The sequence below is a fragment of the Pinus tabuliformis genome, chromosome 2_2 (assembly GCF_031772625.1).
Source record: "Pinus tabuliformis cultivar Carrire ecotype Pingquan chromosome 2_2, CPIR1, whole genome shotgun sequence".
Taxonomy (NCBI): domain Eukaryota; kingdom Viridiplantae; phylum Streptophyta; class Pinopsida; order Pinales; family Pinaceae; genus Pinus; species Pinus tabuliformis.
Window position 1 is genome coordinate 872,314,139 of NC_142300.1, and position 72,089 is coordinate 872,386,227.

At 39.2% G+C, this 72,089-nt stretch overlaps 1 pseudogene; it reads left to right on the forward strand.

Moving 5' to 3' along the window:
* The first annotated feature begins 24,425 nt into the window (after positions 1–24,425).
* Positions 24,426–53,177, forward strand: LOC149195759 (xanthohumol 4-O-methyltransferase-like; annotated as a pseudogene).
* Positions 53,178–72,089: the final 18,912 nt, after the last annotated feature.

Below are 72,089 nucleotides of genomic sequence, written 5' to 3' on the forward strand. Positions count from 1 at the left end.
AGTCCTTCCTTTCTATTATCCAGCAAAATGAATAGACACAACCTACAGCAAATCCACTGTAATATCCTCTGTTTTCTCTCACAGTCTCACCTCTCTGTTTCTCGCTCACAGAATACACATATATATCTCAACCTCCAATACAATGCCCTCACTTGGTTGGATTGGCCAGGGTTTTGGCCAATGCTAATGAGATCTTATTAGGTTGGGTTTTTCCCCGGATTTGGGATTTTCCCAAATAAGCATTTATGTTTGTGTGTTTATGGTTGTTGCTGGTTATTTTTATATTTATTCCTCTCAGTAATTTTTTAGTTATGAAGTAAATTTCTTAACATCTGCATGATCTTGTTCAACCATTTCCTGTACTTTGAATGGATTGTCCTTTGTCTCTTGCATCTAGAAGTTTTGCTACACATCATCTCTATGTGCCTACTGTTTGTCAGATTAGAGTCTGATCTCCTCTTTCCTGCTTACACATCTTAACACATAACTCTCTTCTAAATTATTTTCAAAGAAATTTTAATGCAAAATTTCTTTGTGCTTTAATATCAAATGTTTCAGTCATAATTCTGCTCTAATACCACTTTGACACAGGAAAACCTGCGTATACCCACAGTATGCATATAAAATGCAAATCTGTTTTTTGCCCAGGAATTTCGACTCTCTCCCGAGTCAAATCTTCATTAATTAATGGTTTAAGGCTCCCTTTATTAAATCTCTACATAAACGATTTGTTAATTAACCATAGTCTGTCCCTTCACTCAATCCTTTCTATTAGGACTCTATACCTCCACCTTCATTATACTTTGTTTAATCCTTAATACCCACACATATACAACCAACCTCACTCTTATAACTTTGGTTATTTACAGACTTACCACATAAAACCTTCTATGGCTTTTATATCTACTATAATTCTCATACATTAGAAATACTCCACAACATACATAAACCATACCTTTTATCACATTTCTTCAGCCTTTGCATATTTCTCAAGGCTTCCCTTTATCACAATCATGGGAACTCCCGATCTGTGGGATATGATCACACTTTTCCTTCATTCTATGACCTTTATACATTTATTTCATGACCTTTGATTTACTCCATTAATCCATCGCTATTGCAATCGCAAATCGTAATTGTTAAGGCCCGAAGTTCATTCAAAATTGAAATTTTGTGATTTGGAGTTTATCAATGATACTATACCATTGATCAAAGCACCCAATCCAATGGTTATAAATGATCTCGCTTTTCGCAATTGCAAATCGCTTAAGCTAGGGTTTTACTCACTCTTGAGATAAGTTGCGATGTGATCCCAATTACTTCATTCTCTATGACTTAATCCTGTCCATTGCTCATAAAGATCCAACGACTCCTGTGTATCAACACTTTACTTCTCTGATCTTCTCTTCACTTGGGTTTTTATGCCATTTCTTTAGTTCTTCTGTGCTTTTCAGGTTTCTTCAGGGTTCTCGTCCTTCCCCTATTCTGCTGCACCACTCTCTCCTGAGCTTAACTTTGCATGTTTTGTAATTTTTGTCCCTCCAAAGCTTTCACTTTGATCCTTCAATCGGTTCAACGATCCATTACATTCCTCTATATCATTATTTTCTCTATATTTCGCCTAAACACCTCTTGTATACATATATTATGCAGAACTCCAATTCACACATATTTTATCATTCAATACTTGAATCAAACACTTATACAATTATAGAATTAAATCTCTGTATATATATAAAAAATATTTAGACCTTTTCTCTCTCAGGCTTTATTTTCAATATCAGTGTCCTCTGTTTCGCAATCTGCCTGTAGTCTTACAGTCACACTCTAACTATCTAACCAGCTAACTAGCTAACCTGACTAACTCTTTTCTCTGCCTTTTAGGCTTACATTTATACAAAATAATTCTACAACCAATTCCTGGTTTAGATCCATAAGCTTCTCAACAAAATCCTAAAATCTCTTCCTTATCTATAAGGATCTTCTCTAATCCACAAAATCATGAAATAACTCCTAATCTAAGATTTAGAATTAATTCTCAAATCCCTAAATCTCTCAACTATCCTAAATCTCTCATATTCTCCTCCATTTGAGAATATTTACAAATATGTCTCACAATATTTAATTAAATCCTATTCTCATTAAATCACTCCAAAGCCTAAATAATTATACTAATTCACACTTAGGAAACCAACTTCCTTGAAAACACAAGACCCCCTATGTCTACTAAAATATAATGATATTATTGAGCTGAATGCTCCTACATCACAACTTCTCGGTTAATTTCAAGATCTGGCTCTACAGGCCTGTGATCACCGGATTTTGAAGACTTGTGCCTGCCCGGTATTCATGGGGGTAGCTTTCCATATCTTCTATCTGGGATGCTTGCTCCAACGCAGCCTGCAGGGTCCCTATCTTTTGTTGTGTAAATAGTGTTCTAGTCAAAGGTAAGGGTGCCTTGATAAACCATTCCCTCTGGTGATTTGGGTCCACAGTGTAACTCAAATTGGCAATGGCATCCTTAAACATTTACATGAGCTCCCAAGCTGTCTGACCCCCCCTCTTCTTAATTTCCCACAACTTTGATAACCCCTGTTGGTCTGTATGCGGTACCTTGAATTCTTGCATGAATCCCCTCTTAATATCATCTATTGTGGGATTCTAGTTCTGATATGCCCATTTTATGAACCAGTGTAGAGCCCCTTCTCTTAGCATAGTTTGGAATTCCACCACTTGTACGCTATCCAGAGTCTGACGGGCCCTCTAAATGGCTTCCCAGAGGTACTAGTGCTGCTCCACATCCTCGTTTCCCCTTCTTGCAAATTCCAGATATCTAGTAAATGACCCCACCATACTGTTCTGAGTATGGGTTAACAACACAAAACCTTTGCTTCTCAGCTGTTGGGATCCCTGTAGTCCTAAGTTACTACTATAGTTGGTTCTTTCATTACTTCCAATATTGAAATTGACATTGTATCTCTCCAACGCACTATATACTCATGCTGCCTTAGCTAAGCTAACAACAAATTCCTCCTAATTGTGATAAGGTACTAGGGGAAGGTTGGGGAAAACACCACTTATGTCTCGGGGTTGGCGCTGCTGAATTTTGATGGATGCTTCTTCCTCATTGAACAAACTCCTCATCACATCGCCCACATTGTCATTGTCTCTTTCCTCATGCCAATATGGTTTCTCATCTTGCGATTCTCCTTCCGCAACCTGTAGGGAAGGTCCTCCTTCAGTTCCCTATTGCGATTCTCCTTCTGCAACCTACAGGGAAGGTCATCCTTCAGTTCCCTATTGCGATCCTCCTTTCGCAACCTGTATGGAACGTCCTTCTTCATTTTCCCAGCTCCTAGATCCCTCTTTCCTACACTCGGGTTGCCTAGCACCGTCTTCTCCTTCCTCTTCAACTCGAGGTTTTCCCATCACCACTCCTACTTGGTGGGGCCCCCTCCTTCTCTTCCCTAGAGCCTGAGTCGCTCTTACCTGCCACTTGTCCGTTGGTAGCACACTCCTCCATTCTCTAACATCCCTAGCTCTCCTTAATCCTTCCACATCCATCCCCTTAGTAGCATCCCTATCCCTTAGTAGGGAGAATCTCCCCCTCTAAGTCCTTCCCCTGATATTGGGGTTTTACGCTTCCATCCCGGTAGTGGGTAAAGGCAATATTCCTTCCTCTACCATAAACATCTTAATCCACTTCAATACTTCCCTTATCAACTCCCCTCTCAGCCTAGAGCCAAACACAACTTCTGCCTTTGAGAAAGACTGGTAGCTCTCCGCAGCAAACTCGACTACATACCCTTCCACCATAGTCTTCAACCAAAAATCAACTCCTCTAGTCTGATTGTTATCCAACTATTGTAGTAGTGCAATATCGGACAAATTCCAACTATAGAGAATTGTTGCTGATCCACCTAATTGACTCTATCACTTCATCTCCCTCAACCAATTGTACAGGTCCTTGAGGAACTTGCACCAGAAAATTTCATACTAGTCATTGATGCCATCGGGTATAAAATTCCTTCAATTACCTTGCCGATCAATTGATTCCTATGGGAATCACTCTACCAAAAATTGATCTACTTTATGATTCCACCAATATCTAATTTCTCTTTTAAATATCCTTGGCACCATAGTCTGAACCAGTTCTCGTGACTTCGGCTCCCAACAACGGAACCATTTGTTGGCTCGAAAGAGTCATCAGGCGGAAGACCCTAGGTTCGGGCACAGGAGGGTAACAGTGGTCCGTTATAGTCTAGGATAGTTGTCACACGGAATAAGTCAATCTTGCGGACAAGATAGACCTTCCTAGACTCTAAAGAATACCTAATGACGAGCAAACCAACCAGACACTATCTTTCTCTAAATATGCTTTTATAAACAATGGCAAACAAGTGTTTTTAGGGCCTACCTTAGGTCCAATGCAAGTTTGTGGATGCCCTCGCTCCTTCGATCCAAATGAGCTCCTTTGTCGTGAATCTGCAAACACAAACAAGGCAAACAAATTAAATAACACCTGAAAAGCCAATATCATAAAATGTATTTAACATGAAAGTCAAGGAGTCCATGAAACAAATAACATGAGATACTTGTTGAGAAAAATGAGTTTGATTGTATTAATTCAAAAGAAAAAGAACTTTACAACCTGTGCCTTGACGTTGTACAAGCTCCTCCCAGGGTCCAGCAAGAAGTCTCCTCTACTCTGACAAGTTTCACTCACTCCCCAATGAAGCCAAAAAGGTATATGATCTCTCCTCTTAAGCTCAACTAGGAAGTCTTGATTTCACCAGCATTTACCCTAAAAAATGTTTAGCTTCTAACCTCTCCAGCAACCAGCCCAATGCTTGAATTTATAGTGCAATGGAGGGAGGTTACTAGGTCCTCCTTCAAAGGGATAAAGCCCTCCTTCAAAGGGATAGCTCCTCTCATCAAGGGATTAGCTCCTTCTCTTTTGGGACGCATGAACCACCTCAGAGCGAATAATCCACATCAAAATTCCTTCTAGAATGCTCTAGAATTAACCCAAAGTGAGTTTTTTAAGATAAAACTTGCGCCTTTTGACTTTCACAGGGGTCCACACCCACACCTTTAGGGAGAGAGCGGGAAGGTCCGCAGTTTTATGAACAGAAGGTGCGAGACCGCAGGTGACAGTGAGAGAAAGTGCGGAACCAGAGTTTCATTGATTTTTAATGTCTTTCTCCCATTTTCAAAGCTTGACTTGAAGAGCTAAGGTCTGAGACTTGCTTAGGAGGACAGTACAAGTGATGATAGACCCATACTGACTGCAAATAATCATGGTGATGATATTTTTGTGTAACAGATTTCCCCCTAAAGTGCGAAGTCTGTAGTAGATGAGGATTTCATTTATCATTTAGGAAGAGTGAAGTACTTTATCATTTCGAGGATCATCTTGTGGAGAGCCCGGTTGGAACCTGTAAAAACATTCAATGCAAGATATATATATGAGATCATATCATTGCTGGGGTAGGCATTCCCATACTCAGATCAAAACTGACTAGAAAACTAACTACTGCTATGATACAAGAATGGTCTTGTAAAACATCACAAGTATAGACTCATGTGGACACTGTATGGACAAAGCCATCTATTTATGAATAGTCCATTATATAATGAATACAAAATTCCTCGCAGCCTGGATTGTGGAAACTAGATCCAGGGTCTTCATTTCTACTTCCTGAAACAGTATGATTCTATCCATGCGAATGAATGTGTTGATGTCGCATGGTAGAAACCACTTGATTACCAGTCAATGATGTAAATTGTTAACAAGTGTGAGAGAAACCACCAATGATGTCAATGGCTCTCAAAGTACCCAGTATAATCCATGAGATGTGAATAAACGTGTTGATGTTGAACATGTCATGGAATCCTTTGATCGAAGGTCAATGATGCAACCTGTCGTCAAAGGTGAGAAACCTGCCATTGAGGCATGCAGATCTCAAGGTACTAACGATTTCTAGATCATCTTTCTCGATAATGAGCTGAAGTCGATAGAAAGCGATCCGTCGTAGGCAAGCCCACAACACGAAATCATAGATCAGGTCGAACAAACTTAGTTGCAAGGACTGGCTCAGGGATGGTCAATATGGATGACAGATATTTTGCAGATGAATGGCTTATTGGCAATGACCTCTTGAACACATAACGACACGACAGATGGCTTGGTGACAATTAACCCAAAGTTAATACCCAGAAACCGGCTGAAGACTTTCAATGTGGTTTGATCAACTGTTAGGCAAAGGATTTCCCAACCCAGGTGAATAAAAGTGTCGTGTTCAAGAGCGGTTACAAAGTATGACAAACAAGCTCATTTTTCTCTCTTTTCCCCCACCATTTCTGGCAAGTACCTCTTTATTTTTGACAAGCTTGAGGAGGATAACATTTGCTTGACTATAAGCTCATCCTTCGGATGAGTCCAACTTATTTTAAATTCGAACCCTATGAAGGAGTGGTTAGTTCCTGTTTGTAATTGAACAGGTCCTTTACTGTGAAATTTTAACGAGTCCAGTATAGGAGAAACTCGGCGTTTTTCAATTTTAGAGAGTCTGAAAAAACTTAAGAAGACTCCAGGGTTGACCTTTTTTGTAAGTTTGTGTTTCCCAAGCCCAAAAAAGTATAAAATAATACTTGAGAGAACCGCTTGATCTTTACAACCAAGGAGTACTTTTCGTCATTAGTTTCGTTGATCCGAAAAAGTAAAAAAGCGATCAACAACACGTCGTTTTATAACCAATATCGAATTTGAAACGACAAAAATCCGGCAATCTTTTCATGCTTTTACAGTCGGAAAAGAGTTGTAAGTGGACCGTCTTTTAATTATGTTTTAATGAGTTTAAAAGAAAAACTCGGCGATCTTTTCATGTTTTAGGAGTCAGAAAAGAGCTTAAAGGTGACTCTAAATGTTTTTCGTCGAAAATGATAGATTTCACCTGAATAATCCATTATCCTGCACAAAAACACAAACATTACTCATACCTGTTTGAAATGGATAAAAATGTCCAAAAATACCTTTCCAAAGAGAAACATAAACAAATATGCAACTTATTTACTCAAAAAACTTATAAAAAGGGCCTTCGTCAATTGATTTTTACCGTTTGAGTTTTGGGTGAGAAAATAGTGCTTTTGCTCAGAAAACTTCCCATGAAGATTGCGGAAAATCCAACCGTCGGAATCGAATGTCGTCTTCTCCAGGTAATCCACATCATCCTACTCTTCATTTTTAACCATTTCAATTTTTGTTTTAGTCATTTATTTCATTTTTGGGAGGGTTTTTAGGCTTAAAACCCGCGCACGGGGGCTTGTAGGTTTACCACTGCTGGCCTGCGGACCTCAAATTTTTCTCCATTGGGAAAAAGCTTGGGGTCTGCACCTTCCATGTAGACAAGGTGCGGTCCCATGCTGTGTGTAACCCGGAGGGTGCGGTCCCCATCGCAAGGGTTTTTAACCCAAAAATTCTCAAAAATGGACCAAACAAAATAATTTCTAGCAATTTAATTTATCCCTATACTTGATGCAGAGAGTACATCATGCTAGATTGGCATGAATGAGAGTTGAGGACGTGGATGCTGCCGCATGGAATCATCATCCTTCACTTGATTCTTTGAGGGCATGTGGCTTGTACAAATTCTGGGACATTCCTGGCATGAGGGCTCAGGTGAATTTCTTACATTGGTTGGTTGACAGATGGAGCATACAGGACTAGTGCTTCTTCATTGGTGGCCACCAGCTCGAAATCGAGCCGGCGGACATATATTTCTTGACTGGTTTACCTAAGAGAGGCAAAGACTTGACTCTGTTTGGGGCTAGGCCAGGTGGCCAATCTGTCGATAGCCTCCGGCTAGAGTACTGCAACAGCCAGGCTAGAGACAAAGGGATAGACATAAAGATCATATCTCGTCCTGAACTCATGGTGATTGCATTTACTGTCACCAGACTTTGCGGGGCTGCCACATTACATATTGCCACGATGCGTATAGCAGTTGATTTCTTTCGAGGCACCATCTTCAACTGGTGCGATGCTGTGTTGGCCAATTTGAAAGGCCAACTGACTAGGGCCAAGAACAGACAACTAAAGACCTTTGGTTATGGGGCTTTGGTTGTGAGTTTTGGCCTGGAGTGGGTTCCCATGTTGATCCCGCAGCACCTTATTGTTGGAGTTGGGCTTCCTCGAGAACCCAAACTGATGCGATGGGTCGCAGTTATGGCCCATCACCCGGACGAGAGGAAAGAGGTTGCTCGATTCAAACCTGAGTATTTCCAATGGCTGGAAAACCAGGCCTTTTCTATTCAGGACTGCCCTTACGCTGGGGTAGATTTTCGTTGCGACCCAGACATGGTTCTTCCACTAGGAGAGCAGTGGGATGACTCAAGTAAAATCCTTTTCAACTTTTTTCCTATTTTTATTTTTTTTTATTTTTCCATCATCTCAAAACTGATAGAAAAAGTTTCAAATGCAGATGTGGGTCCACAGCGACCAGTCGCTCTCTAGCCTTATGAGAGGAAACAACCATTTGCACCCGCGCCAACCCCACAGGACGAATCAACAGAGCTTTTGGCCGCATTGGAGGGTCATCTCAAGCACTTGACAGGAGATATTCCGGAGACCACTATAGATGACATTCCTCGTCGACTTCAGCACTATGTGATTGGGGTCCCGGGACCTTTTAGGAGATTCCTTTGCAAGGTGGCCCGTGCAGTGGTTTCTTATAGAGATCATCACCAGTGATAGGATGATCGCCTATTGTGGGCACATATCACATTTCTGTTTTTTGTACTTATCATTTTTGCCGATCAAAAGGTGTTTTTCAACCTATGATCGAGGACGATGTATTTTTTGACACACTCCTATATATATATATATATATATCACTATTACCGGCTTATCTTGTAAATCATGTTATGGAATGGTTTTAAATTTACATGTATGATTATTGCAAATGTCTATTTAACATTCGAGAAGCAATTGCATCTACTAATGTATTTAAAGATCTTGGAATATGCTGATATTCAATATAATCAAATTCGCGTTCCAAGAGACGCACTCTCAAAAATAATCTTAATAACACTAGATTTCTAATGGCATACACTCTATTAAGTTGCAATACAATGAGTTCAGAATCTAACCTCACTATCAAACTCTGAATCCCAAATGAAATAGATTCAGATAATAACTCAATCACTGCACTATACTCGGCAATGTTGTTCTTTGTTTGACCGAGGCTTACCCCATGCATAGATACTAACTCGTCAGAGGGCGAATAGATAACCCAAGTTGTGGAAGAAATGTTCCGTGTATTACGACAAGCACCATTAGCGAAACCAATGTATGTTTGGAGCGGCATCGACATCTGCAATATCAAGAGTAAAACCAAGACAAGCAGGAATAATGACGAAAAAACACTCTCTAAGCTAAGCACACTATTTAAACTAAAACACACCAGCTAAAAGAAAAACTATCCTAACTAAAAATCTCCATACCCATTCTGTAAGAATAATACCTCTTCAAGTAAAGACCATTTCTGGGTTTACCCAAAGAGTCCCCGTCAAAGTCTACCAATTCATAGGCCCCTTTTGCTAGCTTTCTCTTGACAACATAGGGACCATGCCACATAGGAACGAATTTTCCAGCACATAATTTATCATTAGCTTGATCGTAAACTAAGAATAGATCTCCTTCCGAAAAATTTCGAGGGGTCGCATTTCGATCATACTGAGCTTTCATGCTTTTTGCGTGAGTCTCAATCGCCAATGCATCATCACGTCGATTCTCATCTAATTGAGCCAAGTATAACAAACACTTTTCCTCTTCAGAAGTGACTGGAAGTAACTCGATGGCCATTTGCAGTGACGGGATTTCGCATTCAATGGGTAACACAGCTTCCAAACCATAGACTAGTTGGAAAGGAGTGAACCCTGTTGATGTTTTTACTGAAGTTCGGTACGCCCAAAGCGCTGAAAATAGCATGTTATGCCAATTCGACCGATGAATCCCAATGATTCGTCGAGTCATGATAAATAAAACTTTGTTGATGGATTCAACTAGACCATTAGCTTGTGGATAATAAGGGGTTGAACTATTGTGACGTAAACCAAGCTGGCCAGTAAGTTCGGTCATTATAATGTTTCGAAAATGATGCCCATGATCAATGATTATCACTTGCAGGACACCAAACCTAGAAATTATATAATTGAACATGAAAATTGCAGCTGTCTTGCTGTCTGCCTCAGATGTAGGCATCGCCTCGGCCCACTTGGTAAAATAATCTACCGCGAGGATGATATACGCATGCCCCCCGGCCGAGTGAGGGTTACATGTAATAAAATCGATACCCCATTTGGCAAAAGGACCAACGACAATTATAGGGTGGAGAGGAGTAGGTGGAGCGTGCATCTTTCGATAAAAAATTTGGCAGTTGTGGCATTTTCGGACCGCCGTAATACAATCTTTAAATAAAGATGGCCAAAAGTAGCCAGCGTGCAATATCTTTTAGGTTGTGGCATACCCAGACATATGACCGCCACATGCTCCAGAGTGCCAGTTATTTAGAACCCTTTCAGCTTCCTCGTGAGTTAAGCAACGTCGAAACACAGAGTCTGCCCCACAGCGATAAAGAGTATCTCCAATAATCCTGAATTGTTGGGACCGGAATCAAATTTTTCGATGTTCTGACCTTGAAATTTCTGGCCGAAAGGATTGGGTTTAGAGATAAACGATGATATCTCCATACCACGGATCTAAAGTGCTGATTAGAAACAAGGATTCGTCCAAAATGGGCTCCTCCGCCACAGTTTCCGTGTCAGCACGCGGGAAGTCACACATTAACTCCGCAAAAGTAAAGATTTCTTAGACTTAGATTTCTCAAATTCCAATTCAAAATCCTGCAGGATAACAATCCATTTAGAGTACTTGCCCCCTAGCAATTGCTTGGTCAAAATGTAGATCATAGGGTTGCAATCCGAAATTACTGTAGTTTTACATAGTAAAATGTAGTGACGAAAACATTGGACAGCTTGAACGGCTGCCAATGCCAATTTCTCCACATGTGAATATTTTAGCTCAGTTGGATTTAAAGTTCAACTAAGGTAATATATCATATGCTCAGTTCCGAATTCATCTTCCTGAACTAAGACCATTCCAATGGTGGAATGAGAGGCGGCGAGATACAAGAAGTAATCCTAGTTGTAGTTGGGAGGATGCAATAACAGTGCATGGGTCAACGCGTGTTTAAGTGCATCAAAAGATTTCTAAGCTATCTCATCCCAATAGAATGGAGTATTCTGTTTCAACAACCGGGTAAAACCCTTGGTAACCTCGGCATAGTTAGGAATGAATCGTCGTAAAAAGTTTGCTTTCCCTTGCAAAATTTGGAGTTGGCGAAGACTCGAAGGAGGAGGCAATTTGATGATAGCTTCGACCTTTGAGGGATTGATGTGAATGCCGGCTTTCAAAACTACAAACCCCAGTAATCGACCCGTTTCTATATAGAAAACACATTTGTGTGGGTTCAATGGAACCCGATAATTCCTACACCTCATAAAGATTGCTCGTAAATGGACGAGGTGATCAGCTCGATGTAATGAATGAGCAAGCAAGTCATCGAGATACGGTTGCACAATGTGCTTGATGTCATGAAACGCATAAGACATGGCCCTTTGAAAAGTTGCTCCGGCATTATTGAGCCCAAAAGGTAACTTGCAATAAGAAAATGTCCCCCATGGACAAATGAAAGCCGTTTTTTGTTGATCGGCAGGTAGAATATTGATTTGATTGTATCCGGAAAAACCATCCATGAAGGAGAATATTTCGCTTCCAGCACAATCATCAATAATTTGATCGATATAGGGAGTTGGGTAATTGTCCTTTGGACAGGCTCAATTAATGTCCCTATAATCGATGCATATTCTTATTGTTCCCTGCTTTTTGTTAACTGGAACAATATTCGATACCCACTCCGTTAACGGTATCAGATAAATGAAACCTGCTTTGAGTAATTTTTCAACTTCTGCTTTAATTGCAACAGCTTTTCTTGGGTGAATCTGATGCAAACGTTGCCGGACGGGTTTAGCATCCAGGTAACTCTTGATCTCATGAACAACAATCAAGGGATCAATTCCTGGCATTTCCTCATAGGACCAGGCAAACACGTCACGGAATTCTTGAAATAGGGCCTTATATAGTTGAATTTCATCATTTGTACACGAGGCACCTATATGAATGTTCTCAACAATTCCAGGCTTAACCGAAATGTCAATAGGAATAGTTTGAGAGATGTTTCCCAAATTTATCTCTGAATCGGGATGTTTCATTGGATTCTGAGGTTCCTTGACATATTCAGTTGTAAAAATTGTTGAGAAATCATTTTCAAAACGATCATTCTCGGGTAAAAACGAAGATCTGTGATGGAGATCTTCCCATGATAAATCATCTACACATAGGATTTCACGAATTTGCTCGTCAAAGTGAACAAGTTCAGAAAACGTGATTAAATCCGAGGTTGATGTGAAAAATGATTCCTCATGGACCACATTCATGAAGTCATTTTTGGTTGAAGATGGGTCGGTAAACGATTGCACGGCCTCATACGCAATTTCATATGGACTCAGAGGCATGACATCACCAAATGAGTCTATCTCAGATTCAAAAGGAATGATCCAAGGATCATCATAAATAATGGTGTCTGATGTGATCATATGAATGGTTGCAAATGAAGACGATGCATTGATCGGAGGAAAAGGAAAAGTTCCCAGTAAACCAACATCTTTAACTAGTCCTACTCCAACATCCTTGTATGGGATAGTCGTTTTACCGACATGCTGAATACTTTCAGAAGAGGCTGGCTCGGATGAAAAGTAAGCTAGCTGGTCTATTGTTATGATCTTTCTATTATGTGGAAACTTTATTACTCGAAAGACCGATGAAACGACCACTGTCATAGCGTAAGACCAACTTCGACCCAAGAGAAGGTTGTAATCTAGAGGGGCATCAACCACCTCCACATCTAGACTAACAGTTTTTCCTTCAACCCCTATAGGCAAATCCTGTAGAATGCCAAAAGGATGAAACCCATGGCCATCAAAGGCCTTTATAATTGTCGGGGATTGATTTAGCGAAGGAGAACCAAGCGATCTCCAACACTGTATCAACATAATACACGTTGAGGCTCCCTCATCAATTACAGTCCAATGAATAGGCATGTTTTTGACTATCACTGGAATCTGGAAAGCCATTTGATGAGGCAAACGCGGTGTACTATTTTCTAGATTGAAAATTATTAGGTTCGAGTCTTGAACGTCAACAGCTCCTATAGCTGACAAAAGTAATTTATGTTGTGCTGGACATGATTGCAACACTTCCAAAGCCGACATTGCTGAGGGTGAAACAGCTAAATCATCAACAATGTTATAGTTCTGAGCCGCTCTCGCATGTGGATTGAAAGCTGTCTTTCGAAGTATACCCTTGGCGGGCGGTTTGATTACCAAGTCTGGATTAGGTTTCTCGATCTGTAGTGGATCGAAACCGGGAGCTAAGGTTGATGGATTAGAATGAGAAGATTTTGTTTCTTTACCATCAACAAGACTTTTACTACCATAATATTGTGATCGAGTCGCAATCCTAACATGGGACATCATCAGTATGGGTTCTTCATTGGCACTCGAGGATGAACCTATCATCTTACTGTCTTGAGCTGGAAAAGGATCCTTCAAAACAGCAGGAGTTTGGGAACCTTTGACAATATTCGCAACCTCTACATGATGAGGGCAGTCTCTTGTAAAATGTTCATCGTCACAAATGAGACAAGGATAATGAGGTTTGCACTTTTCATCATTGGATTCCGATTTTTCAGGGTTCTCCTTTGAATTTTGGTCCGTTTTATTCTTCTTCTTGCCTTTCTTCTTCCCAATGGATTTTGATTTGGCTGTAGATGACTCTACAACGTGAATATCGGCGGAAATCTCTACAGAAGAATCTCCTGTTGGGGAATCAGGCAAGGTTATGATAGGAGAAGAATTCTTGGAAGATTTCTTCTTACTTTTAGAGTTAACCGTAGCAATCATACCATCGGCGGCATGAGATCCTGAAGGAGCTACAGCGATTTGATTTTGCTTGGGAAGATCAGGGATTTTCTCATGTAATGTACATGACTGAGTATAGACCAAGTCAAGGTACTGTGCTTGAGCAATTACTTGCTCCTCAGTTACAACTCTGGCTTTAGCTACATTTTCAGCGATCTTTGGCAACAAAGATTTTACAAACCAGTCAGCCAACATCTGATCTGGAATAAACACCTTCACTAAATGCCGTTGGCATCTCCACTCAGGAATATGATCTGAAATGTAAGTGGATGTCGATTGTTTTAATGAAGTTAACAATTCCGTGCCATTGTCATATCAGACTGGCAACTGAAAATGAGTTAAAAACGAGGTAGCTAACTAACTAAAATTATAAAAAGTGCCTTGCGGTAACTCAATGTACCACTTGGCCACGAGACCAATTAGAGTGCGCTGGAAAATTCTAAGACGGATTGAATCATCTGAAATGGAGTTAGATGCACACCAGAGGTGGTAAGTCATCACATGGTTCGACGGGTCCTCTCCTGATTTACCTTCGAACTTAGGAATGTCACTGGGCAACTTATTCGGCATTGGCAGCCAAAACGGGAGATAATTAATGGGATCATTCATTAGGCGCGACAAGTCAGGCAAGTCCAAAGTTGCGATAAATGGTAACTGCCGATTAGGATCCCTAAAACTCTGGGTCATGAGACCAGCCCCAGGAGGAGGATATCCAGGATAACTAGGAATAGGAATTGCATTTGGGATATTGTATCCTCCCGGAAAACCAGGATTAACCGGAATGTACTGGGGTTGTTGAGGTTGTTGATAAGTGTACCCAGGGTACGGTTGATATTGATAGATCGACTGCTGCACAGCAGGACCGAATTGGTATTGTCCCTGGTACGGTTGATAAGTAAATTGTGGTTGACTTGTGACAATCGTACTTGAACCAAGTTGTCCTATAGGCATCTTAACTGAAGTTTGAATCATAGATCCAGACGGTGGTAAAGATGTCTGAGGAGTAGATATAGGAATAGTAGAAACTGGAGTTGTCAATACTCCAGAAGTAGGTGGGGTAGATTGAACAGATGTTGCGGCAGTTGTAGCAGTCGTTTGAGGCGGAGTACGAGGCGTACTAGGCCCAGGCTAAGAAACTATCGAAGGTACAGAAGTTTGAATGTTAGACTGGACTGGTTGCTGGGGTGTACCAGAAACTAAGGATTGTCTAGTTTGAGATGAAAACTATACATTTGGCTGCAACACCTGTTGAGTTTGTGATGGATACCACACTATATTCATTCCAGGTGTTGAGTTTGTGATGGATACCACACTATATTCATTCCAGGGTACTGACCCATAATAGGTTGAGAATATTGAGGACCATAACCGGGTTGAGGGTAGGGTTGATAATTTAAAGGTACATTTCTCGTTCCTTGAACATACGTTTGACCAAAGGGTGGTTGGAAACCTTGGTTCGAGTACTGACCTTGGGGTTGATACCCTTGAGGCACGTACTGATACTGGGGTTGACCTGGAGGTATAAATTGATATTGGGGTTGTCCTTGGGGTACATATTGAGTCTGGGGTTGACCTTGAGGAACATACTGTCCCGTAGGTATGTACTGTCCTTGAGGTTGCCCCCCAGATGCAAATTGTGTACCTTGAGGTTGCCCCCCCAGGCAATAATTGAGGCTGCCCCCCAGGCGGTAACTGGCGACCTTGAGGTTAAGGATTGGAATAGAAACTGACATCATGAGAATGTATTTTACACTCAACGGCTTAGTACCATTGCTTCTAGTTAATAACCCTTTCTCAATGGATTGAGGAGATGCTCCCGAAAAAGTACCAGAATGGGATTGATACCCAGAGGGAACAGAAGGACCGCCGTACAAAAAGGATTCAGGCAATTGAGTGAACATGGAAGACTGATTCAACATATTTAACGGAGGATAATAACCTCTAGGTGTTGGGTGATAAGGAGCGCGAGGTGGTGAAAAACTTAACCCTGGGTTTTCTAGGAAATTAGTCAAAGAAAGAAACCAAGTACTGCTCCTAGGTGGACTGTAAAAAATTGATTCACGCTCCCTTAGTTCAATAACAGGTTGATTTTCAGGGATAGGGATGCCTACTTCTTCTTCCGGAGTAAAAGGTTCTTCAATAGCAATAAGTCCAGAAGGAAGATCTTGGGTGATTACTCTTTCTACCCTAGGTGAACCAGGACCACTAGAACCTGGAGAAACAAACCCCGATGTCGGAGTAGCAACAAATTCACTTTCAGGCTCGGATATTTCAGGTTCCTCACCTATATCACTAGTATATGAAAAGCTACTAGTAACTTCAGAAACAAACACTGACTGTAGATTATAATCTACCACTAACGGTTGAAAATCAGGATGTACTATCAAAGAATATTCTCCTTCTTCAAGTGACCCAACTCTACTGTCTCTAGGAGTTACGAGGACTTTCAAGCCTTCAAGCTGGCTCGGGACTTCCTCAGGAGGTTGTCCCCGAAGTCTACGGGACTTCCTCAGTAATTCAGCCACGTTTAAAAACTCAGGAGATTGGCCCCAAAGTCTACGGGGCTGTCTTGGTAATTCAGCCACAGTTAAAAACTTTTAACTACTTCACATGCAAACAAAATAAAATCTCAATTGAAACCACCTAAAGCCTCTAAAAAACCAAACAGATTTGAATCACACGCCTAAAGAATCTAGGAGATCAAACACACACAAACAGTAACTTTCCGTACTGAAAACACTAGTTGGTGATGAAATCCAACGTCACAGAGTTCAATACAGAAATGGCGGTTGGAATAGTTACCCCAGCAACTTGCTTAATGAATAGACTAGCACAAGTTCCTCCACATAACCGTCTCGAGTGAAGAGAACCCCCCAGAAAATCCAAGTGAGTCTAGCCAACGTCTGCTCCATGTACAGTGGGATCTTCCCACCACTGCCACCTCAGGAAGAATCCTAAAGAATATAGCCACTAAGGTTACCAACTAAAACAAATATACCTGGGGGAATAGTCTACGATATGATACGCACGCAAGGGCAGAGTAGCAAGCTCAATCCCCTTGAACGTTCCTTGACATAATCCAAGCTTTACCGACAAGTGACCCCAGGCTCCTCGACAATGGTTAATCCGAGGTTTACCGTTTTTAATACGTGAATATCTGGCGTCGTTCCCAATGAGGAAGGATTGATTCCCACACTGGTTCAGACATGATCTCGTGCTTCTCCTTTAAGAGGAGATTTCCCAGAGCATAAATGCAACAATTGGATTTCTTCCCTACCACAAGATACAACTACTTGTTTGTTTTTAATGTCTTGGAGAGTTAATTACTCTCCTACTCCAAGACACTAGCCTAAGCTAAGTTGGTGTATCAGAGCCCTAGAAATAAAAATGTTACTAGATGAATTTTACTTTAAGCGTTATTTTTATTGGTTTTTGTTTAAGTCAAAAGGTGCGGAGATGAAACTCGTGTCTCAATCAAACAAATTAAAAGAAGAGCTTTTGCCTTTTCCAATGCACTCAAAACGAGACAACTAGTTATTTCACAAAAATTTCCCCTTTTCGTTTCAAAGCACTCAACCACTACAGAAACAAACTTTTTTCAAAAGAGATTTTTTATATTTTTTTATAAAACACTCAAACCATGGAAATGACTAACTTTGAGATCTATAAAGTGTAAAAACCTATTTGAAGTCAAAGCCTACTAGATCTCATTTTTAAGGATGTTTTACTTAGCTAGATGTGAGCTAAGGACTAATTTATGCAGAATCACAAATCTGTCAAGAACAACCAATTTTGTTTTCTTTTTGAAAAGGAAAATCCAAACTTTTTAAACACAAGCTTTTCGAAGTTTTGTAAAGAGAAAACTCAAAGCGGATTCCTCAACAAGGGGGGATTTTATAAATGGTCAGACTCATAAGAAGGCTGGTAGACACTAAGGTGATCTAAAGTCCCTACAGCTTCTAAGCTCAGAGCCACTACACAACCAATATGAAAAACAAGCCCAACAAGCAAAACTCCTAGGAATTTCACCTAAAACCCTAACACTAATGAAATCAACCTAAGGAAATCTTCTGACAAGTTATATGCAGGTCTGGGCAGTGGATAAAAATTTCTAAACAAAAACTAAGCTGACTAACAGAGGAAATCTTAGGTTTTTCAAAATTTTGATGGGGCCCGCAGGCCCACAGCTAACACAGGTGCGGTCTCGCTCTGTGCTAAAAGAAAAGGTGCAGATAGGTACGCACTGTGTCAAAAGGCTAGGGTGCGGTCCTCTCCCAAAGCTATGAAAAACAAAAAATAACCTTGGATCTACAAACTCTACCCAATTTTACACACAACAAGCCAAAAACAGAAACAAAAACACCGTTTCTCAGGTCAAAGTAAAAACAAGGAAAACAATCAAGTCCCCAGTGGAGTCGCCATTTTGTCACATGGAATAAGTCGATCTTGAGGACAAGATAGACCTTCCTAGAATCTAAAGAAGACCTAATGACAAGAAAACCAACCAGACACTATCTTTCTCTAAGTATGCTTTTATAAACAATGGCAAACAAGTGTTTTTAGGGCCTACCTTAGGTCCAACACAAGTTTGTGGATTCCCTCGCTCCTTCGATCCAAATGAGCTCCTTCGTCGCGAATCTGCAAACAAAAACAAGGCAAACAAATTAAATAGCACCTAAAAAGCCAATATCATAAAACATATTTAACATGAAAGTCAAGGAGTCCATGAAACAAATAACATGAGATACTTGTTGAGAAAAATGAGTTTGATTGTATTAATTCAAAAGAAGATGAACTTTACAACCTGTGCCTTGACATTGTACAAGCTCCTCCCAGGGTCTAGCAAGAAGTCTCCTCTACTCTGACAAGTTTCACTCACTCCCCAATGAAGCCAAAAAGGTATGTGATCTCTCCTCTTAAGCTCAACTAGGAAGTCTTGATTTCACCAGCATTTACCCTCAAAAATGTTCAGCTTCTAACCTCTCCAGCAACCAGCCCAATGCCTGAATTTATAGTGCAATGGAGGGAGGTTACTAGGTCCTCCTTCAAAGCGATAGCTCCTCTCATCAAGGGATTAGCTCCTTCTCTTTTGGGATGCATGAACCACCTCAGAGCGAACAATCCACGTCAAAATTCCTTCTAGAATGCTCTAGAATTAACCCAAAGTGAGTTTTTTAAGATAAAACTTGCGTCTTTTGACTTTCACAGGGGTCCGCACCCACACCTTTAGGGACAGAGCACGCAGGTCCGCAGTTTTATGAACAGAAGGTGCGAGACCGTAGGTGATAGTGAGAGAAAGTGCGGAACCAGAGTTTCATTGATTTTTAATGTCTTTCTCCAATTTTCAAAGCTTGACTTGAAGAGCTGAGGTTTGAGAGTTGCTTAGGAGGATAGTACAAGTGATGATAGACCCATACTGACTCCAAATAATCATGGTGACGATATTTTTGTGTAACAATAGCACCGACATTTTCACCTTACCCCAAAGAGAAAGGAGTCTCACCCGAGGCGTGCCGCGACCAAAAGGGAGAAGCATTCAACATGGGATTGAGGGAGTATCAATTGGGTGCATTTGATCACACACACACAAATATATATATATATATATATATATATATATATATATATATATATATATATATATATATATATATATCTATATATATATATATATATATATATATATATATATATATATATATATATCCATTGTACGTAAAACAGAGATAGCATCATCCTTGAGACAATCTATGAATTAACCTCTACATGTAATTGATAAGCCATTCAAAATTTTAATAGACATATTAAGCACGAGGCCGAAATACATCAGAAGTCGTAACCAGCATCGGCTATTAAACTTAACATGAAAGATTACAGCATGATCCAACATTTGCCATAAACATTAAAGAAAGAACCCAGCTTAGTCCCACGGGTTTGGATTGGTTCCACGACTAAGTCCCTCAGATCTCAGCATTATGTCATTCAGCCTTCGCAACTGTGTATCTCTTCTCCTGCTCTCAGCTCAACCGACTCCTTCTTTCCGTATCTAGTCCAACAACAACCTTCTTCCTTCCTAGTGTTCCCATTTTATATCTTTTTCTGCTAACTGGACTGCAAGTTCTTGCTCAGTTGTTCTCCCCCTTGGCTGCTTCTGCACCTTCCTGCCTCCTCGACTGCCTTTTCCTTCCACTTCCACCTTGCCACAACTCCTCCACCACTGTCCATTCTGCCACCCAACTGTTGTTGCCATCTATTTCTTTCTTGCTCTTTGGTCAGTCAAAATTGGTCAAAACCTTTCAAAATTAAATGAAGGCCCCAACAAATGGTCAAAAAAGAAATGGAAGTTTCAAGAATCATTTCACAAGATCAACATTTATTTCCTTCACTCACAGATCTACTTCCATGTCGGATCATGGGTGGAACCTAACAAACCAGAATTAAATCCATGGATCCTACATATGGACATGGTAGATCTAGTAACATAGGTTTTCAATGAACCAATTCATAAACCTACCCATCAGCCAATTCTAATACAAATTCAGACTGACCCTGGGGCCTGGACCAAGTGTGCCTTCTAACTACTTTTGGCCTTGTTTACCATTCCATGTTTCCTCTCTCTTGTGTTTCCATTCTTGCACAGTTCCAAATGAGCATGTTGCCTTCTATTGTCCCTAGATGATGTTCTTTCTTGACGTGTTGCCTCTTTGGAAAAGACACCTCCATTACTCTTTAGGAGGCTTCCACCCCAGATAAACTACCCACCTTACATTGTCCCACCTTGAGAATAAATCTAGAGAAATAAGTGGTTAGGCATCCTTAGACAAGATTAATCTAAAGCCTACCTTATAGACCTATTAACCAAAAGCTAGCGGGTTGCCTTGAGGAAACTTGCTATTAGCTATTTTGATTGGTCTAGTCAGAGTAACCATAGAAATAGTGACCAAAAAGAAGGTAACCCATCAATAGACCCTAGTAACCATAGAGTAACCATCCCTTGCTTCTATCCCTTCACATTCTGACTGACTAGATATCCACTTTATTACCCAAGGAATAGTATCATATAAACTTTCTATTGCATACAATCTAATAAGAAATCCAACCACTACCCGCAAGAGAACCTACGGGTGGATTTTATCATTATTATTACTACCTTACTGACTCCTCCCACTTGCAAAAGAATTTATTTTTAGCTGACCTCAACACATCTGGGCCCTAAATAGTTCACCTTTGTTAGGCCTGTTAGATAATAATAAATCATTTTCATAACATTTCACACACTAAATTTTAATTTTCTTAATACTTTTCATATTAAAATTTATTTTACCAACTTTCCTCAAATTAGATATTAAAATTGATTTTAAACTAAAATAAAAAAGCTATATTTTTTAATATTAAAAGTTAGTTTTAATTTGCTCCATGGTGTAGAATAGTTGATGATACAATGGGTTGTTAAGGCATTTCTTATGATGTTATTGGTTTATAATTCGATTAGCTCAGTGCCTCATGTGAGGCAATGTGGGTACACTTGGAGGTGAATTTGTTAGTGGATAGAATCAATCCCCTGTCACATAAGTACAAGCTCGCTATAGTTGTCGATTCTGCCATATACATAAAATAACAATAACAACAATAATAATAATAATAATAATAATTTTTTTTATTGAATTAAATATTTATCAAAATTAGATGTTATTAAAAACACACGATTTTATTAGAGGTAGTTTAGGTGATGGAAATAAGGGAAATTAATTTTATTGTAAGAATTTTCTAAATTGTGTCACCATTGAAACACTCTCATAGAAAAAAAAGGTATTAACCCCACCCAGAATTCCTCAAAGTAAACTCTCAAGAAAGCCATCCAATGTCACCTTGGTGGCCTTCTCTCACTCTTTAGACTACACTAAAGGATATCACTATCAAGTAGGGAATCCTTAAATATTGAGATATGCTATGTCATTGAGTAATGAAGGGAAGTTCCATAACGAAGACTAGTGAGTTGACACTACTCACTCTCAAAGTAAAAGGCGAGGGGAAGTGTGTGAATAGTTAAAAAAACCATGCATTATGAACATATTTTGAATGATTTTAATTAGACAACGATGCTTATTCATGCAACGAAATTATACTTGAAAAATGAAAGATAAAACTTTCTCAATTAACCATATAACATGAGATGCTAGTGAAGCATATATACAATGGTGCAATAAAAATAAAAAATGAATCATAAATTGTGTCCACACAAGTAAGGGATTAGATCATTCATTCATCGTATTCATGAGAATTGGAGATTGAGATTTTGTTATCATCATCAAAGGACCATTCCACAATTAATAGATCATATCCCAATGGTATTAGCTATGTTTGGAACGAAAAAGATTTATGTGTTTGCGATGGTAAATAAAGGAAATATTTCAAATTTTTGTTGTTACTATGGACAATGAAGAAAACAAAGTTGAATATGGACCACTTACATATTTATAACCTTCAAGTGTCATCCATTTATCATTAATTTATCACCATTTATAGTTGGGTAGTTAGTAACCATAGAATTGTGACCCAAGCGACGTATTTGTAACATTCCAAAGTGTGTAATTACAACTAATTAAACATGATAAATACCATTAGCATGTGAGCACATTAACCACTATGTATTTAGAACAAATTTCCATTAATACTAGAGATCAATGTAAGTTTCTTTTTTTAAAGCACCCCTAAACAATAAGAAATTCCATATGTCAACATCAAATATTTAAGAATTCTGTGCATTGTCTAAATTGTGTGCATAGTGCACCAATAGTGGCACTATTAGGCTTTGATCATTATCTCATTATGTGTGTTACGATGTCGCATTTAAATTTATAAAGTGATCATACATCTACAAAAAGGAAAGCAAGTAAACCATCAAGACAATCTTAAAAATAGTGAATTGTTAGCCTTATTTTGTGTAAGGGTGTGGTTAAAATGTCAAATGTGTTCAAACATTGTAAGAAATAAATCTATCAAGAACAAAATTTGACCATGATGCAATTTTGTAAACCGTTTTCACCATTATAATTAAAGATCTTAAATATCGAGGTGTTTCATGCATTCATGTGAAGCTTACGTTTGTTTAATATGACATAGATATGCTATCTAGATCTGTCAAATCCAACATGAACAAGTACAAATATGATATTGAGTCCTTACAAGTAAAGTGCTAATCAGTTACATGTTGGAGGACGGGAGCGATGGAGGCGTTTTCAAGTCTTAGGGTTTCAGAAACTTTTCTCAGCGCCGCCGCGGCGCCAAAGGATCTACTCTGTTGCAGTTCGGCTAGATGCCCGGCGACTGGGTTCAATGAGTATGCTGCCCTTTTCGGGCCCTGGAACGAATCTGTCGATGCAAAAGATCTCAACGAAAGGACCCAAAGCAAACAGAGGGTGCAGAGTTTTTGTTTTTCTTTCACGACGGCACCAGAAGGCTCATGGCCAGAGTGTTATGCCCAAAAGAAAAGGGCCGGCACCTTGTCACGCTTCGATGCGCTATCATACGAGACCTGTAGGCATAGACACGGCAAATCTGCTTGCGGCCATGAAGGAGCGAGGTTTCTGCCAGATTACAAGCTCCATCGTGGCATCCCATGGACGCGATCTGCCATTCTAGGGCAGATCTTAAACGGAAACGCGCCAGATCAGACATGGGGTGGAGTAAGGGTCGTGGGGGCATGGTGGCTGGCGACTCCAATGCTCTCTGCCGTGCAGATACGGGCCCTTTCCTCATCGACGCAGCCATACAACAGAGGGTCCGAAGATCTTTTCGTGCAGATGAACGATAGCTCCAACAGATCAGGGCCAGATCCGAAAACCGTAAGCTCAAATCTTGACAGATCTGGGTCAGATCTACCAGATCTGAGGCCCAATCAAAACAGACCTCGGTCAGATCTAACCTGTTGGAACAAAGACATCAATCCTAGATCGGGCAGAGATTATGCAGGCTCAGGCAAGCAAAAGGAAAAAGAAACCAAAACGGGGCCAGATCTGGACTTACGCCATCAGTCAAAGCAGGTAACTAATTTTTATTTTCAGATCCTGATTAAACCCCCTCAGGGGAAATCTCGATTAGTATGGGTTCATGCAGGAGATACATCCATGCAGCTAAAAAAACAAATTTGGGCAGAAATGGGGTACCCTGTTTAGACTCAACACCTGGTTAGTGGAAGAAGATCCTTACAGGACTGTAGATCTCTGGAAAGTTATGAGATTGGGCCAGGGTCAATCATTATTCTAAATCTTAGATTGAGAGGTGGGGCTCTACCTCAGGGACAGCCAAGTTCCTCAGGGGGAGACATGGGGAAAAAAGCTGCAGCCCAGCAACAACCAAAATCCTACAAAAACATTTTACAGGGCAGCAGAAGCTCAGGGCCACCTCCAGTTCAAGGAGGACACCTGCCCAGGCCATACATAGTAGATCAGTCAGAGCAAACCCCAGCCCTAAACTTAGATTCCTCAGGGCTAGATGATTTCGTCAAGTCCTATGAAACGCGAGCATTAATCTGCCGTTTCAACAGCTTCTGGCCTAAACCTATGGATCTTTTCCACTGGATATTCACCAGCTGGACCATGGAGTGCGATATTCATTTATGTGCAAAGGGTTTTTTTATAGTGAGATTCACATCCAAGGAAGTCAGAGATACAGTTATCAGCACCGGACCATGGTTTTGGGGAACAGCAGGGCTATTTGTGACCCCATGGTTCCCAGATTTTGATCCAAATAAAATGACGGTAACCAGAATGCCAGTTTGGGTTAGACTACACAATCTTCCTCTGCATTTTTGGGATGATCGGGTGCTGGAAGGTATTGGAAACAGCATAGGGAAGTATATCAAAACAGACATGGATAGGATCGATGAAAGGATCTACACCTACGCACGTATCTGTGTGGAAGTAGACCTAAGTAAAGGACTGCCGGAAAATATAAAGCTGATCTACAAACAACAGAACTGGCTGCAGGTACTGGATTATGAAAACACCGCTTTCAGATGTAGGATCTGTAGGCAGACAGGTCACTTACAAAGCACGTGTCCAGAAGCCAAGAATAAAAAGAAGCAGAAAGGGAAGCAGAGGAAAGGTTGGAACTTTTCTCCCCCAGATTCAGAGGATGAAGAATCAGAAGCAGCAGAGGAAGAACCTCCAGAAGAGAAAACTGAGGTAACCCACGAAATGGAGAAATAGAAAGGAACCCCATCAGACAGGAAAGAAATCTCAGCAGAAAAGAAGGCTGTGGAGACAAGCATGCAACCTTGTACGGGCGGCATAAAATGGCACCACCTCTCAGATACTTCAGATTCAGACAAAGAACCAGGTCCACAGAATACAGAAACACAGCTAGTCTTGGCCTCGATCGAGCCCTCTCAAGGAGTGTGGCATAAGGTCGAAAAGAAAAAGGGGCGAAAAACTTGATGCGTGAGTTCTACTCATTGCCGGATTTCAGTTTTTGCCTCTCATTCTCTCTCCTCTCTTCTCTTTTCTTATTCTTTGTGCACGTTAGTTTGAAAACGTTGCGTGGGGTGCGAAAGCACTCGGGCCCTTGCGGCATCATACGAATTGCTTAAATGCATCTGGGCACAAGCCATCTCTGCGGAATGCTTACTCATTCCTTTTTGTAGCTTTTTTATCTCTGATTAATAGAAAAGCGTGGTTTTTTTCCTCGGAAAAAAAAAGTAAAGTGTTAATCATTTTTAATTTTGTTAGTTATTGTCTAGTCATATATTTTAGTCATAAACTAAATCCGTCATTTGAGTTAGTTGTTTTTAGTTGAGTCACTTAATATCTAGTCATATATTTTATTGCTAGACTAATTAGCCATCCAAGTTAGTCGGTTTTAATTTGGTCACTTAAAATTGGTAAAATTTAGTAGTAATTCACTTGAAATAATTGTGGTGACTAACTCTTTTAGTCGCATAGTCATTAATCTCTCATTTTGTACTAATGGTATAAAAACTTGGGACAAGAGATTTGATGTCTCCTACCAATAATAACTTTGTCCCGTGACCTCCATTTATCTTTGCCCTCTGATCCCTTTCCATATTGTGCACCATGCTCAACACCCCTAGGTCCCAACACAATGATATTTACATTAAGTGTTGGAACCAATTCACATCAACCACTATTGTCCAGGACATCCATATTTATAACCACTGCAATGCCCGAGGATGATATCATCCATGGATGGGGTAACTTACCTTTGGTTTCCAGAATTATCCTTTTTTTTTTGTATTAGAACAGGGTTTTCTCCATTAAATTGAATTTTGTAATTTCTAGCCTTAAGGCCTCCATTCTTTGTGGACCCTGTGTGTGTGTGTGTGTGTGTGTGTGTGTGTGTATTCCTTTTCCAAGGCTCTCAATGCATAACCATGGCATCTATCCTTCCTGAGCTTATGCCCAAAGTACATATGGTTAAGTGGGACTTCACTAAGTCTCTTAGCACTTAGCACAAGACTATCTCTCCTGAGTTCACCCTTATATTTATATATGAATATAGGGATATTTCTACAGTTTAGCCAACCAAAAAAATCCCTCCAACACTTATCCATTATTTTTTTTCTACCAACATATAGCACACATTTATGTAGATGTGTGCTTATACACCACTTTTGACACATAATTGATAAGTTCCCCCCCCCAGGTGCTTTCCATACATATCTATGACTATCTAGATAGGGATGCCCTTAGATTACCACCATGCCAACATATCTCTGTCAAGCTTGAATAATTAATCCATAAGGCCCTAGCCTTCGTTTATATTGGTGCCACTACCTCTCCTATGGCATTTAATCCATCCTAGCCAATGTGTCCATTACAGAAACGTAAACATACATAAGAATAAGTATAAATACTAGAAAAACATGCTTCCCACAAGTAAGTCACATAGCATATGGCCTTCTATTAACATTCATTTTAATGTAATATGTTATTTAGAGCATAGAGATTAACCCATCTCATATACTCGGTAAATTAGATAGAATTTTCTCCTAAAAATAATCACATATTTTGGCAATGTTTCATCAATCACATAGGAGTTAACTCACTCCTCAAAACCATGAAGGAAATAACATGTATTTGCATAAATTCGTGCATTAAACACATAATTATCATTTATACAATAGTTACAATCAAATAGAGCTCGATAACACGTATTTTAAGGTAGGAAACTTGGCTACTAAGATTGGGACTTAACTCTCCATTCAACCTTAGATTGGCTTGCACCAAAATATTTCTTCCAACAAATTTTTAAAGCTTGAGGAAGGGTCCTGAAGAGAACTAATCACACATTCAACACCTTTGGGAGTTAATATATTCACCTATCTCCACCCAACAACCAACTACTTGATATACGAGTGCATCTACCCTAAACTGAGGAAACCAAAAGGACCTAGAACAATACCTACCAGTCATCTTATTGTTTGTTATACAACAAATTGACCTCCTCATCAACTCATAGGGGAAAGACATGATAGCTGAAGCAAAGACCACAATCACAGGTCTTGATTCCACACTAATGCTGCTTGTGCACTAACAACCTGCTTTATAAAGCTTGTCTGCAAGCCTAAGGGTGCATTAGTGACCCTACTAACTCAAGTTGCTACTAAGGGGACAACGTTAGTGAACCTTGGTGAAGTTCTAAGGGTCAAAGGAATGAATTGACTCATAAATATCTAGATATTTATTCCTAGAATTACTCAAGAAATGTAACCAAACATCCAAAATCGACCTATTTGGAGGATTTCTAATCTGAAAGGAGGAAAATGGGAAAGAGCTGAAAAGCATGGCAAGTTCATTGCTTTTTCCCTACAGAACTCAAGGAAGAGCTTAGAAAGACTAACTCAACTACTACATAAGCAAAGTTAGGGCTATGGTGATAGAGGTCAGAGCATTTGAAAGGATTGCATACTTGACTATTGAGCATTGTCTCAAATCATAAGAAGTTGGAAAGAAGGGAGAGAGAGAGAGAAGCTGCAGGGGTAAAGGAGGGCTGATGCAACAAATGGTTGTAATCACTCTTCCAATATTAATATAGAACTGTAGTAGTATTGTCTACTCTGTGGTGTTGGTATTATCATTCATTCAGTTGTTTGTCCAATACCTTTTAGCATAAGTAGCTTAGTTATATGTAATTAGATGTTCTTTTATGTATTCATGTATTAGTTGTCAGAGTTGTATGCTAGGATTACGCTTGTCTCTTCTATGTGCAGGACTTGGTCTAGAGCCAGCTCAGGGGACTTCCACCTAGCTGCATTGTGCTCTCTAGCAAATCTACATGGAGGCTTGAGGTAACCTCCTTCTCCTACTTTGATAGTTAGTTATTGTTTATGAACCTGCATGCAACTTTATGACAGTTGCAGATAATCTTACATTCTCCTGAAGGCCTCGGGAAGACCTTTGAGGGTATCTTCATTCTCCATACACCGTGCATTTTATCCTATAGCAGAATTGGCGACTCTGTTGGGGACTATACATCTAGTTCCCGATTTGCCTGAACAGTTCTCAGTTTTCTCCTCCTAATAGCTCCCTATACTTCTGCATTCCCTTCTGACCCACCACAAACCTTGTTGCAACTTGCCTACATGTATTCATCACTGAATCTGATCTAGAAAGACATATTTTTTACTATTTTCCCACACTAACATAGGTTAGCAGACTACAAAGCATTGTGTTTGCTCAGAGGGAGCGTTAGTGGATCTATTAACTCTCTGTGGCCACTGCTACAGAGCGTTAGTCTCCCAAAATCTTGATTTCCAGCTGTGTCTTTAAGCCAAAAAGGATAGGAAGCCTTCTCATGGACTGAAAGAAGATCTGTTACTGCATTTCGTTAGCAAAATAGGTGTCCTAAAAAGGTTTTTTTTAGGAAATATTTTTTTTTTCTTTCTTAAAAGCATTTTCTACGAAACAAAGATCCACATTTTTTATTCATCCTTTTGTTTAGCTTGTTAAAAGCTTCTATATTTTGGTTGCAAGTTGTTGTTAAGAGACATTGGAAAGAAGTCATTTGGTTATGCATGTGTTAAATGAATAAGATGCATGGAAAGAATATGAATATGTGAAAAACTCTCACATGTAGAATACAACTTATTTTCATTGAATTGAAATTTTTTTAAAGCATTGTCTTGTGCATGATTTGCTGAGTCAGAGTCTCATCACATTTCATACGTCAACTCCCCTACTGAAGACAATAAGATAGTACACATAAAATTTACCTAAAATTAATCAATAACTCTTTATTGAGCAAACAAACATTAGTTCAGGCTAGGATCTTGGGATAGGCAGTGTGAGTAAACTGCCCAAGGTTGAAAACCAAACTAGTGTCATTAAAACAGAGAAAAATTCCTTCTGCACTCATACTACTAGGACCACTCCAGTAAAATCGGAGCAAAATATGGGACAATATCGGATTTTAAGTGAAGGTAGCCTGCCTTCTCTTACAAATACTTTGGGTATTTTATGTATTGGGGATCCCTTCGGTGATTTCGGAGTTGAGTCGGGGACTCAGGTATCCTGCCCACATAGTGTATTGTCTATGACTATGTCCCCCCCCAGTGGTGTTTGTGATCTGAGGTATCTTTAGTGGCCAAACTTTTAGGGACTTACACAAGGTGACTGGGACGGGCTGTCCTGGTACCTAACACAGACGAATCTACTCTATCTTCAATTTTTGGGAGGGTGCTCATCTTCATGACAGTACTTGGCCCCTCAATCTGAGGTTCGGGTGAAGCTCTAGAGTAACCATAACTATACATCTGGCCAACCTTCTCTGTTATTCATTGAGATACGGGGTTTCATCTCCAGTGATCGGTGCTTATTAGACAGGGTAATTTCCCTCTATTTGCTAATTTATCAACTTAGTGTATTTTTTATATTTTTTTTTATGCCCTCGAGTGTTACCATTTTGAGACTTTAACAAATATCACAATAAAATTTATTAATAAAAATTAACGGTCACCATGGCTACATCCGATCCTCGTCGTCAAACTAGACAATTACTACGACTTCCTCCATTCATTGTGGAAGATCCGCCGAGCTATAGTGAATTGTATTCCCCATCTTTGGGGAATCAGTCTCCCAGATCTCACACGGGATCTGTTTGGACAACCAACAATTCAAGTTTTCCAAAGAATTTCTTCACCAAAGGATTCCTTCCTCCCTTAAACCCTCTACCTATGAATATGTCAAACCCAATCTTGGATCCCACTGTACCTGTACTTCTTGCTTTAGTAGTTGGAACATTTCCATCTATCCCATTGATGACTAATGGGTCATGGGACTTTAGGGACACTTTCGGTCCCCCACCACTTCCCCAGTCAATTGTCACCACAACACCGGTAATGGTGAACCCAGCTATCCCATTTTTCCTAGGTACAACCACTCACATGACACCCTCTATGAGTGGAACCTAGTTGATGCTAGGTTCCACCCCTTTAGTGTCAAACTTCATACCTTCGACAAGTGCTACATACAACGCTCCCTATAATGCTCAATATAGCAATATGCGTGCAGTTCCCATCCACCAACAATATGATCGGCTGCCATTGTACAGTTCAAACCCCCAGATTCTAATCTTTCGGGGAATTCCCAATATGCACATACCGGTAGGGAACACAACAATTCCTCTTCTGTTCTCAGGCATGCATGGTTAGTCGCTAATTGACATGAGAATTCCTTATGTCAATCAAGGACAAATTGTTAGTTCTGTGATGGGCAAGAATCCTTAAGGAGGTCCCAAAGAATCCATTGGGGCACCCTACTCACAAATTCAAATGAGTCAGGGGGGCACCGCTTATCCTATGGGAAATTCTATACTCCAGCATCAAAATCATCATGGAAATCCACACTACAATGCCATACCTCAAGGAAACTACTATACCATGCAGCCCATGTCTAATATTGGGACTCAAACAATGGGAGGACCGCAAGGTTCCTCAAGTCATATATGATCGCCTTTGTCCGAGTCAGGAGCACCACACAATCTGCCTTTCTTGGCAATGTTGGATATCCCTGACTTGTACAAACTTACAAATGACCCTATCTATCATAACTTACAATGGCCACCAATCTCGCATAAAATACCAATAAACATCCCTAAGTTCGATGGGAAACAAGGGGAGGATCCGGGCACTCATAATCTCACCTACCATCTTTGGAGTGTTTCTAACTCCATGGTGGATGATAGTGTTCGGTTAAGTCTTTTTCCGTACACCCTCACTGGCAGCGCAGCTAAGTGGTACATTGAGTTACCATGCGTTTCAGTAAATACCTTTGACACTCTAGCAATGGAATTCTTAAAGCACTTCCAACTACCCATCCGCTATGAGACTGGGATGGAACTCCTCACTTCATTACGTCAGGATACCGCCACCCACATCTCTGATCATATACATGAATGGAGACATAGGCGAAGTTTAGTTAAAGCTCCCCTCCTAGACTATCTCTTAGCAGATTGGTTCTGCAAGTCCCTACTACCCCAATCGCTAAGGATGTCGGCTTAGGTGGTGCGGTCACAGAAGACCAATCCATACATCGTGCCCAACACTTAGATCTGATATATTAATACTCTAGCACTCTCTACGACGTAATCCCTAATGCGCCTTGAAACTCCAATGCTTCCACTACTACCAAATTGACTGCTCTTCCTACCACTGCAATAAACTTTGTGCAGTCTACACAAAATCCCGACAGTAAGAAAAAGACCGCTCCTTCTAAGGAGCAGTCAACAAAGTAGCAAAAACCAAAACAGAAGGTCATTGTGCCTCCTGACAATGGAAAGGATAAACCCACCAGATTTCCTTGCAAAATTTATGCTAAAGACCACATGACCTATCGTTGTCCGTGTCTTCAGGAATGCACAAAATACATTGCTCAAAAGGATACTGGTAGGACCACCACTGTCCTGAATAATCCTTTCCCCACTTAGCAGCAGCAGAACCTTATTGTAAACCAACCCCAACCCCCACAAGGGTCAACAGTGGTTAGGAACATCCTTCAGCTGGTGAAGGATCTTCTACCATTTACACCTTTGAAACGGTAGATCTACAAATAAGAGCCAAATATTATGGAGCTCCTGTCGCTCACGTAGAGGAACTTTCCTCAAGTCAAAACCCAACACCACCTAATGATTTTCATATCGAAAGGCCTGTTGCTAAACTTATAATTCGCCCCCCCCAAAGGGGCACTTTGATGCATAATGCAAAATACATCTGCACGTGCTGCCCAAAACTATAGCATTGTAGAAGACTTGGCGCAAGCGCCATCGGCTATGTCGGTGCTCGAAGTATTACAAACATGTATAGCACCAAGGAAAGCTTTGCTTTTAGCTATTGGTGGTATCGACCCACATGACTCCACGCTTGCAGTTTTCGACATGGAAAAGTGTAAACCTCCCCTTTCCCACCAACTTACATTTCAAGTGAAATTTTTTCGAAAGGTAAAGGTATACACAGAACTGTCATCGATGAAGGTGCTTCTACCTGCGTCATGTTGGCTTCATGTTGGCTTGCTCTAGGTTCTCCAACCCTATCCCCGCCATCGAATCCCCTTGAAGCTTTCGATGGCCACACTTTCATCCCAAAAGGTTACCTAGCTAGCTATCCCATCACCTTCAGTGGGAAAATGGTAACGGTAGAAATTCAAGTCATGGATCATAAAATCGACTATAATTTACTTTTGGGCCACACTTGGACTTATGGCATGAATGTCATTATGTCTTCGGTCTTCCGTTTCATCCTCTTTCCCTTGGATGGAATGATAGTCATAGTGGACCAGCTGTCCTTTTGCACCCCAAATTACTCTCTGTTACCTAGCAACTTTGTACCCTTAGTGGGTGGTGTACCTAACTGTTACCTCAGTATCAGTACTGATCTACTGAAGGATTCTTCCCTCATTGGTTGTTTCTCTCTTCCATCGCCGAAGGTTTCACAGATGTTCAATATGCTTTCATCTATTCCTCATGAACAATCCGATCCACAGATCCTGTCCGCTCCTTCAGAAATTAACACATATGAAGAACAAATGTTGTTGTCACTAGCTGAATTGGCCTACCAAGCCATTCAATCTACATCCAAACCTCTAGTCACTTTGGTTACGGCTAACGGTCCCACTGCCCCTCCCATAACTGCTCCCTCTTTCGATCCACTCAATCAAGTCCTACCTATGGACGAATCTATTAGAGAGATCATGAGTTTAGAAGAGCGACCTTGGGAGGACTCGCACCATGATGTTTCGATATCCGATTCAGACATGATGCCTCTTCAAATCCTATCATATGATGCACCTGAAATCATTTCCTCACCATATACGACTATCCAAACTTTGGACTGAGAGGGAAACATGGGCAATATTTCAAAGAAATTTCTCATCGATATTCTAGTCAAGACAGGCATTGTGGAAAACATATAGATTGAAGCCAATCACAATCCTGAGGAAATTGTGAGCTTCACCTACCCTTTTAAGGACTTTCACGATGTTTTCCCTTGGTCTTATGAGGAAATGCATGGCATAGACCGTTCTATTGTCAAGCATGAGATCAAGGAAGATCGAGCATTCTTTTTATGGTATTTTTCTTGCTCGTTAATCCAAAAAAATCCTTGAGTCTCCTTCTTCGGGCTCGTTAAACTACCATGAAGAAGATCGAGTGTTCTTTTTATGGTATTTTTCTTGCTCGTTAATCTGAAAAACTAAAAGTTTGTCATCGTTGGGCTCATTAAACATATACGACGATGGTCTAAGCAACTCTTTTTCTCTCTTTTTCTAGCTCATTAAACTGAAAAAGATCATTAGAGCATTCTTTTTAGGCGCTTTTTTCTCGCTCGTTAATCTGAAAAAATCCCGAGTTTTGTCCTTAGGCTTGTTAAACATTTATAAATATGACCTGAGCATTCTTTTAGGTACTTTTCTCGCTCGTTAAACTAAAAAATCCTGAGTTTTTGTCACCGGGCTCGTTAAAAATATACGGTAGCAACAAGAGAACTTGCTTTTTTGGGACCATTTCTCGCTCTTAAAATCAAAAAATCCCCGAGTTTTTCCCCTCCTTCGGGCTCGTTAAATCTACAAAGGAGGAATGAGCAGTTCTTTTACCTCTTTTTCCTCGCTCACTAAACTAAAAAAGATACCTTGAGTTTTCTTCATTTGACTCGTTAAAATTTGATGAAGGTATTGAGTTTGTCATCGCATGACTCATTAAAAAGTCACGACAAAAGACGAGTTTAGTCTATCTCCTCGTACTCGTAAAAAAAATGAGGTCGACATCTATTGAACATAGGTTTCTCTTTATTCGGATTCAATAGATTAACTAACGGAAAAGTAACCGATCCGGGTATACTATTAACCTTTTGTCACACGCAGTTAACAACTATGACAAAGGGACCACCATGGAGTTGTTCTTTACGATCTTTTCAAACTCTCTAAATATGAGAAGACCACCGAGTTGTCTAGTCTGGACTCTTTAAATTACACAGACAAGATATAGAGCCACTCTTTTTATGATCCTTTTCAGACTCTTTAAATATGAAAAGATTGATGAGTTTTCCTGTATGGACTCATTAAACTAATCAGATAGAATAGAGAGTTGCTCTTTTTACGGTCCTTTTTAGACTCTTTAAATATGAAAATATTGATGAGTTTACTTGTCTGGATTCATTAAACTAATCAGATGGGGAAAGTGAACAATACAACTATATTTCGTATTAGAAAGTGTGGTTTGGCAGCAATCGTTCCCTTGAACGTGGCACTCCCTCAGATAAACCTTCCTTGTGACGACCTCTCAATATGAATCCTACCATCCTATGAGTTTAGCGTATATACCTCGATGTTTTTGCATCTTTGTATCCTAACACTCTTTGGTGTTCATGGGTCTAGTGTTGTCTGGTCAAAACCATTGTTGTGCAATCTATTGTTCAAAGGTTAACCTTTTGTTTCCTCCATCAACCCATCAAGCATATCCTTTCATCATACCCTCTGTTGTTTAGACCCAAATGCTCAAAAGATTCCTCAAAAATAAAAGCATTCTTGTCCCGTTTCGTGTCGAATGATGTAGAACACATTATTTCCTACCTTTCGACAGGTTTCTTCCTATCGACTTCAACACTCTATTTAGGAAGACAACCCAGAAGCACATTCAATACCTTGGTACTTGTAGACATTAGTGGCAGGTTTCCTTGTGTTTGATCAGGGTTTCTCATTATTCACTCTTGGTTAAGTGATTCTACGGGTGTTCGATGACAAAGACATCTTTCACACTCATTAGATTGTACTATGCATCTTGGAGACCATCACCATTATTGGTGGCATTCCTCACATCTGTTAATGGTCTCCATTATTGACTAGTAATCAAATTATTTCATGCATGTTTAATGTCAATGCATATATTCACATGTATCAATCTATGTTGTTCGGTGAAGCAGAAATCAATACCTTGGGTAGAGGCTTACATCACTTAGCCTTGCTTCCTCTCCCAAGTTAAGGATATTGTTTTTTGGAGATAGCTTATTAGGATGATTCTATTATGACACCGGATCCACATTGTGCTTATTGGTAGCCAGTATCATCATATCTCTTTTGAGAAAATCACTCTGACATAGCTACTGAGCATGGGAATGCCTGACTCAAGACATGATTTTAGTAGTTTTATATATATGTGTGTTTTATCAGGTTTCCCATACCACACGAAGCTTCGGTCCTCTCTCTCTTTTTGAAGGAAAATTACAGTTAAAGTAAATTATTTCAGCCATTGTCGCAGCCTCTGATCTCATACTTTAGGGGGCATCTGTTATACAACAAATTGACCTCCTCATCAACTCAGAGGGGAAAGACATGATAGCTGAAGCAAAGACCACAATCACAGGCCTTGATTCCACACTAACGCTGCCTGTGCACTAACAACCTACTTTATAAAGCTTGTCTACAAGACTAAGGGTGCGTTAATGACCCTACTAACTCAATTTGATAGTAAGGGGAAAATGTTAGTGAAACTTGGTGAAGTTCTAAGGGTCAAAGGAACGAATTGACTCATAAATATCTAGATATTTATTCCTAAAATTACTCAAGAAAAGCAAGGAAACATCCAAAATCGACCTATTTGGAGGATTTCTAATCCGAAAGAAGGAGGCAAATGGGAAAGAGCTGAAAAGCATGCAATTTCATTGCTTTTGCCCTAGGGAACTCAAGGAGGTGCTTGCCAAGCCTAACTCAATTGCTACATAAGAAAAGTTAGGGCTATGGTGATAGAGGTCAGAGCATTTGAAAGGATATCATACTTGACTATTGAGCATTGTCTCAAATCATAAGAAGTTGGCAAGAAGGGAGAGAGAGAGAGAAGCTGTAGGGGTAAAGGACGGCTGATGCAACAGATGGTTGTAATCACTCTTCCAATATTAATATAGAACTGTAGTTGTACTATCTACTCCATGGTGTTGGTACTATCATTCATTTAGTTGTTTTTCCAATACCTTTTCGCATGAGTAGCTTAGTTATATGTAACTAGATGTTTCTTTATGTATTCATGTATTAGTTATCAGAGTTGTATCTATGATTACGCTTGTCTCTTCTATTTGCAGGCCCTGATCTGGAGCTGGCTCAGGGGACTTCCACCTAGCTGCATTGTGGTCTCTAGCAAATCTACACGGAGGCTTGAGGTAATCTCCTTCTCCTACTTTGATAGTTAGTTATTGTCTATGAACATGCATGTAACTTTGTGATGGTTGCGGATAATCTTACAGTCTACTGAAGGTCTCGGGAAGACCTTTGAGGGTATCTTCATTCTCCATACACTGTGCATTTTATCCTATAGCATTGTTGTTTAATCACTGCAACAAGATTCTACCAGAATAATTTGTGCTCCCATGCCACTTATTTCCTTTCCATGCCATATTTTAAACCTCCTTGATCCAACATCTCTCCTCCTTGTGTGTATTCTACTCTTTATCTCATCCTCTCCGTGTGTATCCTCTTCCTCTATATTCTGTCACACAATTCCTCTCTTGAGCTCTTCAATACAATATCATTTATCTTCCAAGGAATTCCTCCTTGCATGGATTCTAGGAGTTTCCTCCTCATTTTGTGTTCTGCTAGGTCTAATACCATGCATTCATTCTCTATATCCACCCCCTCCTATCCCTATTGTATTGTGCTAAGTCTCCCCTTGTAATTACTTTCTCATATCTCCCTTTGCTACACCACTCTATTTTTATTATTCTCCCCTCATTCTATTATGGCCACAAGTGTTTATGGTCATGTTGTCAATGACAACTCTCCACACCATTCTCCCCTACAACTAACACCACTCCAGTTGTTTTAATTATTTTAATTCTTGACCTTTTTTCTTGTGGACTTTCTCAAAGGGGTATGGGCTCATCCTCTCTTCCCCTAAATTAATTAAATATGAATTCAACCATTTAAAGGACCATTAGTCAACCCATGACTTATATTAATAACGACTTCCTTCCATTCCAAAGCAACCTCCACCCTAAGCTCTGAAATTTGTGTCCCATATCGCAACTAGTTTGTATTTTAGTTATATGATTTTTTTCAAATGTTTGCAAGAAGGGATTATCCCAAAGGGACTATTACAAACCCCACCTCCTTGGAGGATAATTATCCTCAATTTTCTAATCTCAAACACAAATATAAAAACATGCATAATCCCAACTATAAAATAGTGTGAGCTTTATATACACAGACCAATTTTCAAATACGGTTTTACATAAAGATTTGTTAACTCAGCAACTCAATGGACATAAAAATTCATTAAATCAAGCTTTTTCATTGTCTCTTTATGCTTGTTGATGTTCCTTTTCTAGCATTGATGACTTTATTTTTCCAAAGTGTTGTCTACCTCAATGTCTAACACTACTTTCCACCGTGCTCAATGCTCATGTTGGCTTAGGGGATCCTAAACCATGTTCAGAGTTATCTGCACCAACCAACAAAACCATACACTACAGGCCCTTTCAACTACAACCCAGGTAGCGCAAGCTGCAGTCTCACCCGAAGCAGTGTGGGGTGATGCAAGAACCAAGTTTCTGCATCTAAAGACTAGTGTGATGTCTTTTAGCAACTCAGATTTGATTTCATGCATATTGAAAAACTCGTAGGGCACGTTACTGCAACTATGTTAAAACATCTTCAGACCACTGCGAAGGTCTGTGATCCATTCTTGCAGACCCTTAACAGTCAATTTTTCTATTTACCTTAATTAGAGAGCGGCTCTAAATTAAGGTTCACATAGATATACTTAGGTTATTAGTAAACATCATAGAATTCATCAGAGTCTTTGCAAAAATAATTAAACATGCATTGCATACATCATTAATACTTATACAAGAGAATCATGTAGCATTCAATCAATATTTCATAAAACATATCATTCATTGAAAACATATAGCATTAACAGAAATAAATAGAAATACGCAAGAACTCTTTGGAAACTATCTTTATTGATCTTCAATTCAGGATTACAAACTCAAAACTACCCTGTGCACTCAGCCGCATGGGTTTACGCACTCAGCTGCAAACTCTACCTAGGCCTCTACGTACTCAGTTGTAGAGCCTTTGTTCTCCTATCTGACCCACTTCTCCTTGTTATCACTTTTCACCCATTCTACTCTTCATTATCAAAAACATGCCTTAGACTCTCTAAGACACACCAAGTTATAGCCTTTTTCATACAATACCATGGTTTGCGAACCATGGGTGGATCTCAAAACCAACTCAAAATTTACATAAAACAAGGGGTTAAACCCCTTTAACTCTTATTCATCTATGCACTCTGCATCCACAATCATGGAGACTTTACATTATTTACACAAAATGTACCAAAACTTAGGTTATCTTAACCCCAAAACTAACCCAGGGGACCACAACCTAATAGGGCCCCAACACAAAGTTTGTGACTCACCCTCGAGTCACTTTGTTGGCATTGCAATATTACTGCGAAGATATCCCAGCTCCACCTGGATCACTGCAACTTCGACAACGCTCTACAGTTCTTCCTACTTCACTTCCTCAACCAATTTTTCAGTGCTAGGTCCTTCTATGACCAACCTCATCTTCTGTTGTGTTTTCTGCAACCCTTTAAGCTTATCCTAAATGGTCGTCATGACTGGATAAGCCTCCTCTAACCAAGGCTATAACCTAGCCTTTGGCAAGGCCTCCTTGTTCTACGCTTCCTCCACCTATGCTAGGAGTTTCTTTCCTTCTTGCAATTTAGCAAGGCACTGCATCACCTTCCCTGCTAAAATTTGGGCATCGAATTGAAATTTTGGGTCTGTTATAGACAAAATTGAATAACCTCGCAACTTCTTCATGAGGCCGTAATCCCTCTTCATTTATTCTGTGAGGTCTTTCTCCCTTGTCTTTCTACCAAACTCCTTAGCCAGGTTCGTACCCTTATAAGGTAAGTGCATGATTCTATGAATGAGCATGTTTGTAATGGAGATAGGAACTCCTAGTCATAAACACCCATCATGCACCAATGCGAGCAGTTGGCACACATATTATATTAATGGGGGTGTGGTGATAGTGGGGCACCCACAACAGATTAAGTAACCCTGAGTGCTCGACACCGTGGAACCATTCCTCTATTTCCAATGATGTAATGCCTGATTCTGCATAGTAGACCCTGCGAATATACTTTTCTGTTGTCAAGTGTGGAAACCTAGTGTGATCTGTGAGGCCCCAATCCTCCATTTTCAATAGTGGGATCCTTGCAGGCTGCGGACCTTCCAAAGGGACATACTCAGGTAGCAGGGGCATGGAAATGGTGAACTTCTCAGACTATAGGTCCTTCGTGACATTTTCTTTTCCCTTCTGAGAGGGATATACTCAGGGAGCCTTTATATGGGCTTCGCTCCTTCAACGTCTATATCCTTTGTTCCCTAGGATTTTTCCACCTCCAGGTCCACTACCTTCTCTGGTTATTTGTCTTTCTTCTGCTTCTATGTTTCGGTACGCTTCTTTGGGGATGCATAGACTGACACTGACTTCTTCTGCTTATGCTTCTTTGATTTCACTGGTTGGGTTTCTCTTGTAGGGGTACGCTTCGACCTAGGTGACCTCAGCATTGTAGGCAAAATTGCTGGAGCTTCCATACTTACAACTTCCAGGGCAACTATTTCAGAGGCATTATCGCCGGTACTCACAATTTTAGTGGGACTTGGTGCAATCAATTTGTGAAGAATAAAATTCTGGCTTATCTCAGACAAATTAGCAAACATAGGGCTCGCGAATAAATATTCCCAAGCCGATTGGATCACAAGAAAGATACAACAAATTTCACTAACAATTATGAGAGCACAAAGTGCTCTCTGTTGGATCGGCACACATAATTTATAGGGAGTTTTGAATTCAAATCCAACCGTTCGCCCCAATTTCTGGCAATAAATGTTGTTTTGGCACTAGATCTTCAAAGATTTTTTCCCTAAATGTTGTCAACCTGCTCCACTTAACTGTGTTCTGGCCATCAAGTCATGAACAGTGACTCCAATGATCATGTTCTTTTTATGCTACACGACACCTTCCTCCATGGCACAACTTCATGTGCACAACTTTATGGTTTGTATCTTTGCCATTCTCCAAGCAGCCTGCTTGCTGCATTGTCCTCCAAATTGGGAAGTATAGTTTATAGTCTGCACTCCCTTGCAACTTCCTAGAGCACTAAGACTATCATGCTGTCATATAGTCATTTTGTAGGATCCCCTGTATACAAATTCAATCTGATCCCATTCACTCTTCCTGGGAAGGGTTCTCCATTCAGCTTCGTGAGATAAACTATGCTTCCATTTGTGATTTCTTTGACAATATATGGTCCTAACCAATGCATATGGAATTTACCAAGAAATTTAGTGAATTTACTATCATATAATAGGACAAGATCGTTTACCTTGAACGTGTGAAGCTTGACGTGGCAATCATGTCATGCTTTCTCTCGTTCATTCTATACTTGTTGATGAAATCCTACCAAAAATTGATCTTCTTTGAGCTTTAGCAGCGATGCGAGCCATTCCTCCATGGCCTCACGATCCACCATACCCATCAGGGCTGCTATGCGCAAAATAGGCACAATGTACTCCATCGACATTACTACTTCAACCCCATTTACTACTCTGAACGATGTTTTCCCTGTCAACTTCATACAAGTAGTCCTATAAGCCCATAGTAATGCAGGTACGCACACATACCAATCATTCTCCTGCGTGTTATAGATATTCGTGAGCACATTCTCCAAAATCTTATTAAAGGCTTCAATAGTTCCATTGGCCTGAGGGTGATATGGTGTACTCTTCTAGTGGTAGACCTAGAATTCTTCAGTTAACACGCAGATCATTTCATTTGAAAATGCATACCCCTGTCACTCATCAACACTTTCAGGCAGCCAAATCTGGTTAAGGCATACTGAAACAAAAAAAAATTTGTAGTAGCCCCTGTACAATCCTTAATTAGCGTGCTTCCACCCATATGGTTAAATATTTTGTCGTAGTGATTATATAGCGCACACCTGTTTTCTTTGTTGGGGGTTGAATTCACCCAATGAAATCAATCCCCCAGTTCTAAAAATGGATGTAAAGATACTTGAGAATGTAATGGCAATTCATCCCTTTGCGATGGTCTACCAGTTCTTTGACATGAATCACATGCCTTTCAATAGGTCTTGGAATCATTTTGCAACATTGGCCACCATAGACCTGCGCGCAAAATATTTTGTGCAGTTGCCTTGCCTACATAATGACCTCCCGCAGCTCCCACATGAGCTTCAATAAGAATGTTATCCCAGTCAAAATTCTGCACATATCTTTGCAATATTTTATCAGCACCCATCTTATACAAATGTCTTGCAATAACTAAAAAATCTGACATGCGCACTACTAATTCCTTCTTTTGCTAACTTTTATATCCTTCTGGTGCCATCCGCATAGTCAAGAAGTGAATAATGTCTGAAAAATGATTATATGTTACGCGCACCGCAAAGAGTTATGCATCTGGTAACCCTTCCTCCAGATTATTAGGCTCCTTTCTTGTTTCAATCTGCATTAGATGGCTAGGCCTGCATTCAACCTTCCTGGCTTCACAATGACTTCAAAGTCACTCTTGAAATAAGAGAAACCATTTGCACATCTTCTCCCCCAACACATGCATATTGATTGGGTACTTCAAGGCAGAATGATTTGTGTACATTTTGAAATTCCCTCCTAATAAATAATGCCCGAATTTCTGCAGCGCATACACCATGGCCAATCCTTAGCACTTAGTCGTTGAATAATTCTTCTCGGCCTTCGATAATCACCTACTAGTGAAGGCTATATGATGGTCCATTTCTCCTTCACTGGCCTGCATTAACACTGCACCCAATGCAATGCAAGTGGAATCCACGTTTATGTGAAAATCCTTTATCCAATCATGGAATACCAAGATTGGCGTCGTGACCATCTTTTCTTTCAATACATCTAAGTTGCACTGACATTCTTTGTCCCAACAGAATGTTGCATCCTTCTTTAAAAATTTCTCCATGCGTATAGTAATTTGAGCATAGGCTTTGATAAATTTTCAATAATATCCACTATGTCCCAGCGTCAAGCGCAACTGCTTAACATTCCTTGGGGCCTCCAAATTCACAATCACTGCAATCTTTGCAGGGTCCACCATTAATCCTTTCTTTCACGTGGCACAACCTAGCAAGATCCCAAAGGGAACATAGAATATGAATTTCTTTAAATTTAGTGTGATCTGGTATCTGCAACACATATCCAACATCAAGTGCAAACTTGCTACATGGTGTTTTACTAATCCAAACACCATCCAGTCATCAAAGTATACTTCCAAGAACTTGTGAATGAACTCGAACACTGCTATGACTACACAGGAAAATATGGCAGGTGCATTCTTGAGTCCAAACTGCATCACAATGTACTAAAAACAACCCCATTCCATTGCGAAGATCATTTTTCTCCTATGCTCGGGCACGATCTTAATGTAATGATACCCAAAAAACCTGTCAGTGAAGGAATACGCCTCCTGCCCTCCAACATTGTCTAATACTTCGTCTATAGATGGCGTTGGGAATGGGTTGTGAGCACATGCATTGTTAAGATTCTCCAGATCTACATAAATCCTTATTTATCCTTTCTATTTCTTTTCCCGAACCACCATCGGGCTCACCCAGTCAGATTCTTCAATTGGTTCTATGATACCTTCTTCCAGCATCTTATCTAGCTCTTGGAGAACCTTTTTCCTTGTACTTAGGATTAAGGTGATACGATCTTTGCTTAATAGGTTTTGCATCTGGCTTCAGAGTGATCTTCATAACACCCAAATTGCTAATTATGCCCTTCAAATTTGAAAACTTCATGGGGAAGAGATCCTGGTATTCACAGAGTAGCTCAACAACTTTATCCACGGTAGCATCGTCCCAATAGTCTCCAATCTTCATGAAGATTAGTTCTGCTTCAGTGCTAATGTTTACTTGCTTTGTGTTCAATGACGTGGTGATGTCTGGGTTGTCTTTTTGTGGGACTTCGACTTCGCGATGCCCTCCCACCTTTGGAATATTAATGTTTCATGGATCTTCATCCTCCTATTCAACGGTCACATTATAACACTCTAGTGCATGGCGCAGCTAGGTGCTCCAATCTGGATAGACCCATTCGATAGGTTATTGTAGCATTCTGAATATAACTTCCTTAATCTCTCATAGTGCTTCATCGATTCTTGTGAAACTATCTTCAAAGCTGAACGTCAATAAGAATCCTTCCTTCAACACATCCCATTCTGTAGTACCATGGAAGAGCTTTGTTTCTAGATACCAGTTCATGGGAATTGTATCCAAAGTATGGAAAAATATGTGTATCCACTCTGGTTGTGGTTCTGTTCCTCATGGTTTAGTCCATTTCACTAGCTAATCATGCAGATCATCCCTTCCACCATATTTCTTAGTCAATTTGGTGTTAGCATGCCCAAAATGTAACCTCATCATTCCTATGTAATCTCACCATCCACAAAAACTATTCTTATGCGTACCCCACCAGCGTGCAGACGTAGTGCGCAGTGCCGATTCTAAAGCTTGGAAGTAGTGATCCGTAGGGACTTCCTACTCAAATTCATCCAAAAAAATATACATCAGTTAAACCATCATAATAGGGTAATTTCCTTACCTCTGACGAAACACAACGCAATGACTTTGTCATCATATTGCATCGCAGCGTGGATACTTCATGCAAGTGATTATGCCAATGCTACAACTCTTCATCTAAATTTGAGGTGCAAGAAGTCTCTCGGTCCCATTCAATCTGTCCGTCCGTCATCAGATTAGTCCAGTCCTGATCTTGCGTTGTTATTTTGTAGATTTGATCTAGTTCATCCTCACTTTATTCATAATCGCAAATTGGTTCAGTATAGCACACCCCTTCTGCAGGGTCCAATGGTACTAAAACCCGAAGCGATTTCCTTTCAAATGACAATGTCCTCTTCTTCAAATTTATGACCTCATTCATATCAATGGTCCAATCAATTCCTAGGAGCACGGGGTATGGATTACTCTTATCGACGATTTCTATAACCTCATAGTCGGCCATCGCGCTCACACCTTCTATATCAACTGTTACTCCATATAATCATCCTATGGGGATTATTTTCTGTTGGTTTTCCATTCTAAGTTGTATCGAAGACCACTGCAGCACAGTTCTCCCCATTATTTCCCACGTTTGCCTTAGTAATACGTTCACATCTGACCCCAGATCCAAGATGAATTGGTCCATCTCATAATCACCTATCTGTGCAGTGAGCCTCATCTCATGCCCCATTATTGCGTTATGTTTGCCAATCTTTCTGACCACCCAGTGCCATCATGGAGCTTCTCTTTGCTGGCACATTTATTTATTAATCCTTGCAAGCCTTCCACAACTTTTCTATCACGCAATAGTTTTATGCAGGTCTCCAAGAATGTAGTGAGTACAAAGGGATCAACCTCTACAAGCGTGCTAGTTTCTTCTACCTTTTTCTGGCTTCCTGAGGTGGAGGCCCTAGCGAAGCTCTTCTTGGCTTCCATAAAAGTTTCCTTAGTGCGCTCCAAATCAAAACTAAATTCCTTCTCTCGGGCCTTACGGACCCATCCATCTTCTTCCTTATCATCGCTAGTCATTATTCCACTCCTCAGCACTATATTCAAGCTTTCATCCTCCTTGCAGGGCTCAGCTCTCAAAATATGTAAGTTTTTCATAGGATGTTGAGGCCGCACCTTCTTCTCTTGCATTTTAGCTATCAACACCGAGTATTCTTCTAATGTGTCATAAGACTGGTTGCAGTATTGACATGATGGGTGTGTCTGATTCTAATATTCTCATGCATAGTGCCCTGGATGTCCACGACTGTAGCAGATGATCTGACCAAGACCCCTATCAGGTTCTCGTCCTCCTCAGCACTGTTCACGTCCTTGATAACCTCTACGCACTCCTGCGACACCTTACTTTGGGGGCCGAGTTTCTACTTGCATATAGTATGTAAGTGTCATTTCCATCATCAGCTCATAACTGCGGCAGTGGCATTCATCATGGACCACCGATTTGAAGAAGTCATAGAACAACTCCTGGTGTGTTTGGACGAACGTTTGAAGTACATGAAAATTATCTGTCACATGTTGTCCAACAACCTGACAAATAGCATACCATAGCACAGTCCCCACACTCAGCCCTGCTAGGGCTTCTAACTTCAGGGAAATTGGTTCCTCTCCTATAATATAATTCACATATACAGTATTGTGGTCTTTATCGTGCCCCTGGCTCTTTCACTTCAAACACCAGACTTTTGCGTGCACTTACAGTTTAGTCTCATTGTCTTTCTTCAAACTCTGTAATTCTAGGTGTAAGCTCTATAAGTGAGAGTGGATCTGTAGTACCCCCAAGGTAACATCCTGGATAGGTGATGCATCCAACCTCATCATGCTTTCCAAGGTTTCTGCCTATGTTCCTATCTTTTGTTGTGACAAAGCAATTCTTAGGTGGGGTAAAAGCAAAGCTATAAACCATTCACAATGCTGAATATCTGTGAGCTTCATGTTAGCTTCTCAAATCTGACACTTCAACCTTTGATCTAATTCGCAATGCATCACATCGAACCTCATCATGATTTCTTTGAATCAAATTGCTAACTGTGAATCAGACTTAAGGTTACTAAACTCCTTGTTTAAAGCTGCTTTAGTTTCTCCTAGCGATGCCAGATGATTATCATAATAATAATTAATATACCAAGTTACTGTACAATCCTGCAGAGTGGTAACCAACTGTTCCTTCTTTATATTGCCATTAGTAATCCATTGCGCTATCCACACAACATTTGTAAAAAAACCAAAACTGCTCTATATCTTCACGCCCTATGCCCTTGAAAGTTGGAAAATTCATTGTGTTCGCCATTTTGGATGGTGGTGGTGGAGGTGGAGGTGTGGGTGAGGGTGAATGCGGTAGAGGTGGAGGCGGAGGTCAAGTGGATGGATGATTTACTTGAGCAATCGCCTAAGAGATTAGTCAAACAACACTTCATGCTGGAATCTGTTCCACCCCTTCATCGTCACTTGGATAAGGTCCTATCAATCGATTATACTCTGATCTTGATCCTTTGCATTTTCTATAGAATCGTCCACTTCGTGTAGCTCTAAACGTCAAGGTAATGACATCACCCGTTTTTGGCATAACAACATTTTAATCCAAGTATTCAATGATCTTAGATACTTACCTCATGATCCCTTGAAAACCTTCGCTACGCTTCATTGTAGCTAACTGAGGTATCAACTACAAATTTTGTAACAAATCCTTATAGAATCTAATTGAGCCTATGGTCAACATCTCATGCAATCTTGTTTTCAGAAGCTTCCAATCATCGCACTAACTCTAATGTCGAAATTATAGGATTATTGAGCTTCCACCTTCCTTGATTGTCTGTTACTTTAGCTAACCACTCATATAGTTCAATGGGAAATGTGAAGAAGAAGATCTCGTGTATCTCTATATATAGATACCTGTTCAACCACTGTTCCTTTGACAGTTGCAGATTCCTGTTTTATTGTGTCGTGAACTCGTTAATATTACGATCCAATCACTTCTCAATCTATTTCTTGGTATAATTCCAATGATGTGACATCACACATCTCATTCAAGTAGATCTTGGTCTTGAAAACGAAACCATTTGTTGGCTTAGGGGGTCCTGACCTAGGTTTAGAGTTAGCTGCACAAACCAACAAAACCCTACACTACTGGCCCTTTCAGCAACAACCCGCTTAGCGCAAGGTGCAGTCTCACCCGAAGCATTTGGGGGGATGCAAGAACCAAGTTTTTTCATCCATAGACCAGTGTGATGTCTTTTAGCACCTCCGATATTCTTTCACGCAGATCGATAAACTCTTAGGGCATGTTACTGCAACTCTGTTATCTGTGATCCTTCCTTGTAGACCCTTAACAGTTAATTTGTCTATTTATACACATCAGAGAGCAGATATAAATTAGGGTTCGCACAGATATAATTAGGTTATTAGTAAACATCAGAGAATGCATAAGAGTCTTCATAAAAATACTTAAGCATGCATTGCGTACATCATTAATATTTATTCAAGAGAATCGCTTAGCATTCAATCAATTTTTCATAAAACGTATCATTCATCGACAACCTATAGCATTAACAGAAATAAATAGAAATATGTAAGAATTCTTTAGAAACAGTCTCTATTAATCTTCAATTCAGGATTACAGAATCAAAACTACCCTGCGCACTCAGCTGCAGGGGTCCATGCACTCAGTTGCGGGCTTTACCTATGCCTCTGTGCACTCAATTGTAGAGCCTTTCTTCTCCTATATGAACCATTTCTCCTTGCTATCACTTTTCACCCATTCTACTCTTCATTATAAGAAACATGCCTTAGAATCTCTAAGACACACCTATTTATAGCCTTTTTCATACAATGCCATGGTCCACAGACCATTAGTGGATCTCAAAACTGACTAAAACTTTACATAGATAAAGGGGCTAAACCCCTTTGACTCTTATTCATCTACACGCTCTACATCCACAAATCACGGAGAGTTTTCATTATTTACATGAAATGTACCAAAACTTGGGTTATCTTAACCTCAAAACTGACCCATGGGACCCCATCCCAACAACTCCTACTGTAAAATTTTTGTTACTTGCTTCCTCAAACACATCCAATGTAACCTTGATCCCAATCTATCATGGCCATGACAATACTTGAAAACAAATTCAAGTCCCAACATCCCCTTCTCTAATTCCCTTTCCCACAAGTGATCTAGTTTCTCTTTTGTGCAATCACTCAACTTCCATGTTTTGGAAACCCCTTCCCTTGGCAAAATTTCCTTACATTGGAAGAGTTTCATAAATTAGGCATTTAGCTGCCTCCACACAAGTCATATACTTCATGGCATGGTTCATGAAAATCAAGAGTTAATATTGGGTTCATGTGACAACACAATGCCGCTATTCACTACCACCCACTTTGCTTCAACTTGTTATTTTACATTTTATCTAGTTTCCTTCACCCAAACTAGGAATTCCATTGTCCTTCATACATCACAACATGAAAATCCTCATGAAACTCATCATAAAGAAATTGCAATCAATTTAATTGATACCTCATTAGCATATTTATTTTTGAGGTGAACCCTACAAATTTATTTTAGTTCCAATTACATCCAAATATAATTGGTCCATAACCAAAATCATCACAAATCGTTACTTTAAATTAAACTAAATCATGACAATGATTTAGAAATTCATTAAATCAAATGGAACAACTAATACTTATCTCTAAATTTCTCTTTCTTTTTTAATCCACACAAACTAGGTGATTTTGCAAGCCTAGTTAGCACTTAGTAGTGCTCACACATCTCCATGTAGCCTTTAAATCACACACACTAATATGGTTTCCAAAAATGGTAACATCTAGTGGTGGATATGCTCCAAATAATCCCATCCGCTTCACCGTGAGTATGGGCACTATGAATCTCAATAGTTTTTTATCGACAAGAATACTATTATAGGTCCACATAGTCCCATACCTGCTTATCCCAATATCATCATAGGCCTAGGAAATCCTAGTCATTATTATTAGTAAGTATGACTATGGATCTCATATCACGCACACACACACACATATGAACATATACACATTACACAACATATATACATATACATATTACACAACATCATGACTTCCATAACTTCCCCCAGGCTAAGGAAACTCACAATTTAGGTGGTCTATGTATATGGATTGTAAATGATAGGACGTGTGGATTTGTAATTGATATACCTCTTAACATAACCTTGAACATTTCCTATTCATAGACATGACATAAACAAAAGTATCTTAATCTCGTGATGATAAAATCATGAATTATCAAGGTTTCCTCTTTCCCAATTAATTCCTCACACAACCAAGAATCTCCATACATGCATTAAATTCATAAAAATGATTAGTTATTCTTCCATGAAAATGATCCCTCATGAGAACCTTTACATTCCAATGGAATTTGTACACCATTTAAGCATTGCCATGTTCATGATTATATATGCACACATAATCACATGTGTCGATGAGATCAAATTTTAGAGAACTCCCTGCATCTATGCAAAGCATGTATAGAATTGAAACAATATTTTCCAATGTGGCCAAAGTAATTATTTTATCTAAATTCCTCCCTTTTACCTTATTGCCACTACCAGTACATTCAATGGGTATTATTCTTGCCATTACACAACCATAATATTTTTAAATATAGGCAGCTTATCTTGCGACTATGATGGTTCTCTACCATATACCTATAGGTTTGAAGGACATCTTTCATTTCTTATCCAAATTATGATATAAAGAATGAATATGGAGGTGTGTTGGTCATGCCAAGCATGCATTTCCCAAAGATTTTCAAGGTTACCTTAAACCATTCAATAACGTTAATTTTTTTTTATCATGGAAAATGAAATTTCTCTTTTCTTTTGTCTTTCTCATTTTTTCCACACCATGGTTCATTTTTATTCTAATGGACCAATCAATCCCCCTACTTGTTTTATTTATTTTTCCTATCTTCCACTTCCCTCTATTCATATACAAGGTTTTATTGGGTCACATATTTATGTTGGGTCCTACTCAGCTCTCTGTTGTTGTTGCTACAACGACCTCAATTTTTTTTCCTTTATTCAAACTTTGAAGCCTCCCTTTAATCATGTTAGCTATCATTTCTAGTTGTTAGAATTATTCCATGATTGCTTCTTAAGTTTATAAATCCATTTTTGAAGGAATTTCAAGTGTTGTCTTATGTAAGGGGAAGTGTTGTTCCTTCTCAAAGGTATTTATGGCACACCTTTAAGAGGTTTATTTAGTGCTTTCTTTTATGTTAATGGATTCTATCTATCATAGTGATATGCATTGGACTCATTTTCAAGGTATTGCACACTTTCTTATTACAGTCAACAATTATGTTGAAAGGTGTATCCTAAGTCTCTATGGCACACCTTTAATAGGCATATTTAGTGCTTTCTTTTATGTAATGGATTCTATCTATCATAGTGATATGCATTGGACTCATTTTCAAGGTATTGCACACTTTCTTATTATAGTCGACAACTATGTCGAAAAGTGTATCCTAAGTGTCGCACTTGGAGGTAAGGGTTTTTTATCATCGTTTCAATGGACACATGTTGACTTTGGGTGTTGAGTGTTTCATCATCACGTGGTTGGTCATTTTTGTGTGTGCTCATGTTCAATTCTTGTTACATGCTCTGGTCTTATCTTTCTTCCTTACTGATCCCACAGTTAGTCAATATTGGAGTTTTCTTATCTCTGCAACTTGCTCGACCAAGTACCTATATTTCTACCTCGTGGAACTATGTACTCTATAGTCATAAGCCATAGTCAAGCATCATCTTCCTCTTGGAACTTCATACTATGCAGTTACAACAAACTACCTCCATCAACTGTGTATTATGCAATCTCAGTGCTCAGTCAATGTCAACTGCACTTTCCCACTACACACTCCTTGCCCATTCTTTCCCCCACTACATATTGCGCAATTTTAATTAGTCGTCAGGCCATTTCTTAGCCTCTACAATGTTCAACTACGGGATGCATTAACCCTCTCCTTCTAGAACTACGCACTACTAGTCATAGTGCGAAAGCATGTATTCTCTTCCTCCATAAATTCCGTAATTGCGTAGTCATACCTCCCTATATTTCAGCCACTTCGCCCTACATAGTAACATATCCTAGACCATCACTCCCTGCCTCCCTCTCCTATCCACAGAGAAATCCATAGGCCTCCTCCTCAATCCTACACATTGTCCCATCTTAATGAGTATGTTTCATGAGAAATAAGACAAGCTAGGAGATTTTGGGAATGATGTCATCTTATCATGAGTGAATTCCATTCGAAGGTGTTATTATATTGACATGACTGAAGATGATGCTCAACGAGGATGTCAAAGAGAAGCTATAAGAAGAAACTCATGAAATTGAAGACACAAGGAAATCATGAAGCAAAGAGATAGAGGGACCATAGATCACGATAGAAGAATGAAAGTCAGAATCATATGGAAGACTAATCTCTTCTAAAGTCGGCCCCGATGTTTCTCTCTCCGTGCACCAGATCGCCGCCCAACTCCCCTCTGAATATCCCGACATGGGCGCCTTTCCCGCATTCTTACTTACCTTTCCACTATGGGAATCTTGCAGGCAATGGTACCACCGGAGGGAGTTAATGCCTCCATGAACATAAAATACGGCCTTACCAATCTCACTAAATCCTACTTCACCTCCGAGGATATTAGTTCGCGAAGCCTTGTTCCCTTCGTTCTTTTGCAGACACACCCACTTTACGTTACCGCCTAGGACCATATTCACGAATGTGTGCTTCATGGCGGCGATAATTTCAAGAATTCTAGTGGCAATGGCAAAGACTTCTGGAATTTCGCAGCCGGCGAGCCGGAGTTGAATGCCATCTTCAACGCAGGCATGGTCTCCGTAACAAAGGCAACTATCACATATGTCTTAACTATTTATGACGGCTTCAAAGACATCTAACACGCTGGTGGACGTGGGCGGAGAGTGCGGGGAAGCGTTGAGTCTCATAACTAAAGCGCATTTGATCTTCCTCAAGTCATCGCAACTGCACCAACTATCCCCGGTATCTTTATTTCGCTGCTCTCAATCTTTATATAGTTATTTATGTCCAATTTCGGTGCCTCATCCATAGATATTATCATTTTTTAAATTAAATTTAAATTACAAATAGGAGTCATCAACATCATCAAAAACCGCATAACCACACAAAATTTTGTAATTTAATAACTATAACTCAAATATACAAAAATCTCTACCCAAATTTTATCAAATCCTACCTAAATTTTCACGATTTTCAAGAAAAAAAAAGCAATGTAGTTAGACTGCAGCTTATAGCTTATAGATATACTTTTTCCCACATGCATATAAACATTTATATCTAAATCAAACTCCACCTCCTTATTTTTATTATGAGGATAGCGTGTTCCTTATCTATTCGTTAATCTTATTCTAATTCACGCAGGCGTACAGCACATGAGCGGAACCCTGTTTGAGAGCGCACCCTCTGCAGATGCAATTTTTATGAAGGTGAGTAATACTATTGGCTGTTGTGACGGACTTTATTTGGACGTTAATTATTTGGTACAGTATATATGCAACGTATTAATACTTTATTTACTTATAAGAGTTTATTTTGGATTTGCCCGTGAAAGAATTTTCCACATAGTTGGAACGACGAAGACTGCATCAAGCTACTGAGCAAATGCCACCAGGCTCTTCCGGACAAAGGAAAGTTAATATTATCTCAGGCTATCTTGGATTTAACAGAGGGTTCTGACATGGTAGGATCTGCCAATGTTTGAGATTCTCTTATGTTGAATTGTTTACCGGGAGGTGGTGAAAGGACCCGAAAACAATGGAATGATCTACTCCAAGCAGCCGGTTTTTCTATCCCTAAAATCGTGGGGAGGAACGGCACTTTAACTAAAGTTATTGAAGCAATCAAGTCCTAAATGTTTATATATATTCCTACAGTTTATTTATCGCAGAAAATTAGTTTTCTTCTCAACCGAAATATATGAAGCAAGTTCATATATCTCAGGTTTAGTTTATTGAGAAGTCATGATGTAACCACATTTGATTTATTATATTTTTAATACAATTAGGCTACTATTGATTACTTGTGTTGTGTCGACTTTACGGTGTATGATGTTAAAGTTTGAAAGTATTTTGATGGCATTATGCACATCCCATCTTCAATTATTGCTACACCACTAATACTCAAAACAATGTATTTCACAACGCTATTGCTAAATATTTTAGCCGTGTAGTTCATGTTCTACGCGGTATTCTGTTAGGGTTTAGAAACAACTTAGTTCCCAAGGCAGACAATAATTTTTTTTATCGGTGCAATTCATGCACTAACTGGTATTCTCTTTTGGTTTGGAAGTTGTTTTTTTTAAACAGGAGGACTCTTTTTTGTATTCCGGTTAAATAAACAGAAGCACATACTGTTTCTGTTATATAACCAGCAAAGTAGCCGAAAAGTAAACAGTTTGCATTCAAAAGACGGAAACGACAGCAGAATATATATATAAACTTTAATGTGCTATTGTGATCAATTCACAATCATCAACACCCCCAATGCTTGTATAGGTTATACCTAAGGACTTTTTGCACTTTGGAACAACATATATTTTACTATACTTGCGTATTTATGATACTTTATTTATATTTTTTATAATTAATTAAAATTGATAGAATTTACAATTTATAAAGCTTTTAAGTTTAATTTTTTTAAATGTGTTAATTCAATGGAAAATGTTTATTCTACAAGTAAGAGGTTAGTAATCCAATTTCATTACCCTTTATAAAAAGTTGAAAGTCATTATCTATGATTATATCATTATTAATGACAAATCTTAAATGTCACCACACCACTTATATTTTCAATGTCACCAGAATTAAAATATCATATAATATCACATTTACTTATACAACTTTGTTTTATACAAATATATTTTTTCATAAAATTTATTTAGTGTTCTAAATTCTATGTAAAAATTCACAAACATCCTCTAACACTCTCTTGCAATTACATAGTCTCATATATACTTATTTCACTATTTTACTTTATCCCTGTGTCCCAAATAAACACACTCGAAAACTGCTTTTACTAACTTCATAAATAGAAGACAACTCACCTTTTTAAGTTAAATAAATAAGCAGTGCCACTTGACCCAACATATTTATGATGATGATGATGATGGTTGTTAACGTCCACTGAGACCAAATAATGATCTATCGGACCTAAAAAGACGAATTATTTATTTTGATTTATGATTTTATTCCGATGCTCAAAAAGCTTGGAGAGAAGCCTCCCGAGTTCACTATAATTTTGGCATTGTAAAAGGCTAGAAAGGTCAGTATTATAACAAAGGTTGTGAAATTGAGATCTAATGTGGTTGTATGCAGGGCACTCTAAGAGGAAGTGGTTTTCATCCTCGATGCTCTTATTCTCACAAATATGGCAGATCCTTTCCATCCATGGCGTTTTAGGAACTACCCAGCGGCCAGTCTCACTATGGAGCTCATGAGAATTCGTTCTAATCTTTGCTATATTAATTTTCTTTTTTGAGCTAGTTAGAATAGAGAGATACTTTTGATCCTCAAGGGTGGGGTTGATGACCTTCTTATAATAACTTAATTTTCTTTTAGACGCTAAATCTTTCTCACACCACAATTTTTCTTTGAACTTAGAAGTAACAATATCTTTAATGTTATTTATGTTTTGCAAAGCATCATTCTCATTGATCTCCCAATAGTTTAACCAGGCCCTTGTGTCCTTATGCCATCCTCGGTTAAGCCTCAGGTGATTTTGGCTGGAAGTTAAAGCTAGCTTAGGAAGTCTATGATTGTCTATGTTATTGAGCTTGTGCTTGTACATCAGAAACCTGAGCATAGCTAGGCTCTCAATAGAAGAAAGACCTGCTTCTATAAGGAGAATAGGATAGGGTGTATTACTTTTAATTTTCAGGTTATAAGTTATAAAACGCTTCTGGATTTGCTCAATCTTCCTCCATGATTCTCTGGAGATGCTGCAGCCCCAAACTTCACAGCCATATAAGATAACAGGAGTGACTAAGGTTTCAAAGAGGAACTTCTTTTTATCCCACATTACGAGGTTTGCTGTTTTACAATTATTTTCAAGACCAAAATAAGCTTTCCATCCCCCATTGATCCTTTTCTCAATGCTATGGTTCCAGTTGAGCTTGTGATGGATATCAATTCCTAGGTACTTGTAAGAATACACTTCCTCCAAGTTATTATTGTCATACGTAAAATTAGCGCAAGTGTCCTTTTTAGATTTGATAATCATAACTTTTGTTTTGTCTGTGTTAACAGTCATACCCATGGTAGAGCAGAAATCCTTAAGAAGCTTGAGTTGCTTATCAAGATCAGAAGGGCACCTTGCCAGAAGAACAATATCGTCAGCATAGAGAAGAAGGATAATGACTATCCCAGCTAAGATTGTGCCACCACATCCTGCTTCTTCTAAATAACCTTCGAGCTTATACATGTGAATTGATACATAAAACTAATTACATTTGACCAAAAAAATGGAGTTTTGTCTAATGGTTATGTAGTCGTGCCCACCCAATTACCTTTTTCACCATCGCAAATATAATTGACTCAATCAGTGTTTGGCCAATGGGACGATGTTGATGCCCTTGGGGCCTAAACCTTTTAGCCCATAGTATCTTTGCAAAAACGAGTTATTGTTTGCCAATCCATTAAATGCTTTTTCTCGAGGGTAATTTCCTTCATAGACAAATCCAAATTAAATATTTATCACATAATTTACGGGCAACCCTTATCCCAATTGCAGGTTCTCACAGCTTGCTTACGTGGCTGTTTGGGCCCACCTCTCCCTCTCAGTTTATGGAGACAGATGTTGACGTTGATAATCAGAATTTATTGTCAGAAAACTTTTGTAGCGAGAAGTGTGAATTTATTGTCAGAAAACTTTTGTAGCGAGAAGTGTGTTGTTTCTGACATTTGTCGTTGTCCCCCGAGCCATCTAATAAGAAACTCGAGGTTTGGAATTCAATTCAAGTTCTTCCTCAAGCCACAAATGCACAATTTTTTATTGATTGGAATTTTATCCAAAATTGAAGTAAAGAACGATTGCTATGTGGAGAAGTTAGATTTGAAAATGAAGTTATAAACATTAGTATTATTTGTAAATTTATTTGTTATTAATATTGCAATGGGTTAATAATGATTTTAGAAATTTTATTTAAATTATTTTTATATTCTAATATATATATATATATGTATATATATAATTATTAATTTAGAAAGCTAATATTATTTTAAATATTAATTTTTCATAAAATTTGAAATTTGTTTTATGAATGGTTTAAAAATTATTGTTGTATTTAAATATGTATTTTAAATTTTTTTAGAAGGAAGATGTGTAATTTTTTTTGTGCTCAACTTAAAGTTGATATGTATTTTTTAAAATTAAAATTGAAAATTATTTTTTAAATGCATATTAATGTTGACTATAATTAAAAACAAAAATGAAATATATATCTGGTTAGTTTGAATTAAAAATGTTATAAATATCAATAATCTCACTCCTCTCATTATGCTCGGTGGATTGGGTATTCACATCATAACTCAGAAAATGTGGTAAAAATATTTTATTATCACTCTAAAACATAAATAAAATATTTCGATGTTTATGTCAAATAACATAATCTTTTATCAACTTTAAAAAAGATGAAGTAACTAAAAGTAAAAAGAGATATTATTGCATGGAAAGGCACATTCTATAACACAATTTGAGCTATATGTGTATCTAATTGAAATGTGTCCCTTTTAAAATTAAAATAAAATATTATCTAAATAAAAAAAACAATGTCCCTTATAATGCATGTGATGACCATAATGCAAATGACTATGACAACAGAGGAATGATAATAGGCTCTAAGAGGGAATAGAAATAGTAAAGGCTCAAAATGAAGCCCGATCTCTCCCTCACCCATAAGACTTTGCATGTCCTCATGCAATATTGAGTGAATAACCAAAGTTAAATCCAAATAGGTTCTTCAAAATGGATAAAATCTATGTTGCCGGCACATCCATGATTATTATAATATAAGGGCATATTTCACATATCTCATCTTACTTGTCTCTTTAATTTAATTTATTTATAATATTTGTAAACATAATTTACATTTCAGATCTATGGGTTATGGAAAACTACATGTAACCTGCCTATATCCATCTTAACTCTGGATCTATTAAGCATGGAGAGGGATCAAATCTCCTGAGGTGAAAATCACTCCTCTCCCTCTCTCTCTCTCTCTCTTTTCATTCCTCCTCTCCCCTCTCCTTCATTTTATCTCTATCTCTCCCTTGTCACTCCCCCTATCTCTCCACCTCTATCACTCGATGTATTTGTTCTTCTCTCCCATATCTATATAGATTTAATTATGATATATTAATGTATATTATAATATAACAAATTTAATATTTTATTAATCCAAAGTTATTAAATTTATTAATATTAATATTATAATATATTAATATTAATATTAGATTTAATAATAATAATAATAATAATCTTTTAATCTTAATATTAGGGTTAATAATGATCTTTTTGCATGGTATTAATAATAATTTGGCCCACGGTATTTGGCTCATACGCTTCACCTAAAATAAAACCTATTTTTTAAGTGTTCGTAAATATAAAATGGATTATGGAGTAAATATAAAAGGAAGTTTTATGTATTTACCATACCTCTGGTTTATTTATATTTTTATTTGTTTACCATATCTCTTTTATTTACCATGGTATTTTGTCCATAGCCTTGGTATATAATTAGATTTTTATTTCTAATCTTATTTGATATATTTTTATTTATTGACTATATCTCTTTATACCTCTTTCATATTTATTTATTTGCCATACCATTTTTATAAATATGGTATTTTTCCCATGGTATTTAACCCATTGTGTTAAAATGGTATTTGGCCCATAAATAAAACCTCTTTTTTGAGTTATCTTAAATGTAAAGAGGGTTATGGAGTAAATATAAAAATATGTTTTATTTATTTAACATACCTCTTGAGTGTTTGTAATCATCTTTATATTTTAAATTTATATTGTGTTTATACATAATAATAATTAGATTGATTTTGAAATAGAGCTAAATTAAAAATGTTAAATGTTAAACGTTAAACATTACATTTTAAATGTTTATGATTGCATTTACATTTACGTTTACATGTTTACGTGAGATCTACCCCATGTGTTGTAGAGCGCATTTCTGCGCAACAAGTAAGAAATCTAACGAAATAATAATAGAACAAAAACATTTCATAGTGAGAACCCATGGATGTTGTAACAACCCCAGAACATGTAAATCTAAAAAGTTTACTGTGGTAAAAGACAGTAATCAGTTGTTGTTATGTTTAAACAAAACTGTGACTACTATTTTAATAAAGTGAATTAAATACTTCTTGAAATTGCTGGCAGCCTCTAAGAGGTGAAATTGAAAAGAAAAGGATCAGTTGTGATAACTGATGGAACTACCCTCCAAAGCAGGAAAAGTCCTGGCTGAGGGGTTTCTGTGCTGTAGTGACAGACAGAAGGAAAAAGGAAAATCTTTCCAAGAACAGAGAAAGAGAAAAGAAAGAAATGAATGGGTTAAGTCTGATGAGGATCAGATAACCTGGCACAGAAGTGCACAGAACCTGTTGAGGGCTGAAGGCCTGCAGGATGGCTCGGGGGGAGAACTGCATCTGAGTGATGAGTCTCAAGGTTGGGTGGACGAGCAGAACTAAAGTTCAGGTGACTTATTTGTTTGAGAACCAAATCCAGTTCGGGTGAACCAGGTATGGTCCCAAAACTGTGAAAACCCCTGAACAGCAGTTGTATTTGCTTTATTTATTAAGAGAATCAATAGGAAATATGCATTATGATTTCTCTAGAAGCTGTAGTTAATGTGATTATACAGGAAAGACTCCTCTCTGTATGACGGAATGTCATTAGCGAAAGAGAGTCGTTGCAGAATACCCAGTGTATTAGGGTATTATAACCAGCGAGAAATTATTAAGCACTGATCTCAGTGACAGAGATAAAGTACCCTCACGGGTTGAAATATGGATTCTGTTAGTAGATATTCTTATACCAAATACTGGTATGAGGATCGAAACTTTACAAGGGTGAACCGCTGAGACAGGTGTAGCGGTACTGTAGGTAAACGAATTGAAATAAAGAACCTTGGAAACCCTATCGAAACTATGCACAGAAAGTCGTGACAGAATCTGTAAACGCATAGATAAACACGGGTAATAATATTAAACTGTATAGTTGAATCAAGAAGCGAATGCCGTTACCCCTCGACTGCGGTCAGGGGTGAGTCACGAGCTCATAGCAGAGTAGCTAGCTCGGGTATAACCTAGAAGGAAAACCATATGTATTTCTTGTAAACCCGCATATACAAATCTAGAAAGGGCATCATGGTTATGTTACCATCCATGCGTTTATATTAAACTGTGCGTTTATATTAAATTGTGATAGAGATGCAAGTAATATATTTACCCTGTGCATGAGATTATAACCAAAGAACATAGATAACTATTTGTATAACTGTGGAAAGACGCATAAACCGTATGCAGAACTATGCATGCAACCGGATGGTACAAACCCAGAATAATCATCAAACTGTGCATGCATTTTAAAGATTAAATGAACAGTAAACAACAGAGTCGGAATACATGTGTTGTAGCCGAAAACAAAATTAAATAACAGAGCAAAGTTATAAGTACTGGCAGCATAAAACGGCGAGGGTTCGCCGCCTTTGTAACAAGTATTCATAGCTGTAATGGACAAACAATGGATAAACCCTATGAACATTCACGATATTAACAAAAGGAGAATAGAGTATTGTCCCTCAACTGTAAACAATGCTATGGACTGTATAAGTCTATTAATCTGTTTATACAACACCGATTCAATAACTTGGCCATCTCCTCGACCGCCGGACAAAACCCGAATAACACAGGGAGTAAAATAAACCCTGGAGTGTCAAGAGCAAAAATTATGACAATCATAGGCTTCGGTAAGCTGGTTGCAGGGCTTGAGCGCGGAGGCTCAACCCGCAAGCAAAACTCAAAACTATACAAAGGTCTCTGTAAATCTAGTAAATATAAACTTTGGAACTGAACGAAAGTCTACGAAAATAACCGGATAACCATAGTGCCCTGTTAAATAACCTAAGGGCAGGAGAATGCAACCAGGAGGGTTCTCGACAGAGAGTACCTCTTCAGATAATGCAAGAAGGCCCACGTGGAGGCGGAGGCCTGCACATCCAAACACCTTGTCTTAATATCTAAAGAATTCTGCGAATATATGCCAGACAGTAAGGTAATCGTAGCTTACCTGGAAACCAGAGGGTTGAACCTTCGTTGGAACCCAGCTTCGTCCCATGAAATAGCATGAGCATGCTGGCTGAAGCAAAGCGAATAAAAAGCTAAACATTACTGTAACGAATTGTAAACCCTGTAACTCAACGGAGCAATATGAACTGTGAATTCATCGCCATCAAACCGAAAACGCATACCTGTAGAGACTAGTGGGCGAAATTTATCATCTGCTGGACATTCGCTGAGCAAAGCGGCGATGCTGGTAGAAGAAACCCTGGACTGGTGTGCAGAGCCGGAGCTGAATACAAGTGAACAAACAAATGAACCCGGAGGATTAGGAAGGGGCATAAATATCCCCGTAAACCCTTGACCGAATGCCATCCGTCGGATTGAAGGATTAGATCCGAGCCGTAGAGTTAAGGCGGGAATAGGGATCGTCAAAACCGAGATCCCCGCACCCAAGAAGTCACATGGCTGGAGAAGCCTGAGACTGCCACCTAAACCTCTCCGGACTGGTGCCTTTAAGTCGATAATGCAGCGGTGGTTGGAAGTACTGTGGTCGGACCATCACAGGTCACGCCACATTAACACATACGTATAACAAGTGACTGTTGATTCAAACCATGAAACGAACCAAATCTATATGTGCCTAAACCATATGACACCGCAAGTTCACCTTTACACATGGCACATGAACGTGGCAAAAACATATGTATGTATTCGACCCGTATGCACATAGTGTTTAAACATGGAAATATGGCTAAGACAGTTCGAATGATCTTTGATGCATATTTATATATAAGGTTGCATGCCTCCGTCTTCCAACTACAGGTGCAGCTGTAAGGACCGAAACCATATGTGCTTTATGCCAAACAATTATAATATGTGCTATATGGCCGAATGCCAATAGATATATAGTGTACTATAAAGAGTTAGATGCCAAGGTGATTATATACTTGATGTGCTTAATGATAGGTGGGTTTGACCTATAATAATTTGTTTTTTTATATGTAATTAGTAACAGAGGTGTGACAAATTGGTATCAGAGCCCAGTTTCAACACTGTGGCCTCAAAAGAAAACATATTTCAGTATGTAGAAGGGCACACCAAACAACATATGCAACTTAACAATGTGCTTAACTGTGTTCTGTTTATTTGGAATGAACCAGAATTGCAACAGTTAGCAGCTAAACCAGGAAAAAGACAAGATGCAGGGACCCAGCAGTAATCCTCAAGAAAATGCAGGGTTGTGGGTGCAATTGGATGCAGAGTCACGGAGTACTAACCTTGCAATCCTGGAAACTGTCCGGGAATTGAAAAATGAAATGGCACGGTTGCGAGAGGACAACGCACGTCTAACAGCTGAACAACAAAAGATTCTGAAGAGCCTGTCAGACAGGCAAAACCCACCCCTGTCCAACCCCAGTGCAGAACAGCAAAGGGTAACAAAAGAACAAGATTGGCAAATGGAACCTGAAAATTCCGAAGATAAGGAGGATCACTCTGATAATGCACCTCAACAGCAAACATCAAAGCGTCAGAAAGTGGAATTGCAGGGAGAATTTCGAAAGATTAAACCTCCACATTTTGATGGTGAGCAGGAGGAAGCTGCTGAAGCCTGGTTGATCAATATGAACAAGTATTTTCAGTTGTATGAGTACGACCACAATCTGAAAGCAAGATTGGCAATCTTCCAGTTACAAGGCAAGGCAACCTTGTGGTGGGAGGAAATTAAGATTGTCAAGGGGGTCAGCGAACGAACTATCACATGGGAAAAGTTCCAGAAGTATTTTAAGGAGAGGTACCTGACAGAGCGCTTCTATGATGAAAAGGCAAGAGAATTTCACGATTTAAGACTGGGACAGCAGACCATGGACGAGTTCATTAATCGTTTTACCTCGCTGCTACGTTATGTACCTTACATCAAGGAAGAGAAAGCCAAGGTTCAGAGGTTTGTGAGCAGCTTACCTTCATATATAAGGGAAAGGATTGAATTCGATAATCCTAGAACCATGGATGAAGCCATCCGTAAGGCGAGAATCTGTTACCAGCAGAGTAAACAGAAGGGGGACACTTCCAGCAAGAGATGGAATGAGAAAAGAAGTGGTCGGGTGGTTGGAAGCAGCAAAGGAGGTCGCAGCAGTGGGAATAAGAGTGCTGCTAAAGGAGTAAGTAGTAGACCTGTTGCAAGGAACGCGCCCGGTCCAGACCAATGAGCGAATCTAAGGCAAATGAGCAGTCTGTTAGACCAGATGGTGAGGGGATGACCAGACCACCAGTACAATGCTGGGGTTGTGGAGGACCCCACTATGTTAAAAACTACCCACAGAGGAAAGGAACAGACCAGATATCTCAGATACATGAGGCATCAACGGTTGGGGACGTGGCACGTAGTGTACCCAGAATCAATGCAGCGCTGGAGGACCGTCAAGCGGAGTACCAGCCATCTATGATTGAGTTCGAAGGTAAAATCTCAAACCTATCCATATCTGTTCTTATAGACCCAGGGGCTACCTTAAGTTATATTAGTCCGAAAATAGTAGAACAGTGTAAACTGCAAGCTGAAAAATTCAAGAATCCGTCGCTGGTCCAACTAGCTACAGGAGCCAAGAGATGAGTCTTGGCCAAGGTAAATAATTGTGCCTTAGCCTTAGCAGGGCAGCCAATAGTGGCAGATTTGAATGTATTACCGTTGGGCTCCTATGATATTTTGATTGGGATGGACTGGCTGGAGAAACACTGGTCCTTGGTGAACTACAAGACAAAGACCATCTATTACAAAGATGACCTGGGAGATCAGCAGGAATTGCAAGGAATCAGACACCCCGTGCAGATCCGACCCATTACAGCTACCCAGTTAGCTAAGTGCATCAAGAAGAAATGTCAAATCTACACTATCCAGGTGGGATACGCAAATCAAAAAGACAAAACTGCCATGCTGGGTAACATTCCGATAGTGCAGGAGTTTGCAGATGTTTTTCCCGAGGAAGTGTTGGGATTACCACCAAAACGGGATGTGGATTTCACTATTGAGCTAATTCCAGCGGCAGCACCTGTATCACGGGCACCCTATCGTATGAGTGTGCCAGAACTAACAGAATTAAAGATGCAGCTACAAGAACTGTTAGATAAAAATTACATCCGTCCTAGCGTGTTGCCCTGGGGAGCCCCAGTGCTGTTCGTCAAAAAGAAAGATGGAACCTTTCGGATGTGCATTGATTATCGCCAGCTAAATAAGCTTACAATAAAAAACAAATATCCTTTGGCTAGAATCGACGAGCTCTTTGATCAGGTGAAGGGAGCAACGGTATTTTCAAAAATTGATCTGCGATCTGGTTACCATCAGATCAGAATAAAAGAGGAAGATATCGCTAAGACCGCCTTCAGAACGCGGTATGGGCATTATGAGTTCGTGGTGCTACCTTTTGGGCTGACAAATGCACCTGCCACTTTCATGTGTTTGATGAACAGTGTGTTTCATCGGTTTTTAGACAAATTTGTGCTGATATTCATAGATGACATTCTGATTTACAGCAAATCAAGGAAGGAACATGAGGAACACCTTAGATTGGTGTTGCAAACTTTGCGGGAACATCAATTATATGCAAAGTTCAGTAAATGCGATTTTTTCAAGGAGGAGATACAATATTTGGGCCACGTGATCACTAAAGAAGGCATCGCAGTGGACCCTGAGAAGATTAGAACTATAATGGAGTGGCCTATACCAAAGGACGTGGCAGATATTAGGTCCTTTATGGGGTTAGCGGGGTATTATAGAAGATTTGTCGAAGGTTTTTCGAGGGTAGCATACCCTATCACCTCTTTGCAAAAGAAAGGAAAAATATTTAAGTGGACCTCAGAATGCCAGAAGAGCTTTGAACAGCTCAAGCACTTACTCACTACTGCACCTATATTAAGTATAGCTGATCCTAACAAGGATTACGTGGTCTGCACGGACGCAAGTAAAGAAGGTGTGGGAGGAGTGCTGATGCAGGAAGGAAGAGTCATTGCTTATGAGTCCAGAAAGCTGAAAGAGCATGAGCAGAAATACTCTGCTTATGACATGGAGCTGGCTGTTGTCATTCATGCCCTGAAAATGTGGCGACATTACCTTTTGGGCAGAAAATTTCTGTTATTAACAGACCACCACAGCCTAACGAATTATTTCAGTCAACCCACCTTAAATACGAGACAAGCTCGCTGGGCTGACTTCTTAAGTGGGTTCGACTTTGAAATTAAGCATCTAAAGGGTAAGGAGAACCGAGTAGCGGATGCATTAAGTCGGAAGGTGCAATGCGTGTGCAAAATTTCAGTTAGTAAGTGGCAAAGTACCTTATTGGAAAAGATAAAAATAGCGGCTGAACAAGATGTTGTTTATCAGCACATCAAACAGCAATTACAGCAGCAACCTGGTAAAGAATCACAACAGGGGCATAGGCTGGATGATGCCGGAATGTTATATTTTAACAATAAGCTATATGTACCCAATGAAGATAATGTTAAGAATTTGATTCTAGATGAGTTTCACACCAGCCATTATGCCGGGCATCCGGGCTACCAGAAAATGGTTACCGCCCTTCGCAAAGAATTCTATTGGCCAAAAATGAAGAAGGAGGTGGCTGAGTATCTAGCACGATGTCTAGAATGCCAACAGATTAAGGCAGAACATTTGCATCCAGCGGGGCTGTTACAACCCCTACCTATTCCAGAATGGAAGTGGGAGACGATCTCCATGGATTTTATAACAGGGCTGCCTAAAACAAAGAAAAATAATGATTCCATTATGGTAGTAGTGGATAAGCTAAGTAAAGCAGAACACTTCATACCGGTGTAATTGACATATAAAGCTGTGCAGATTGCACATATTTTCATGCAAAATATTTTCAAATTGCATGGACTTCCGAAGGTGATTATCTCCGACCGGGATGTCAAGTTTACATCAGCCTTTTGGAGGACATTGTTTGCGGAGCTGGGAACCCAGCTTAACTTTAGCACCGCTTACCATCCCCAAACAGACGGCCAAACTGAACGAGTAAATCAGGTTGTGGAAGACATGCTGAGAGCTTGCGTTATGATGAAGCCAACCCAGTGGGAGGACTACCTCCACCTAGTCGAGTTCGCCTATAACAATGGGTATCACTCCTCAACCCAGATGAGTCCTTTTGAGGTCATGTACGGGCGGAAGTGCCGCACACCCGCAAGCTGGGGTGGACCAGAGGACAAGTTGCGAATTGGTCCTGACATGCTCAAGGAAATGGAGGATACAATAAAAAGGGTGCGTGCCAACTTGAAAGCCGCTCAGGATAGACAGAAAAGTTTCGCTGATCGAAAGAGAAGATTCAAGGAATTTCAGGTTGGGGATCGTGTATTCGTAAGAATCCAACCAAGAAGGAGTACCTTGCAGTGGAGCGGATGTGCCAAATTAGCACCTCGCTACTTTGGACCTTTTCAGATCTTGGCAAAAGTGGGGCCGGTGGCGTACCAACTCGCCCTACCAAGCCATATTAAGATTCACAATGTGTTTCACGTATCCGTATTAAAGCAATACGTTTACGATCCTAAACATGTGATTCAATGGCAGAATGTTCGGGTAAGGATTAATCTGGTCACTATGAATAAGCACTGTTTCTAAGATGAAAAATAATTAAATTTATTGCTGATTGCAGGTCGAGCCGGAAGGCGAGGTTCTGGTCGAACCACTGACCATCCTAGATCGGAGAGAGGTGCAGCTGCGGAAACGAGTTATTTCGCAAGCTAAAGTGCAGTGGCAGCACTATGGACCAGAAGAAGCTACTTGGGAGGAAGAGGAACTCCTTAGAGAAGCGTACCCAAACTTGTTTAAGAGAGACAGACATCGGGACGATGTCCAATCTCAGGAGGGGGAGATGTAACAACCCCAGAACATGTAAATCTGAAAAGTTTACTGTGGTAAAAGACAGTAATCAATTGTTGTTATGTTTAAACAAAACTGTGACTACTATTTTAATAAAGTAAATTAAATACTTCTTGAAATTGCTGGCAGCCTCTAAGAGGTGAAATTGAAAAGAAAAGGATCAGTTGTGATAACTGATGGAACTACCCTCCAAAGCAGGAAAAGTCCTAGCTGAGGGGTTTCTGTGCTATAGTGACAGACAGAAGGAAAAAGGAAAATCTTTCCAAGAACAGAGAAAGAGAAAAGAAAGAAATGAATGGGTTAAGTCTGATGAGGATCAGATAAACTGGCACAGAAGTGCACAGAACCTGTTGAGGGCTGAAGGCCTGCAGGATGGCTCGGGGGGAGAACTGCATCTGAGTGATGAGTCTCAAGGTTGGGTGGACGAGCAGAACTAAAGTTCAGGTGACTTATTTGTTTGAGAACCAAATCCAGTTCGGGTGAACCAGGTATGGTCCCAAAACTGTGAAAACCCCTGAACAGCAGTTGTATTTGCTTTATTTATTAAGAGAATCAATAGGAAATATGCGTTATGATTTCTCTAGAAGCTATAGTTAATGTGATTATACAGGAAAGACTCCTCTCTGTATGACGGAATGTCATTAGCGAAAGAGAGTCATTGCAGAATACCCAGTGTATTAGGGTATTATAACCAGCGAGAAATTATTAAGCACTGATCTCAGTGACAGAGATAAAGTACCCTCACGGGTTGAAATATGGATTCTGTTAGCAGATATTCTTATACCAAATACTGGTATGAGGATCGAAACTTTACAAGGGTGAACCGCTGAGACAGGTGTAGCGGTACTGTAGGTAAACGAATTGAAATAAAGAACCTTGGAAACCCTATCGAAACTATGCACAGAAAGTCGTGACAGAATCTGTAAACGCATAGATAAACACGGGTAATAATATTAAACTGTATAGTTGAATCAAGTGAATGTCGTTATCCCTCGACTGTGGTCAGAGGTGAGCCATGAGAGCATAGTAGAGAGTAGCTAGCTCGGGTATAATCTAGAAGGAAAACCATATGTATTTCTTGTAAACCCGCATATACAAATCTAGAAAGGGCATCATGGTTATGTTACCATCCATGCGTTTATATTAAACTGTGCGTTTATATTAAATTGTGATAGAGATGCAAGTAATATATTTACCCTGTGCATGAGATTATAACCAAAGAACATAGATAACTATTTGTATAACTGTGGAAAGACGCATAAACCGTATGCAGAACTATGCATGCAACCGGATGGTACAAACCCAGAATAATCATCAAACTGTTCATGCATTTTAAAGATTAAATGAACAGTAAACAACAGAGTCGGAATACATGTGTTGTAGCCGAAAAACAAAAATAAATAACAGAGCAAAGTTATAAGTACTGGTAGCATAAAACGGCGAGGGTTCGCCGCCTTGTAACAAGTATTCATAGCTGTAATGGACAAACAATGGATAAACCCTATGAACATTCACGATTTTAAGAAAAGGAGAACAGAGTATTGTCCCTCAACTGTAAATAATGTATGGACTGTATAAGTCTTTAATTTGTTTATACAACACCGAGTCAATAACTTGGTCCATCTCCTCGGCCGCCGGACAAAACCCGAATAACACAGGGAGTAAAATAAACCCTGGAGTGTCAAGAACAAAAATTATGACAATCATAGGCTTCGGTAAGCCGGTTGCAGGGCTTGAGCGCAGAGGCTCAACCCGCAAGCAAAACTAAAAACTATACAAAGGTCTCTGTAAATCTAGTAAATATAAACTTTGGAACTGAACGAAAGTCTACGAAAATAACCGGATAACCATAGTGCCCTGTTAAATAACCTAAGGGCAGGAGAATGCAACCAGGAGGGTTCTTGACATAGAGTACCTCTTCAGATAATGCAAGAAGGCCCGCGTGGAGGCGGAGGCCTGCACATCCAAACACCTTGTCTTAATATCTAAAGAATTCTGCGAATATATGACAGACAGTAAGGTAATCGTAGCTTACCTGGAAACCAGAGGGTTGAACCTTTGTTGGAACCCAACTTCGTCCCATGAAATAGCATGCGCATGCTGGCTGAAGCAAAGTGAATAAAAAGCTAAACATTACTGTAACGAATTGTAAACCCTGTAACTCAACGGAGCAATATGAACTGTGAATTCATCGCCATCAAACCGAAAACGCATACCTGTAGAGACCAGTGGACGGAATTTGTTAACTGCTGGACAATCGCTGAGCAGAACGGCAGTGCTGGTGGAAGAAACCCTGGACTGGTGTGCAGAGCCGGAGCCGAATGCAAGTGAACAAACAAATGAACCCGGAGGATTAGGAAGGGGCATAAATATCCCCGTAAACCCTTGACCGAATGCCATCCGTCGGATTGAAGGATTAGATCCGAGCTGTAGAGTTAAGGCGGGAATAGGGATCGTCAAAACCGAGATCCCCGCACCCAAGAAGTCACATGGCTGGAGCAGCCTGCGACTGCCACCTAAACCTCTCCGGACGGGTGCCTTTAAGTCGATAATGCAGCGGTGGTTGGAAGTACTGTGGTCGGACCATCACAGGTCACGCCACATTAACAAATACGTATAACAAGTGACTGTTGATTCAAACCATGAAACGAACCAAATCTATATGTGCCTAAACCATATGACACCGCAAGTTCACCTTTACACATGGGACATGAACGTGGCAAAAACATATGTATGTATTCGACCCGTATGCACATAGTGTTTAAACATGGAAATATGGCTAAGATAGTTTGAATGATCTTTGATGCATATTTATATATAAGGTTGCATGCCTCCGTCTTCCAACTACAGGTGCAGCTGTAAGGACCGAAACCATATGTGCTTTATGCCAAACAATTATAATATGTGCTATATGGCCGAATGCCAATAGATATATAGTGTACTATAAAGAGTTAGATGCCAAGGTGATTATATACTTGATGTGCTTAATGATAGGTGGGTTTGACCTATAATAATTTGTTTTTTTTATATGTAATTAGTAACAGAGGTGTGACAGATGTTAAAACCCACTCAAAACAGTGATAGTAGTTCAACAAAGTTACAACTTCTAGACAAATTGGTCACCACTAAAGTGCCAATGGATTAAACTTAGAACACCAGTGTAAACTAATCATAAGCCATTTGGTTCAGAAATTAGTCATCCCCAACACTATCTCATATTGTTGTAGATCTCAACACTATTTCTCTTGTGGCCTTAGTGTCCTACCAAGTATTTACCTCTTCATAATTTCCTCCAATTTCACTTCCTCACATGCTCTGTATCCATGCCAATCCAGAATCATTTTTCTTACTATACATACTCAAGTTGACGCAATAGATCTTGTGTTAAATGTAAGCCAACCATGGGATTGCAAACATGTGTAATTAGTAAACCTTCATGATAATAAAAGAAAAACTCCTCAAAATGGAGGCTTTGTGATTCATGATTAAAGAAAAAATCTTGCGGATAAATCACATCAATGTTTTAAGATTGACAAGTTTCAAACCCCTACTCATGTTCATCATCAGAAAAGAGAAAAAATATGGATATTGAGATCAACAAACCGCATAATTATAGTAGAGATGAACAATAAATTTCAAACGGTTATGAAATTTAATAACATTATAATAAATTAGAACGTTATATTAAACATAAAATTTATATTAAAATAAACAATAAATTAGTATTATAAAAAAAGCATGTAGAAAAAGTTAGACCATGAATGAGTTATAAACACGTAAGAAGATAAATTGTAATAATAAAGTTAAAGGGTGAACAAAAATTTATTTAAAAAAAAAAAAAAAAAACTCCTATTTAATACTCCCATCGCTCTTTTTATCATATACGGACATGAATTTTAGTGATGAAGTATCTCTAGAGAATATTGAAGAATGACAGGTCAAATCCAACAAATTATCAATATTAAAAGTGTACACCCTATCACCACCCCCCACCAAGACAACTCAACTGGCAATGGTTGTGAAAGTGAAGCATTATGTTCGAAGAGGTTCCAGGTTCAATTCCCCCAAGTTTACTCATGTGCTACATGTTGGGGGTAGTGTGGTTCACCTCAAGGTTATAGTTTTAGTGGCCGAAATCAACCTCATGTCACGTAACTGCGAGACTAGCCCAGTCATCGATTCCTCTAAATTAAAATAAAAAGAAAGAAGAAAAGAAAGAGGGTGGGTGTACACCCTATCCTGTCCTCCTCATAGAAGAAAGTCTCTCCCCCGTTGAGTACATGGTCTAATATGCTTGACTTGATTATTTGAGACTAATGACGTATTGTCTTTTTGAAGTTTCAATGAAAACTTTCTAACCAAGTCCTCAACTTCCAATAAACCAATACTTTGATTATATTAAATTAAGAAACTCATAATTTCAGCATGCTACATGATACATTGGTGCTCCAATTCATTGATATTAGAGTAGTCTCACACAAGATTCTTCTTATTAAAATGAATTAGCTCTTTGCAACTTATCAAAATTCTTTTGGATTCATTTATATCACTTTTGTTCATGTTGAGATGATTTTATATCCAATAGAGATGCCCTGAGTCCCTAATAAGGAAACCCTTTTGATTATGGTTTCTAAAGAGAAACCTTTTTTGGGATCTGTAGAGTAGGAAAGAACTTGAACATGGTTAAGGACTGAAAACTTATATACTTCCATGAAATTTCATTAAAATTTTTAATAGTTCATGAATATTAGGACGAATTACAAATAGAACCGAGCAAAAAATATATAAAAATATTTGAATACAAGAAATATTTAGACTTACCATAAACTAGAGAAGTCTCAATATAAACCTATCTCATTATGTGGATTTCTACACAAGCTTACTAAAGTAGCCTTCTCCAATTGTTCCCTAATGATTCTAGGCTTCAGCAGATATAAAATAAAGGATGGAAAAACCAGAAGGGATGAAAATTAGAGATATCAAACAAATGAAAATAAGTGATTGAGGGAGGGGAATGTGTTAGTTTAATATGGACAAACTCCTTCACTTAAACTTTATCAAACTAATCAAGTGACGTGCCTACCCCAAAATGACAAATTCTATGTTTATGAAAGGGAATGGATGTATTTCATCCCAAAACTTGCGTAGACAATGTTGATGGGATGTCTAAGAGAATTAACAAGCAAAATTAATGAACACATGCTTGAGGTACTACAAGGAATCCTTCAATCTCCCAAACTGATGCAAATGGAATGATGAACCATTTTCTCACTCATGAGAGAATAAATTATATGTGAAAACATGAATTTAAACTTAGAGCTATGAGATATAACATGTAGGGTTACTCCCATTTTTCAATAGTATTCCAATCTCAATGTCTGAAGCTATGCTAGCCTACTTGTATACCACATATTTAAGGTGCATTTTGACTTGGAAATATGAGGAATGTGAAAGGAAATTGGAATCCTTTTTAATCCAAATTATAATGTTTGTCAAGTTCTTTCCCTTTGGCACCACAAAGCATTCATGGCTTTGATGGTGGCTATGGAATATCCAACAATTTTAAACAATTTAACCATTTCCTCCTTTG